We start from the raw sequence: 72,089 nt of genomic DNA on the forward strand, positions 1-72,089 counted from the left end.
TAAGATGATGTACAAAAAGAATCAGTGGTCTTGAGCAGGTTTGTACCACACAAGGTAGCTGAGTCACAGAACAAAACATGCAAAATGACAAGTTATAGTGTCATGCAATCTTGAGAGGGCAACATGGGAAGAACTTTATCATTGACTCCTGAAGTTTTATAATTATGGATTCTGCTGTAATATTAATAATAATGTAGCATAAAACTTCAATTTTCGTGCATTTTACTTCTTTTTCTACTTTTTCTGATCAATCAGTTTTTGCTCCTGGGCTTTGCCAACGGCACATAACACCTACCACATTCCATGGTCTCTAGCTCTTCCATGTAGAGTGTTGCCCTAAGCAGGTCTTAGTAATGTTTCATTGGCTTATCTCTGACCTCTCTATTGTTCTTATCTGGTCCTAAAATTACATGTAGACAATATTCTGTATAATTTTTACATTGATCACCTGTGTGTCACAGCTGCTCATATGTGATCAGCTGATCACAGTAAAGGTCTGGATTTTATGGAGCTGCGGCTAATATTCAAAGTCATGGAATTTTTGTGGTGTGTTGGCTACCTACCTCCATAGCTGACAGTCGAGTGTAGAGTAAGCTCAGTGGAAATCATAAACTGTTTACCTGCAGTCTAGTGTGCAATGTAGTGTAAATTAAAGCTCATTTGTTTCACATGTTCACCATACTGGCAGAAAAGGAAACCTTCCTTTAGTCATAGAAATAATTACTTTTTTTTTTTTTTTTGGCTAATGTACTTAAAATAACAACATGTATTTTTTGGTTAATGTTTGTTTCATGTTTATATTTTTTTTCTAATTCTTTATTTCTTTGTGTCAAGGAAGAAATTGTGTTAAAGAAGTTGATGTATTATTTCTATCACAGCTAGATTACTGTATAATGCCCAGTGATAATTTAGATGCTTCAGAAACAGTAGGAAGAGAGTTTCTCTGCCCAAAATAACTCTCAAATGGCAGTTTTGGCAATTGATATAGAGGGACAGAAGTCCATGTGTTTCATGGTGTCCAGGTCAAAAGTTCAAAGATAAAATTTTTGATGTGCCTTGGCCAGCTTTCAAGGAGGGTTGCTTTAAGGCAGCCTAGGGAAAGAGCATCGGGGTGAGTATTTAGTCAAGCCGTGCTATCATCCTTGCTGTGCTTCTGGCCTGATGGTATACTTCAGTGAGCATCTGTGGCTCATGTTAGCTATCTGAAAGCTGAAGATAATGATACTGTTTTCTTCCGGGAGTAATTTGAGATTCAGGTGTGGAAAGCACTGTATGAAAAGTGGTCTTACTAGATATATGCAATTGCTCAAATTAAGCTCGTCAATTAGATGTGAACACATCGATTTTTCAGTTAGTGAATAAACTTAGCTCTAATGCAAGTGTACTTGTGGTGTGGCACTAACAGCTTAAAAAAATGAAAGGAAGGAAAGAATAATAGCTCTACTAATTGTGGAGTTTAATGGCTTAGGGAACTATAGATGAGATGTTGTTTGTGGGCCTCAGAGGACAAGAAAGGACACAACCGCATGACTAGGGAGAAGAAAGAGGTTTAGCTGTGGTTTATCTTATTTGCAACTGTGCAGCTTCTCTTTGATGTAGAAAAGCAAATACATAATTTTCAGATCAATTGCACATTTCTGAAGCCTGGAAATTCATCCTACCCCTACACAAGAGGTCAGGTAATGGTAGTTCCAAAGAAATGCAAGCAGCTACAAGGACAGAAATTGAAACTTGTTAACAGGATGGAATAGATAGAGTTCAAGAAGAGCAATGTGGTGTAGGCTGAGGTCACATGGTAAGTTTGTAATTTTGAGTCTACTGAGGAAAATGTCAATCTGATATTAGTCTCTGCATCCCAGTTCAGGACTTCAAATTAACCAGATAATAAGGCGGACTTCGGCCTCTTCAGGGACCTGATGGGCCAAGTGCAATGGGAGGCGGCCCTGGAGGGAAGAGGGGCCCAGGAAAGTTGGTCCATATTCAAGGAGCACCTCCTCCAAGCTCCGCAGAGATGCATCCCAATGAAAAACAAGTCAGGCAAAAAGGCCAGGAGGCCGGCGTGGATGAGCAAGGAGCTCCTGGACCAACTGAAAGTGAAAAAGGAAGCCTATAGAGGGTGGAAGTGGGGACAGGTAGCCTGGGAGGACTACAAAGAGGCTGTGCGAGTGGCCAGGGGTAAGGTAAGGAAGGCCAAAGCCCTGGCAGAACTGAATCTGGCCAGGGATATAAAATGTAACAGGAAGAGCTTTTATAGGTACGTAGGGGACAAAAGAAAGTGCAGGGTAAATGTAGGCCCCCTCCAGAAGGGAACTGGTGTCCTGGTTACCCAGGACATGGAGAAGGCTGAGGTTCTCAATGACTTTTTTGCCTCAGTCTTCACCGACAAGAGTTCCTGTCCCACCACCCAAGCTGTAGAAGGTGCAAGCAGGGACTGCGAGAATGAAGAACTGCCCATTGTACTGGAAGAGCAGGTTCGGGATCATCTGAGGAACCTGAAGGTGCACAAGTCCATGGGTCCTGATGAAATCCATCCGTGGGTCCTGAGGGAACTGGCGGATAAAGTTGCCAAGCCACTGGCTATCGTATTTGAGAAGTCGTGGCGGTCTGGTGAGGTCCCCAATGACTGGAAGAGAGGGAACATAACCCCAATTTTTAAAAAGGGGAATAAGGAAGACCCAGGTAACTACAGGCCGGTCAGCCTCACCTCTGTGCCTGGCAAGGTCATGGAGCAGATTCTCCTGGAAACCATGCTAAGGCACATGGAGAGCAAGGAGGTGGTTGGTGACAGCCAACATGGCTTCACCAAGGGCAGATCGTGCCTGACCAATTTGGTGGCCTTCTATGACGGGGTGACGGTATCGGTGGACAAGGGACGAGCAACTGACATCATCTACCTGGACTTGTGCAAAGCTTTTGACAGTGTCCCGCACGACATCCTTCTCTCTAAACTAGAGAGACATGGGTTTGATGGACGGACCACTCGGTGGATAAGGAGTTGGCTGGATGGCTGCACTCAGAGAGTGGTGGTCAACGGCTCAATGTCCATGTGGAGATCGGTCACGAGTGGCGTCCCTCAGGGGTCCGTGCTGGGCCCGGCCCTGTTCAACATCTTTGTCGGCAATATGGACAGTGGGATAGAGTGCACCCTCAGCAAGTTCGCCGACGACACCAAGTTGTGTGGTGCCGTCGACACGCTGGAAGGGAGGGATGCCATCCAGAGGGACCTTGACAGGCTGGAGAGGTGGGCCCGTGCCAACCTCATGAAGTTCAACCACGCCAAGTGCAAGGTCCTGCACCTGGGTCATGGCAATCCCAGGCACAAATACAGGCTGGGCGGAGAATGGATTGAGAGCAGCCCTGAGGAGAAGGACTTGGGAGTGCTGGTGGATGAGAAGCTTAACATGAGCAGGCAATGCGCCCTTGCGGCCCAGAAGGCCAACCGCATCTTGGGCTGCATCAAGAGAAGCGTGGCCAGCAGGTCGAGGGAGGTGATTCTCCCCCTCTACTCTGCCCTGGTGAGACCCCACCTGGAGTACTGTGTCCAGTTCTGGAGCCCCCAGCACAAGAAGGACATGGACCAGTTGGAGAAGGTCAGAGGAGGGCCACGAAGATGATAAAAGGGCTGGAGCACCTCTCTTATGAAGACAGGCTGAGAGAGTTGGGGCTGTTCAGCCTGGAGAAGAGGAGGCTCCGGGGAGACCCGATAGCGGTCTTCCAGTACCTCAAGGGGGCCTACAAGAAAGATGGGGAAAGGCTGTTTAGTAGGGCCTGTTGCGATAGGACGAGAGGTAATGGTTTTAAAATAGAGGGGGGTAGATTTAGATTAGAAATTAGGAAAAAATTTTTTACGATGCGGGTTATAGAACACTGGAACAGGTTGCCCAGAAAGGTGGTGGAGGCCCCATCTCTGGAAACGTTCAAGGCCAGGCTGGATGAGGCTCTGAGCAACCTGATTTAGTTGGGGATGTCCCTGCTCCTTGCAGGGGGGTTGGACTAGATGACCTTTGAAAGTCCCTTCCAACCCTAACCATTCTATGATTCTATGAATTGGACCAGATGAGGTGCATCCAAAAGTGCTCAGAGAGCTGAGCAATGCTATTGCAAGGCCACTTTCTATCTTTTTTGAATGGTTAAAACAGCCAGAGTAGCTTTGTGACAACCGGAAACAGGCAAATATAATGCCATTTTTCAAGAAGGACAAAAAAGGACGATCTGGGAAACTATGTTTTACTTTAGTCCCTGGGAAGATTGTGGACCAAATCCTCCTGAAAGCTGCATCCAGGCATGTGAAGGATGGTAAAGTAACTGTGAACAGTCAGCATGGACTGACCAAAGGCAAGTTGTGTCTTCTGCAGTGAGACAAGAGACTACATAGGTAATGGGAGACCAGTGTATGTCATTGATTTTAGCATGGCTTTAACCTGATTTTCCATACTCTTATTGTATTCAGATGGTCAAATCTAGTCAATGCACTGGATGTATTGGCTACAAAGTGTGTAGCAAAATGACTGGTCTGCTAGGCTCAAAGAGTAGTGGTCAGTGGTTTGAAATCCCACTGGCGGCCGGTTATGAGTGGCATTTCGCTGGTGTCAGTACTGCTTTGATTCTTTTACCTATAAGTAATGCCTTAGAGTTTGAGATGCGTGTGCTGAAAACAAACTACGGGAATGATCAATTCGATGGCGGGCAGGGCTGCTTTTCAGAGTGTTCTCTATATGCTGGGGAAATAGGCTACCACAAACTGCATGAATTTTGGCCAAAAAAGCAGTGAAGTTCCACATCTGATGCAGAATAAACCTATGCAAAAGCACAGTCTGCTGGCTAGAAAGCAACTCTGCAGAAAATAACCTGGAGGTTCTCATGCTGAACAAGTTTAACGTGAGTCAATAGTGTGCCTCTGCAGTAATGAGGGCGAACAACATACCAGGCTGCATTAGTAGCATCATAGCCAGCAGGCTGGGGAAAATGGTTATTTCCTCTATTTGGCCCTTGTATGAACACATGGGGAGCATTATGTCTGGTTTTGGGCTTAGCAGTATCAGAAAGACACTGACATAATGGAGGTAATCCAGAGGAGCATAAGTAAAGATGGTTAGGGGACAAGAGCATGTAGCATGTGAGGGGAGGCTGAGGGAGTTAGATTAATTCAGTCCCGAGGGGAGAAGGCTGAAGGGACATCTTCCTTTCTAGTCTGAGCATTCCTCCTCAGTCGTGTGCAAGTGTTTAACTTCTGTGCATTATTTGTAGAAAGGCCCAACAGTATTCTAGGGTTTCTACTTGAATTGAACGCAAGCTCCACATTATTTTGTTCACTGCCATCAGAAGTATAATGCTGTTCACTCTGCTGAGTAAGAGTATGTCAGATCCTAACTGCATAAAATTCTAAGAACCTCTACCCTTACCCTGTCTGATTCTTTAACTCTTCCAGCTGTTTAACTTGGACTTCCGTTTCCTTTCCACTTGCAGCCACATAAAGTTTGTCACTTGTGACATTTTCTTGACTCTTCTTTGTTTGCCTGTGGGTGTCACAATCCATTTAGTATATTATTTTTCCAAAAATGCATTTTGCGTTTCTGTTCTGACTCCCTGCAAATCTCCAAACCCTGGAATTAGAAGGAAAGCTCTGATTCCACCTTTGGGGGAATTACGAGTATGCAAGCACTTACTTGTTTGTGTGTTTGATTTTTTTTTTTAATCTTACCTGCAAGAAGAATAGACATTAAAAGCTTCTCTAAAACAAAGAAACAAACAAACCAAGCAGAAATAACCCTGGGAATTGGAGCTGCAGCCATACAGCTAAGCCTGCCATATTTTCCAATTCCTGGGAGTCTTAAGTCTCTAGGCCTAAAATGAAAACTGTTCTTAAATCACACAGCAAGTTTCAGTGTTGTAGAGGTCTAGTGGAAGCCTGCTATATTTTTTGAACCCCAAGGAGATGAAGAGCTGCAAGGCTAAAATGAAAATATGGTCTCAAACCATTGTGGGAACTCAGCATCATAGAGGACCAACTAGCGAACACTTCAGTGTGGATTTCCTCCCCTCTTGGAATTTGAGAGTGGTAGGCTTATGTGGAAAGAAATCAAATCTCCTCCAAAAAAAATGCTACTAGTAAAACTCAGGAAATGACAGACAAGGGAAGCTCAATAACATCTAGATTGTTGCAGGTTATTTGTCAATAAAGCATGAAAATGGGGATGGAATTAGGAGAGCAGATTTCCTCTTTCACTTTCCTCAGTATAAACTGAGAATAGCAAAATTGATGACCAGTGCAAGTGAGAACAAATTTGGCCCAAGGAGAACTAATTAGAAACTCATGCCAAAACAGTCTTTTTCAATCTGCCTGTGGATGCAAATCTCTCCTCTGCAGTGCAGAATTCAATTTCACATTCAGCACTGAGAACTTCACCCAAAACCCATTCAGTAGGGAAAATTGTCCAGCAATTTTAAGACCTTTTGTTTCAGACCTTTCCTTTTTCTGTGGAATTACTGTTGGCTTCAATTTTTCGCATGGAATGGAGGGTGAAATATTACTAAATGAAAATACAATTTAATCAGTAAATAGATGTTTATCTTGCGTTTTAATTTATCACTAAAATATAAGGTACCTTTTAATGTTTGCAGCCTTTGAAAAAGCACCTTTTACCACAAAAATGCATCATAAGTTTGTACATAGGTAAGTATATAGGTAAGTGCCTGGTAGGTACGTATCTTACAATGTTAAGTACTTTTATATGTTTTTAATAATGTTAGTCAGATTAGTTTAAATGGGGAGATGGAATAAAATATTCAGGTTTAAAGCACTTGAGTCAGTACCTGAAGCAGTAATTTCTGAAGACTGCTAGAAAAGAACTTCAGCCCAAACTGTTATTTTTGTTATTTTTTTTTTACAGGAATTTAAAATTTTCAGTTCTGTGCACTTTCCTGGCAAAAAAAAAAGAGCACCTGGTTGGTTATTCTGAATTAAAATACTCATTCAGCAAGGAAGCATATAAAATGCATTTGGCAAAATTAAGAAATACTACAGTATCTATAAAAAGTAAGGAAAGAAAAATCATGATGTGTCTAGACCCTGACCTACAAACCATTTCAATCAACAGAGGTCTTTCTATTGACTTAATCCACTTTAGATAAGTCTTGTGGTCCATTAAGTCTGTATCAGTGTAACAATGAGTTATGCTCACATCTAAATCTTCCTAGCTTTTAACATGACTGAGGCATATGCTTAAGATTAAGCAGAACCTTAAGTGGTTTCAATATAGGGATGTTGAAATGTCCTGCCAAACTGGAACTTTAACAAAGGGAGAAACTTATAAATTAACATGAACACAAGTTCTGCATGGGGAATTAGTTCCCTGATGCTACAGGCAGCTAAGCTGTGATATAAAACAAATCTAAATTTGGAAGGATCTCTTCATGTGCTCTGTCTTTTAATGTCTATTTTCAATAGATTGTAAGGTCTCTTGGAGAGAAGATCTCCTGATTCCCACTGATTCTCAGACTCTTGCCTCATCCAGGCTGTTTTTGATATCCCACTGCTTTCTGTTCAGTATCACCACATTTTTAAAATTCTTCATGCAGACAGACTACCCTGTTCTTCTTGGTAAACTAGGCTATTGATTGTGGTGTCCATACTTGTTATCTTTGGTACTGGAATATGAATGTTTTCAACTGAGTCATGCACGTACATAAATCATATTTGATATAGCTCCAGTGTATCCATGGGATTTATTTTTTTTTAAATGAAACCAAATATTATGACAGTTACATTTTTTTTTAAAAGAGCTAATAAATTTTGAATTTCACTATCCACAGTATATTAAGAAAAAGTGTTCATATTTCCTCTTTTTACTTCTACTAAACATGGAAATGACACTGTACATTTACACTTTCCTTGCATTTCGCTACTGTCAGTGCCTCCTGCTGCAGTGAAGGCTGCAAGTACTTTTTCTGTGATGAGCAGCATGACCACCAAGACTCACCGATGGATGACTGTTGAAGTAGATGATAGAGTTTACACAGTTCCAGAATTTCTGATAGCATGAAATAAATCTGACCTCTTGTGCAATGTGGAGGAAAACCTATCATCCCACAACTTCAGCATAAACATCATTCCATTCAAGTCTTTGCCTGCCTTTAACAGTAGACTCAGCGTTGCTTTAGGTTCAGTATGATGGAGAATCCAGTATGTCTGGAGCTTGAAAAAATAAAGTCTTAGTTAAAATGAAATTTTATTCATACTTTGAAAAAAATCCATCTCTATGATTTTACTTTCAAAGACTGATCTAAAACTTTGTACAGTTCTATGCTTAAAGAAAACAACAACAAACCAAGATAGAAAAGCAATAACATTTTCATATTTATGTTTCAAATGCAATAATAGATTCGAGTATTTGATATTAAACAGAACACAGTAATTTCTAAAAAAGTAGTCAAGTATATTCTGAAACCTTAGATTATGCTGAGGACTCAAAAACATAGCTAATACACTGTTCACTGCCTTACAAGTAGGCAAAAGAGGGGAAAAGAGCATCATGAATACCTCATAAATTGCAGATATTCAAAGTACATTATGAAACATCTGAGCAATAGGAAACTTGCTAAAGAACAAATAGCAGCTCACAGTTTAAAAAAATTACATTGGCCTTTCTGAAATGTGTTAAGGAAAAAGAGAAGTGTGTTTATTTTTGTTCTTATGTCTGAAATAGGACTTAACTAGCTCCAGCACACCCTGGTCATACAAAACACATAGAATGAAAGTTAGGTTTTGTGTAGAACTGATTTAAATTAATCCACCATTTGACACATAATGGAAGGATTTATTTTGAGACATTTGGAGTAAAAGACAAAGAAACACATTTGGAAAACTGAACGTTGTTCGCTTTACCTAATAATGCAGAGAATAGGACATGAGTATAGTGTGAGTATGAGGCTATTTTAATGCTCTCTGCAGTCCACATCTCTCACCAGTACCATCTCATGATACTCAGGGCAGTTTTCGAGGAATAAAAAATAAGTTATCAAATAATTTTTCTTCTTATAAAATTCTTCTTATATTGAGAGATAAGTGATCTTTTCTTTTTCTAAAATATTTTATTTACCAAAAGCTTTCAAGAGTAGCTGTAAGCTCTACCTGAAACCCAGCTTTTTTAATAGAAAGGCTGTACCATTTCATCTGGATGCTGTAAGAAATATGTTTATTTAAATTTCAAATTACAAACTGAATTTCAGTTATCTAAATCACAATGAAACAATCTAAAATACATCCCTATATTTCACTTGGAGTGAAACAGAATGTTTACCTAATGCAAAGTCATTCACCTACATTTTAGTGGATGTTTCAGCAGCAATTGTTCCCTAACTAATTGTTCACAATGCTCTGAATTTTTTCTTTTCTGTTTTTGAGATATGACCATTTGAAGAAGCTTGCGTTGATCAGTATGGCAAATAAAAATTGTTCCTAAAATTTAGGAGCAGTGAAGAACAGAGTAAATAAAACATTGCATTCAGTTATCTAAAGGTTACTTTTGTCTCTCTCTACTCTTTTTCTCCGAAATACCAAGACAGATTAACTGTCAGCAGCATATGGGACTTCTACACAACTCTGTGCAGTTAGTGCTTGGAATGAAGGATATAAAAGATAGAAACTTCACCTAGAATAAATCTGCTTAGCTTCACTGATTTCAGATTGGCTGAGCTAATTTATAATAGGTGCAGTTCTGCCCCAGAGATACAGCTGAAGGTAAACAAAGGTAAATACAGTCTTCTCACTTGGAGCTCAGGCAATTTAAAGTTTATCCACCTATCTACTTCTCATCTACTCTGAAAGGAAGATTTTCCACCCTTTTTTTTTTTCTCTATATATACATATCACTTTCTTCTCAATATAAATTATAAACTTTATGGCATCAAACTTACAATACAGTTTCATTATAAAATAACGGGTAGATTATGCAGAACCAGAATGAACCTAATGACTGATATGGTTTATCAAAAAGTGAAGCCTTAGATGAATGCTTTCAAATGTTCTCATAGCCTTTTGTCCATTTGGTGGTGTTTGACGTTATCGGTGAGGTAATATGGTGGGACAGTGCATCAAGGTACACTGAAGAATAGCTTCACAGTTAAGACTCAGAGATGTGGAGGTAGAGATGTGGTCTGACCATTGCATCTGTCGCTAAGACTGCCTGGACTTCTTCTAATTTAAATATGCTTCTGGCTGGTATGTTAGAAAAGGAAGAAGAATACTTAAGAAGAATACTAAAAGAGTACTTCCAATTCAGAGTAACAGGACCAGCATTTAACACCAAACAGTGGTTCCACACAGGACCGTGTCATGGGTGGTAGTTCGGTGCATAAGGGTAGGAATCCAGGCATGCTCAGAGGTGTTCTAGTGTGAGCAGCACAAATGCAGATTTTGCATTTGAGTCAGAGTCAGAGTGTCAGAGTCAGAGAGAGAAGGTCCCCAAGGAGTCCTGATTCATCAAGTGCATGCTCAGACCATGTATAATCCACAGGAGAAGCATTGAGTTCAACACAAAACACATCACTCATGGTCATTTTCATTCAAAAATGCACACTGAGGGGAAGTGGTGCTACCAATCACCCTGATTTGTATAACATCTTGTTAGAGTGGGCCTGTCAATATTGTAGGGTCCAGAAGCAGCAGGTTCCCCCTGGTCTGAGTTCAGCAGCTGTTTGTTAGTAAATCTGGTGGTTTACTGCCCAGATCATTACTGCTGGTAGCTCTGGGTTGCAGTTCTTATCAAAGCAGCAAGAGACATGGGCTCAGGTGTCTTATGAGACAGAGCGGGATTAAAGCCACATTTCTTCAGAGGACTACCCTCGTCACTAGACTAGCAGGCCGCAATGGAAGAACAAGGTGAAAGGGAGCTCTTAATGCTTTCAGTGGAAGCTGGGAGGTTGCTGAGTATGGAATGCAAAGGTCAGGAGTCAAATATCCAACAAGGGGGAACACAAAATGAAGGATTTCCTTGATTTTGCTTCTCACTGATTTATTTGTGCACTTTGGATTTAAATGCGATTAAGTATTATGCCTGATACTAGGAACACAAATCAAGCCCATTGCTCTTTCCTCTTTAAGAAAAGCTTGCTCCTGACAAATGCACAGGAAATTTAAACGGCTCTCTGGAAAGACCTGATGGTCTAACTCAGCAAGATCTAGTTTTTAGGTGCTGGAATGTCCGAAGAGGTACACAGAACAGGGAATCTGCTTCTTTCTGCACTTCAGTTCTCTATCTAGGAAACAGAGTGTTATAGTTTTGACCCACTTGGGACTAAGGTCTACACAGTCCCTCACTCATCCTTCTCACCATCTGAGGGAATCGGGGAGAGATAATAAAACAAAAGGCTCAAGATTTGAGATAAGGACAGGCAGAGATCATTCACCAGTTACCATTATGAGCAAAACAGACTTGACTTGGGGAAAACTAATGCAATTTGTTAATAATAAAACCGAAGTAGGATAACAAGAGACAAAAACAGATCCTAAGAACGTGTCCCCCCATCCCCTCCTCTCTTCCTGGGCTTAACTTCATTCCTGACTAAAATACTTCAGCCCCTGACCTCTAGCGGTACAGGGAGAATATAGAATGGGGGTTGCGGTCAGTTCATCATGTGTTCTTTCTGCTGCTCCCTCTTCCTCAGAGGACAAACTCCTCATATTCCTCCCGTGCTCCAGCATGGTGTCTCTCCCATGTACTACAGTCCTTCAGGAACTGCTCTGGCATGGGTCATTTCTTCCACGGGGTGCAGTCCCTCCAGAATGGCTGCTCCAGCAGCTCCATGGGCCACAGCCTCCTCCAGGCATCCACCTGCCCCAACGCGGGGTCCTCCATGGGCTGCAGGTGGATCTCTGCTCCTCCATGGGCCTCCATGGGCTGCAGGGGCACAGCCTGCTCCACCATGGGCTGCACCACGGGCTGCAGGGGAATCTCTGCCAGGAGCAGCATTACTGCTCCTCCTCCTTCTTCACTGACCTTGGCGTCTGCAGCCATTCCTCTCACAAAAGATTCTTCACAATTGGCTCAGGCAGACACCTCTCATATTCTCTCACATATCCTCTCTTCTCTCAGCTGGGTAGGGCCAAGTTGGGCCTACACAGCTGCCTGGTGGGAGGCCAGAAGGTAAGGCCTACAAGGCCCTCACCTCTCCCTCTCTGCCCACCCTTCTGATTTATTTTCCCCTTCTTAAATACATTATCACAGAGACACTATCATCATCACCAATTGGCTCGGCCCTGGCCAGCAGTGGGTCCGCCCTAGGCTCAGCTGAGTCCACTGAACAAAGGGGAGATTTCTAGAAGTTTCTCACAGAAGCTGACACTGTACCCCTGCTCCTGCTGCATAAACCAAATGTACAGAGATTAAAAAAAATGTGGATTTTCATAAGTATGTGACAAACTTCTGATACAGAAGCTTTCCCCATGTATTTGTTTAACAGCATGCTAAGAAATTAGTCTCACTTCAGGGCCTCTTGATGTTCTTTAATAGATAAAAAAGTAACTTTTTATTTAAGATTTCCTTTGTATGAGAATTACAAAGGATTGATAAATTATTGATAATTATTGCAAGCAGCCTTGCTAACTGTGCATTTAAATAGTTATCAACCTTTTATTAGAAGATGTCTTAGATTATTTTGAGCTGTGGATATTAGCGGTGACACCACCACTATCCTGTCTGCCCGCAAACCCATAATCTCTGTAACACTGCTAACTCAAGCCAGTTGTGAGGACCCAGCATCTAGGTTCTGCAGACGGAGTCTTACAGGCTCTCTGAGACAAGGACTGTGCAAAATTTTCTTGCGTTTGTACAGTATGTGGTGGTGCAACCTGCTTGTCCTGAGTCATTCAGTGTTTGGTGCAATTGCTCCCCTCCTGGGCCTCATACCAACCTAGGGTAAGTCAGGAACAGACTGTGAATACGGTGAACCAGAGTGTTAAGGCACCCTTTGACATGCCTGGCTCCTGTTTTAAACAATGGAAATAGTAATAACAGTCAATCTCCTGACAATGTAGAACATCTTGCCCCAAGTCGAAAATCAGGTGTATGATACCAGAAACAACAAGTGGAAAGCACCAGAATATTTAATCATCTGAGTAGGGCTGAAATGTGAAAGAACCTGGCAAATGTTAATTATCTTGGACTCTTTAAATACTGACCCGAAGTGGGACCCATTGAGCTCTCCTGGATTGCAGCGGACTGTGACCAGTACCTCGCCTGATTTGGGACATCTCTCAGGCATAGCCTCCTGAGATCGATCGATTTAAGGACCATCTACCGGCAAAGTCAATGAATGGTGAGGGTGACGTTCAACTTCTCAGTTCCTCCATTATCACCCATTGAAGAATGCTGATGCGTTGTGAGTATTTAGTCTAAACTCAAGAAGGAAGAGAGAACTTTTCACTACAGGCTAGTCTCCTCTATTCACCTCTGTATGCATATAGAGAAAAAGAGGAAACTTTTAGCTGTAGGCTAGTCCCCTCTACACAGATATTCCATTGGATCCAAATATCTTTCTGTGTTTGTGTGTTTTGTGTTTTTATGATATGCTTTTTAATTTTATTATTTTTTTTATGTTTTATTGATGTATTACATATCAATACATATGTATTGGTTTAGGGTAGCCTATAGTAAGTGTGAATCTTGTCTTTCTCGAATCTGTAATTAAGTTGCAGTTTTAATCATAACTCACTTTATTGAATTACTTTCTTAATCTTTAAAATGATTAATGATTAATGATTAAATGCTGCTGAAATTAACCTTTGATTTACCTCACACTATTAATAAATCTTAAAGTGTTGCTGAATCATAACCGTGTGAAATATTCATTCAATAATAGGTCCAATACCTAGTACATTTTGATCCATGTTTCTTTGGAATAAAGACTTGCAAAAAGAGATATTTTTTTTCCTAGGATGCTAACAATGAATGTCAGATTGTAGATTAAAAAAATATATATGTGTATCTTTTTGGAAAGAGTACCTTAGGATAAACCAGAAAGAATATCTTATAAAAGAAGGCTAGTTCCATTTCACATATTTTTTTCTTGTTTTGAAATTTGACTGCATCCTGATAAGCAATGAGAAAAAATAAGTGCTTTTCTGGGGAAAGAACCATATAAATTTTTAGACCCAGTTAAGATTTTTTAAAAGTTACACATTTATATGATCCATAGGAATGTCTGGAATCACACTAGTTAAATTAATAGTTGTATGTTGGAGCAGAAATTAAATTTGGCTCCCAATATAATTTTTCTTTTATACTCTTCCTAGAAAAGATACTGACTTGCTGAGAATATCGGCTCAACTACATTGCCAATTTCTATGCTCTTATTAATATAGCACTTTTTTTTTTTTACTGATGAAACGTGATGGAAACCATGGAGAGTTCATTCTAAATTTTATGATCCAGAAGATTGAATACCAGCACCCAGGAATGTTTTCTGGTTCTGATTGGTTTACTAGTGTAAAACTGGCATTACAATTTGTAGTTCCTGCCTTCTCCAACAAGTAAGAACACCCTTAGTTACCACTATGATGTGGGTGATTTTTTCAATATTTCATAGAGCTCATGCATGAATTTACCTGTTTCAGAGTCAGTGCTGACTGGTCTTTAAGTTGGTACAATTCAATCCATGTCTGACATTGGAATAATTATGACCAAAAAAACCCTCAAAAACTTGATTGGCTGGAACTTAGTATTTGGGAGTGAAAGAGACCTAATCTTTAAGGACAAGACACAGAAGGAACAAGCAATGCATTTTATACCTGTGTGTTACTGCAGGCAGGCATAACATTCAACAAAACATGACTGGAAGTACCCTGAGAGATCATCAGAAGAACCACCCCTGTTTAGGATCTTTAAAAAACTCCTATGATGGAGACCGCACAATCATCCTATCCCGGTATATAACTATTCTGTTGTTTGGATTATTTTTTACTGTTATTCTGGTCTAAGTTTCTGGTGCTGATACACATTACCATCATTCCTTGTCCAGCTGCTCTAGGCATAGAGAACAACCTGAGGAAGAACTTTACGTATTTGAAGACTTCTCACTTGGGTGCTCCACACTCTTCTCTGAGTTAAATAACTCCATTTCCTCCGCTACTTTCTCATAGGACATATTTTTACAGATTTTGATTGCACTGCATGTACTCCTAGAACAGAGAAGGGTTGACATGTCTCCCATTTCTGCAGTTGTTTGATGAACGAGACATCTACTATTAGATGAAACCCCTGTCTTAATTATGTCACATTTGGTGTTATGCTCTCAGCATTCACTCGTGGTAAATCAGACGTAGCTCCCTCTGCTATTGACATCAGGGTTAAAATTTCAGTTATTAGAATTTTCTTCCTTGTACTGAACTCACTTTAGAAGTGGCATTGGGTACCTCTAAGTAGTATCAGACAGATAACATGCATCTTTCAATCGTATTCCTGTTAGTAGCTCCTTTGCAGTGAACTGGTACATGTTGGTATGTGTGGATGTGTCCCAGCTCATTTCCTTTTTTCTCTGAATTGGTAAGGGTATCCTTTTTATTGACCATCAGCATCTCCTTTTATCTCTGCATGGAAGCCCTCGCTTCCCTTGATTTCTGCCTGTGAATAGTGTCAGTACGTAAAGAGAAACTGATGTTACACCACTGTTTTTGTTCTTTTTTTCAAGCTGAGCTGTTTCACCTTACTATGTTCTTCTCTCCTTTTTCATTCACTTTAGCAACTGTTTCATCATCTATCTCTGCATTCCAGAGAGGAACGCCAGTTTCTTCCAACTTTCCTTTTGCTGATCCCTGTTGTGTTCATACACCACCCTCGTGGGAACTCGTATAAGAAGTGGACTAGACAAAGTTCTCTTTTATCAAAGAAATGCTCTAATTCCACTGGCAATGATTGTCTATCAAATCAGAGAGGTGGTTTTTGGCTATTTTTTTTTTTTTTTTGTAGCAGACAGCCAAAGCTGCTATAATGGGAATATAGATTGTTTCCTACACTGGCCATGGAATTTCAAATAACAACAATATTTTAGTTCCGGTATCAGTGCCACTATTCTAGCAATGGTTGAAATGTAGCTTTAAAAGTATCCAATATACCTTTTTTACCCGCCTTCCAAAGTGTCCCTCACTTGACTTTTCTTTTCTCTTATGATGTAGCTGGCAGAAAGATCAAGTCTAGAGTCCCTGAGAGCTCTGTATCAGGGGACTATTTCTCCTGTAACATTGCCCATCATGTAATATTGCCCATCATGTATGTAGAGGGGAGACACTCTTCAGCTGGGCCTGTGACAGGACGAGGGGTAATGGTTTCAAAATAGAGGGAGATAGATTTATAGTAGATATTAGAAAAAAGTTTTTTACAATGAGGATGGTAGAACACTGGCACAGGTTGCCCAGAGAGGTGGTGGATGCCCCATCCCTGGAAACATTCAAGGCCAGGCTGGATGGGGCTCTGAGCAACCTGGTCTAGTCGAAGATGTCCCTGCTCCTTGCAGGGGGGTTGGACTAGATGACCTTTGAAGGTCCCTTCCAACACAAACCATTCTATGATTCTATGATTCTATACAGTGAGTGGCACAAAATGACTGCCTGAGACTCAATCCCATGTGTTAAAACACCTTTATAAGCACAGGTAGCAAATTCAACAGAATTCAAGAGAAACAGGAACATTCCACAGTTTTTAGCAGAGTTTCCCCTGTTTTTTCCTCTTGTTTCCACTGACAGTTGAAGACTGCAGTCAAAGGAGTTTCCTAAATAAGGCAAATTTAATCCATTGACTAAGTGTTTTTGGCAGTGTCAGTTGTATCCAAAGCTGATCCAATGAAATCTGCTGAGCTCCAGTCTTACATTTTTGAATACATACAAATAAAGTGTCCCCAGGAGTTATATTCCATGAAGCAATGTGAGTATATGCTTAGTGCTGAAAAACTGAAAATTATTTCATTGTTAATGGTTTACAGGTGTTGTAAAGGCAATCGCTGAAGATAGCACAGAAGTTACACAATGTGCTTTTCAAACAAAATTGTAATATGTCTCTGACAATTGGTTCATAAAATCCACAACCGCAAGTTTCTGGAAAGTTTTTACATTTGCTGAGCTACTTACAGAATTTGGATACATGTCAACAGAGTATCACTGCTTACTTGTGATATACTGCCTGTGGGTCTCTGTCCTTACGGGTAGTATCAGTGGAGCCCATTCCCTGAATAAAGCAAACTTGTGTGTTCTGCATCTGCAGAGTTGGAATTAAAGCCAGGCAGCTACATGGCACAATACGCTTGGTTACAGGGTGCTTCTTGCTTTCTCAAGGAGAAAAAAAAAAAAACTTTTGTTTTTGATACAGCGTAATAATGCTATGGTTTATAACCTATAAATCCTCTGAGTGTTTTCATCCTGGTGCAGTTATCACCTCATAGATAGGAGGCTCCTTTGTGTGGTAGTAAGACTTTTCTTTTCTCAAGTTCAGACCTGAATAGATTTAATTAAAAACAAAAAGGTCAGGTAGCATTTCAGGACTTGAGTTACGGATGTAAAAATGGCTTTTTGATATATATCTAGATTAAAATAAATAAATGCGTATGTGGTTTAAGGAATTTCTTTTTTATAAAGGCCTATTTGACAGTTATTCATAACTTAAGCAGCTGGTTTAAGATATTAGTAACCAGACTTGTTTTCTACTGATTGAACATATATGAAGTATTGTGGCACTTTATTTTTTTTTTTGAAACTGCTTTACTAAGTGTAATTTTTGAGCATAGTTATATTGTGAAAAGCCATTATCTAGCTAACATCTCTTCTTCACCCAGGGACACCAGTATATATAGGGCTATTAAATAAACTTTTTTTTTATAGCAACTTTTTAAAATCCCTGAGTGAATGTTGCCAAGGCTTCTAAAATGACTTTATAAACTTCTTCTTTTGCTGAATTGTTTTGTCCTATTGGTCATTTCTGTGTTGTATTCTACATTGCAAAAAAGGATCTATTTATTCTCCTGACACCTTTTATATCTTTTATCTCTTCTTTAAGAAAACAGCTGTCCATTAGCATACTAATAGCCTCTCTCTTGGTACTTAATGGAACTTCTTTTATCTTTATGATCCCATCTGGTTTTAAGCCACTTTCATAGAAAAAAAAATGGAAAAAAAAAAACCCTTAAAAATCCCAAAGGTGGTCTTCTCTTTGCTGTTGAAAAAACTTGTACATGAGTATATAGGTAGAAGTGCCATTCTTTGGTGACCCTCTTCTCCCTCATGCAGGACAAAAAGGCAAGAGACTCAGAAAGAAAGACTAAGGAATGTGTGATGATGAGAAGAGGTCTACAGGATCACACCATAAGTCCACCTAGCCCACTATCACGTCTTCAAATGTGGCTAGATGCATAGCAAATACTATTAAGCATGTAGTGATACTTCCCCCTTACAAAACTCTTTGCCTCCCAAGTTATGCAGGTATCTGGGGAGAAATGTAGTGTTGACACAGGTGCAAAGGTGGAATTTACTTCTTCCCATCAGAATAACAACAATGACAACAATAACAACAGTAATAACAATAATAATGCTCATTGCATAGGAGATAAAAAGTTAGGATAATCCCAATATTTGCCTCCCTTTCCTCCTCACTTCTTTGGAAGAGCAGAGTCTGTGCTCCATGGCAGACACAAACCTGGGTAGGGTGGGCAATGGGATACAGTCTTGTTCTTCATGATTCCTCAGGCCAGTCAAGGGAGCCGTGGGTACGTAACAATTTATGTGAACATATATGTAAAGAAAAGGTGAAACCTTCAACTTTCTATAGCACACTGCCTTTATTCTTCAAAGATTGGTCTCAACTTTCTGCCTTATAGCCATTTTATTTAGAGAGTAAGACTTACCCTTCAATGGATTCAGTATTTTCCAAGCAACAGTTTAACAGAGACAGACATTCATATTCTCCACCTACGTTTAGGTTCATATCATAGCTAATTAATTTAAATGCTCTGAATCATCTTCCAGAGGAATGTATCCCTTACCATTGATTGTGCAGGAAGCTACAGACCTCAGCAGGATAACTTTGGCATTTAAGTTGTGATGGCTTGAATAGTTAGGTGGCAAGCACACATTTTTGTCTCCGTAACTGACAATGTGGATTGCTCTAGACCAAAACATTGCAAAGACTGTGATGGTAAATCTTCTTTAGTGAAGAGAATGGTAGTGGGCAGTACAGTTACTGAGTTACTGAGGCTGAAACAGTGGTTTCAGACTGGAATATGCAGAAATATCCTAACAGTTATGTTTTCTTCTGTTATTTTGTGTCCTTATATTCATCTTTAACAAAAGAGTCAACCAATGCACTGATGTCTGGGGTCACTACTCTCATCTTACTTTTTAGGTACCCTTGAAGCAATAAATAGCAATAACTTGACGTTCCACGTATTCCAGGTGCTTTATTTGATATATCTCTATCTGTGGCATCAGTGCCCATAGCTTATGCAACTGAAGCCAAGTAGATCTTTGTTAAGTAGAACTCTGAGCCTAGGATAAAAAGGAAAAATTATTAATGGAGGTTTTTAGACAGTAGCTACTGTTGCTGTCAGTTTTTTATTCAGTATAAATCATGTACTGGATATCTTGCAGCATCTGGAAAGATGCTTGTGATAAAAGGCTGATCTACTAAGGTCTTACATGCTAGGTACCTAATCAGTACACCAAACAAGCAGCTGGTGGATTTCAGTAAAGCGTTCATATATCACAGGAACTTTAGGCAGTCTGAGACAGTGGAAACATGAATGCAAAAAGAAGGTGGATTGCCAAGGACAATAAGTTACAAAACCTTCCTTCTCTTCATTATTTCAGTGGATATTATGAGCTTAGACTGTGAAACTGTGAGATGTTTAAGGACCAAAGTTGAAAAATCCTGGTTCTGATGTATGTGTAGCAGCAGCTGTAATCATTTGGGAAGTAGACCATATCCACGTACACATCCATGTTCAAAAAAAGCAGAAAATTGAAGCCATTCCCATCCACGTTGGAGGATAGAAGGATCTTCGGTGAAATCAACAACTCTGAGTGACTGCAAAGAGTGTACATTAAAAAATTACAACTGTCTCCAAAATAAGGGAATTACTTCAGTCTCCACGTCATCTTTCTGTAGCCATGTAATAAGAGAAATTGTGGTCATCTGTACCCACTAGTGTTACCTACCCTGTGGTTGTGTGTGAGTTTGCTTTACCCTTGTTCCAAGCCAACCAACACCTATTTGATCTCTTTATTCTTGTAATGGGTGCAATTTCAAGTAAATTAGGATTTGGCACCATGTTGGTTTAAAAATTATTATTTTCTCTTCTCTGCTACTGTAGTCCTGTTAAGTCTTGTGTTTGGGCTAGCTGCTTCTTCATCATGCTATCATGAAATGCATTGTATTTCATCTGCTGTGACAGAGTTCTTCCACTTGCTACACTCTTTCATACGTGAAGAAAACTTCTTATATTTGAATGTTTATCTCTGTCAGGCTGGCATTACTGTCCTCAGGAGAATTTTGTTTGCAATGTTTCCTTTGACACATCAGGTCTGATCTGTATATGTTACCTATTCTGTTGGCATCATGCCTATTGAGCCTTCTGAAATGTAGAATATAGTGCCTTTATTTATTATGAGGCAATGCTTTTAAATACTTCATATATTTCCGGCCCCAGCAAATGGGGCCTAGCTATTCTTTTCATGCAATGTCACTCTTGGATAAAAATAAATAAAAATTGCTCCAGATAATTAAAAGGTGCTTTTTGTAACAGAAAAGAAGTAAATAAAAAGAAAAAAAAAATTACAATGAGGGTGGTAGAACACTGGCACAGGTTACCCAGAGAAGTGGTGGATGCCGCATCCCTGGAAACATTCAAGGCCAGGCTGGATGAGGCTCTGAGCAACCTGATCTGCTTGGAGATGTCCCTGCTCCTTGCAGGGGGGTTGGACTAGATGACCTTTGAAGGTCCCTTCCAACCCTAACCATTCTATGATTCTAAAAGTCCAAAATTTCTTTATTGATCAGTGTGAATGCTCATGGTTTTTGTAAGCCTGAAACATATTTCATTGTCATCATGAGTCTTTTATTAATTGATAACTTGTGAATAAATGTTTCAACAATTCACTTTCAGGCAAAATCCTCTGAGATACACAGCGAACTCTTTTAAATTATTGAGATAATACAATGCTACAACACTTGAAGTTGTACTCTTGTCAATCCCATGTGTTTCAGTGAGTTCAGATGTTTTTGCCTGTATGTTGATGAAAGATCTTCACTGAAAACATGCAAGTCTGTAGTATATAAAAATGAGATTATGACACAAAATTCAAAGACATCTCAAAGATCGTACAGTGGTGTTCATGGGCATGCTGGTGCAGGTCTCCATACAGCTAGGGAGCTTTCTTCTGGGTCCTGAAAATCGGGGAACCAATGATTTGGCAGACATCACTAGATGGTGCTGGTATACATATCTTTCATGCTGTTTTTCCTTAATGTGGAAATAACTGCTTAGTCTTGCGAAGAAATGCTATTATTGTTGGGTTTGGTTATGCAAACAGATGCACGACTGGACGTTAAGGAGACTGCAGCCCTTCATCTCCCTGCCTTTTCTACAGCTCAGTTCAGTGGGTTGTGTGGCTCTACTGTGTTTTCAGGTGGCACTGTGAAGCTCAGCACCACCTGGATGAACTGGCAACAACTTCTGCCTCTGTTTTCTGCTGCAGTGCACTTCCTCAGCTAGAGGGAACCATATAAGAGTGCTTTGCTCTGCGACTTAAATTGACAAAGTTCTTTCCAGCAACATCAAATCCAATATCCTAACCAAATCTCTACTTTGGTAGTTATACAGCACATTCCCCAGCTTTGCCATAGTCAGAGGTCACAGTTGGCAGGAAAAAAATTCTTCACATCCACTTCTCAGAAGAAAACTCCATTGTAGGGTGTAGCTATATCCAGACAGCTCCTCTCCAAACATGTTTACAATTCTGTGCTATATATTTCAATGTACTACAAGCATCTGGGGAAATATATTGTGGGCATTTAGGATTGATTGGAATCACTTCAACAAAAATTTGAATATGCTCCTTTGAGGAAGATGGAAATGATTATGCTGTCTCTCTATCTTGGATCTTTCAGTCTTCAGGGTTGTTATTATCCAATTTTATTTCTATACTATCTGTGAAAAAGGTATTATTTGTTTCCCCTCCCCAAATAATTTGGCCTAAAATAAAAAAAAAAAAAATGCAAATTTGGATCTTCTTAGTCCTTTCTTGCATGCTGTAGTGAGCTACAACAAACATGTTGATGTTATTGTCACTACTACTGACACAAAAACCTAGTCAACAGAGCTGATGTATCAGGGTCAGAGAATGTTCCCGCTTTTGTTAAAGTCAGTGGTAAGTTTCCCCCTAGTATTAGAGGGAACAAGATCAGACCTGCAGAGTACTCCTGTGACACTATATACATAAAACTTCCTCATGAATTTCGACCTATGAGATTAGCTCTGTAGATGGCAGCAACTGATTAGCTGCTTGTAACAGTGATACTAGCATGTCAGACTCTCAAATCATCCACTCTCAAAACATAGAATCATAGAATCATAGAATGGTTAGGGTTGGAAGGGACCTTCAAAGGTCATCTAGTCCAACCCCCCTGCAAGGAGCAGGGACATCCCTGACTAGGTCAGGTTGCTCAGAGCCTCATCCAGCCTGTCCTTGAACGTTTCCAGGGATGGGGCCTCCACCACCTTTCTGGGCAACCTGTTCCAGTGTTCTATAACTCGATAAACCTCCTGAAGTCTAGGGCAGAGAGCTTGCCGTGTAGTTTCCTCTCTGCCCCGTGGATCTTGAACTCCACCGTGTCGTGGTCACTGCAGCCAAGGCTGTCCTTCAGTTTCACATCCCTCACCAGTCCCTCCCTGTTCGTGAGCACAGGGTCGAGCATGGCACTCCTCTTTGTCGGCTCCTGCAGGAGGAAGTTGTCGTCCACGCATTCCAGGAACCTCCTGGACTGCCTGTGCCCTGCCGTGTTGTCTCTCCAACAGATGCAGGGTGGTTGAAGTCCCCCATGAAGACCAGGGCTTGTGATCGTGAGGCTGCTCCTATCTTGCTATAGAGCGCCTCGTCAGCTCTGTCCTCCTGGCCAGGCAGCCTGTAACAGACCCCCACTGTAATGTCCCCTGTCCGTCCACATCCTCTAATCTTGACCCATAAGCTCTCTGTCAGCTCCTCTTCCATCGCCAGGCAGAGCTCCACACACTCCAGCCGGTTGCTGATGTAGAGAGCGACACCCCCTCCTCACCTTCCCTTCCTGTCCTTTCTAAAAAGCCTATACCCTTCCATGTTGACGCTCCAGTCATACGAGTCATCCCACCACATCTCTGTGATGCCAACAAGGTCGTAGCCTTGCACGCATCTCCAGCTCTTCCTGTTTATTCCCCATGCTGCGTGCATTGGTATAGAGACACTTCAGCTGGGCCTCCGACAAAGCCGACTTGCTGGCTGGAGCGACAGGAGTTCTTTTGGACTGCAGTTTAAGTTCATTTGCACATACATATGTGTTCTCCTTCCAGAACTACCATGAGTTCAGTGCATTTTTTTTACAATTGTGCTTTCAAAGATCTCCTGCTGATCTGGTAGATATTCCCTACACTTTGTCTCCCTCACTGAATTACAGTGGCAAATGATTTTGTTTTTCATTTGCCCCAAAAGACCAAACATAATTTTTTTTTTGTTTAATGTCAGCAAGCTTTAAAAAAATTGATATTTAACTGGTGTTAATTGAAAGCAGTTTTTTTAACATGTCTTCTGTCTCTCTATTTATAGAACAAAGACTACAATTTCTAATATCATCCCAGTTCTCTGGCCACTGTCTTGATTTTAGCATAGATCACATTATGAAATGTCAATGTATTCAGAGAAATTTGTTATTCTGGTCAGCCATTTTATTTACATCTTCTCATGAAGATGTAACAGATAAGATGGGATAAAACTGGTAACTGGAGAAGAATTTCAATGGGCTCTTCTTTCAAAGCTCTAAAGGAGTATTGTATATATTGCTCTTAAAATAACATTTACATCAATTATAGGAAAGCAGTATTATGTAATTTATTGCATAGTGTCTCTGTGGGGCAGATTCTGATATCTCTAGTGCATATTCTACAAATAGTTCTACAAATTAATGTTGATGACCTCAAGGGGGTCCTGTGTTTGCATTGTCTTTGGAATTTGACCCAAAAGGGGACACCTCCAATCTTTAGACTTTGTACAGCATATTTTATCTGTAAATTGAAAGACACTTTAAAATGAAGGTCAGCATCACTACCTGTTTTCTGCAGATGGAGAAAGGTGAGTGTCTTACTCAAGATTGTCCAGTAAAATAAAACAGCCAGATGTGAATCCAGATCCTGTTGAGGTCACTATCTCTTCCAGTTTATTATTTTAACTCATAATAATCTTGCCTATTTGAAGTGGATAATACCTTTCCTTATTATTAATGACAAAAATTTCTTATAACATTCTAGAGAGAATGTTATATATGGGTTTTTTGTTTTACAAAATGTTTTAGATTTTGTAATTTTATGGCACTTAAAATAAATAAAAATGCTATCAAAATATCACCCAAATGACTATTAATATTTTTTAGTAAGATGGAGTTTATTTTAGCATTCAAAACCAGCAAATGTTAATAATATGTTGTTTGTTACATGTTCATTATTTTTTTTTGTAAGGTAAGTTAAATAAAATATGAAATCTATGTCTGTCTAAAATTACACTAACTGGACACAAATTCAATATTTTTGTTTTCACATTTTTTCCAAGGAGTAAACAAATATCTTTAAATAAGTTAATGAACAAAAATACCCACTTGCATGAGAAATAAGTTGCACATGGAATAGTACAAACATGAAAACATATGGGAAGAATGCTTCTTCTTGTACCACATGCTGTTGTGCATGCTGGCTATCTTTCATTCTCTTTTTTGTAACATCTCTAGCAAAACAAGTCTAAGTCTCTAACTGACTCTTCTAAGTGCTAACTCAGTACAAACCATTAATAATGCAGCAGAAAATAATTTCAAAAACCCTAAGTTTATTTAATTTGGTACAAGGTAAGACATTTCTTTTGTCAAAACAAGACTAAAGATCAGTGTCATAAGCTGCCTAACAATCCTTACAAGAATGTGTAATTTTGAAGAATTAAATAGTTTATGTAGTTTACATCAACTGTTTTTGCCCTGTTTTAAAAATGAAGACAAGCTATTGCTGAACATGCTTGAATTTTTGTTAACAAAGTACACTGTCTAGATTGACATAAACTTTTAATAATCCATAGTAAGAAGATCTAAATTTTAAAATATTCTAACCTATAGAATAGCAGGACAATGTTCACTAATATTATTTAGAAAATTAATAAAAAGATTCAGTCTTGACATATATTTAATTCTGAGGTTGTCCTTTACAACATACCTCTGAGCAGAATCTTCTTCCTGGCTAGATCAATCACATGGAATCTATACGTACATAGTTAAACATGATCTGCAAAAAATCTGTATATACAGATCATGTTCTGTTTAGTCTTCGGGGAGAAATAATTTTATAAAAAAGAAAGAAATGTTTTTAATCATCGTGTTCCACTTTTCAGTAGTTAATTATGATGAAAAGGGAGCTCTCCTCCAAACAGCCTGTAAGAAAAAAATGAGGATAATGTACTTCTGCAGATATATACGTTATATAAGATGTTCCTTTTTTTAGATCTAAAAAGAATCAAAGGAAATATATGCTTGCATGTATTATATAATATTGTTTTTAATACAGACAGTTCATCTCAAGATTTTTGAAAGAACACTTTTTTCAGCATTCTTAACTATTCAAAAGAGGAACTTGAGATCCTAATATAACATCTTGGGTTTTTCTCTTTGTAGAAAACAGATCCTATGAATAGTAAACTTTCCTAACTGTTAACTTTAAAAAAAAAAACAAGCCAAAACCAAACACAAAACAACAAACCAACAAAAAAAAAAAAAAGTGAAGTTCTGTGTCAGAATCTGAAATCTCCTTGATGACCACTAGTGAAAGAAGTGCTCTTGTAATACTCATCTTCAGGTAAAATGGCACAGCCTTACATGAAATGAACCCAAGGGCCAGATTTTCACATATGTGCTTATTTCTTTGGTAGGATCACAGAAATTGCCAGATTGGATCAGACTCATGGCCAACTCTAGCAACTTTTCTCCAGCACCAGCCAATACTACATGTGGTACTAGATCCTTCAGAGGACAGAACAAGATTTAGAAGTACGAAGACATAGGACAATGTTCCTAGTAAGAAAAATTATTCCAAAGTGATTAAATGAAAAACAGTGAGCTATCCTGATTCCCAGTGAGTCATAAGATTTCCAAGGGGACTTCTGGATACTCAGACCTCTGCCAACCAGACCAAGCTGTATCATACAAAAATGAAAATCACAACATCATTTCTGATGACTTTCCAAATGTGGGCTGATGAAAACTGGCAAACAGTTAGAAACTACTTTGAAGTAACTGGATATAATTCTTGGTAGATTAATTTTTTTTTCTGCTGAACTGAACCTCTCTGAGAAACCCAAAAATCTGATTAAAATGGCAACATCATCTAGTTGCAGATGTGCCTGCTTCTTGCAGGGGGGTTGGACTAGATGACCTTTAAATGTCCCTTCCAACACTAACAATTCTATGATTCTATGTCTAAAATGTAAGGAGTTAATTCTCAGTCATGTCCTAAGTCACCTTGAGATCTTTGGACGTTTTTTTTTCACGTAGAGCATATTCTGATGGGAGTGAACCTTTTGCATTTTAGCCTTACTTTATTCCTTCTTGGTCTTATAGCCAGGACACGCATGTCCCTTCAGGGATACTTAAAAAAAAAAACAAAACAGTTGCCATCAAGCACTTCTGAAAATGAGTGCCTCCCTCTTCAAATTCTTGGCAGCCAGCCTGTGTTTTTTGCAATTTAAGTTCATCATGCTAACATTACACAGATCACTTCTTAAAATAACTGAAATAAGCTGGCAAGCAGTACTGAATCAAAGAATCCATGAAGTGCATCATTTGGTAAAAACCGTGCATAAATCACACGTTATAAGCAGCTGGGGTCAGAACCTAAGTTTTTTATTTAGTCCTTCATCTGGCAGAATTTGCCTTGACTTCCATGGAAATTTGTTTTGATGAAAGACATCAGTACTTGACATTAGAACTTTCTTATAAATAGGGAACTGTTTCACTGGGTGAATAGATGATTATTTCTTTTGTATGGGGGATGGAGTCTTCATGTTTCAGTGTATATTTTCAAAGCACACACAGAAATATAAGGCCAGCCCTGGTTACCTGAGTTTTTGAAAAGTGTCAGCATATTGTACAACTGAGGTTAAATTAAGGAAAGTGAATGTATAGGACCAAATATCACTGTTATATCACATTTTACTGTGATGCTCTGTTTGACCCCTGTGGTGTTGACAGAGTCCCGTGGGTTGTATGCTCCTTGCATCCACCTCTTCAGCTTAGGGAGGCATTTAGGAAGCCCTGTATTATGTAGATACAAATTCACAATGGCAAGTATTAATACTTGTGCTTGAAAAAAAATACAATGTTTTTTTTTTTTATAGCACTGAATTTCTGCCTTTGGAAACAAACTTAGATTTCTACTTGGTTTAAAGAAGAACACTTCTCATGGTTTCTGCTTCTTGGATAAGACTTTCTGTACTAGACATTTAGTTGAGACACCTAAGTCAGAGTAAGGTGATACAGGAATAGGGAAAAAAAGATGATTTTCCAGTCCTAGACATCTAGGAGATATCTGATGGGGTGAAATGATAGGTTTCTGGACTAATAATCCAAGCCATGAGGAGTGCATTACATGATCTCTACTCAGGTCAGGTCAGGGAATGTAATCCTTTGTCACCATCTGCTTTTCATCTTCCTTCAGCAACAGCACAGGAAGATTCTCCAAACATGAAAACGTTGTTTCCATGATCCTAGCTGAGAACTGAGACCTCATTTATCCAGAGCTGCAAAGAGCAGTGGATTGAATTGGTCCTGGAGGTGCCTGTCTCTTCCCTTTGTCTCTGGAAGGAGCTTGGGACATGCATGATACTAACTTAGACACCTAATCTCAGGTCTAATTATCAGAAGATGGATAAAAACTTGTATTTTTTTTTTCAGTACAAACCTTATATCCAACCTCTACTTTCAAAGAACTGCCCACATCTTGTCTTACACCAGCTTTGCTTATATAACTTTTCATAAGGAAAAGTTAACCTTCTGCATCACTCTCTGGACAAGATCCTAATCTATCACTTTGCAAGTGTGCCACATGAAACATATGCCTTTTCGTTCATCACAGAATCCTTTCTGTCATACAGCTTCATCCCTAACTGGAATGTCTATTAATATTACAACATATCCTGAAAACCTACCAGATTGCTTTAATTGACAAATAAGGAGATTGGACCTGGGTAAGTTTCGTATAAGGACTATATGATACCGAAGGAATTCACGTGAAAGCAGTGTTTCAGGTCTCAGGAAATTGCAGATCTGTGTTTCTGAATACACTAACCAGGTAGTTAGTCGTTCCAGATTCCTGGTGATAAACTCTGTAAATATTTACATGGTCAGGGTTGACAGCCTTTTTTCATTAAATAGTGTATTTGATAGAAATGAAGCCTACTTGACTAGTTCTACAAGAGGTGAACCTTGATATTCAAACTGTCACTTTTCATCAGCTGAGAATCTGCCTTAATGCACATTTCTAAAGAAAAGCCATTGATCTCCATGAGCTTTGCATGATATCGAATCATTGCGAAAAGTCAAAAAAGGCATCCAATTCTCCCCAGTAAAGACAGTTTTCATGCAGCTAACTTTACAATGGAACAAGCCCAAGTGTCCTTGAAAGGTTTCAGTGCTTTTTAGAGGAAATGAAGAAGGTTCTCTGGGGTAAGATGAGGTCTAAGGCTAATGTGCCTAGTCGTAAATTCAGGCACGGGGATCATTTGTTCAGAGGCAATATGATAAGTGGTGGTAAGAATGTGTTGGTTTAAATGGTACATTAGGTGACAATAGAAGCAGAATCTCCATCTTGTAACGTACTGCTCTGATTTTAGTTTATTGCTTTTAATGGCTAATAATACGTCGGTGAGTAGAACAAAACCACAGCAAGGAATTGTTTGTGGTGTCCAAAGAAAATATTTTTTTTCCCTTCTGTGATTTCAGTTATTGCATTGGGGGTGGGGGGGAGGAGGGGAGGGGTGGGTGTCCTTTTTCCTAAATTAAAAGTAAAATGCCATAAAACTTAAAACTTGTTGATATTTTATACTATATCTACATGAACAGAATTAATGCAAACAAATATTTTCCAACTTCAAATATATGCAGACCTAGGAGTTTTTGTATGGGGCTGAAAATGCCTGGTATGTTATTCATTTCTATTCCTGTAAGAATATAAGGAACTTTTTTTTCCCCCATATTTCCTGTTGTAAGAAATTAATTTCATGTAGCTTGCAGCACCATGAGGATTTGAACGGGTAAAGAAATCTATGTCAGAAATGGCTGGGCAGAACCTGCTTGGGAAGTCACCTGGATTGTTACAGAATTGTCAAAGGTTCTCGCTCTTTTCAGTTACAGGTCAGAAATTATGAATAGGTTAAATAGAAATGTTGCCATTAATTTGCAGATGGTCTGTATGTCTGAAAAGATTAGGGGATGGGAAGCCAGCACAGCAGGATGATACTCTCTGTGAAGTAATACAGATAAGGAAACACAATGTCCATTTATACACCTCCTTGTGACAGTTTTCTAAAGGGAGCAGAATTTGATTCTGAGTCACTGGACCACTAAGTAGCTGTGACTGCTGCTTTCCTGCTCAATTCTCCTAGTTTTATTTGTGTATTGGGTTTGCGTGGCAAGGGTTTGGTAGCAGGGGAGTTACAGGTGTGGCTTCTGTGAGAAGCTGATAGAAGCTTCCCCTATGTCTGACAGAGCCAATGCCAGCCAGCTACAAGATGGACCCTTCGCTGTCCAAGGGTCCATCAGTGATGGACCGAGCCCATCAGTGATGGTGGTAGTGCCTCTGGGATAACAGATTTAAGAAGAGAGAGGGGCAAAAAACCTCTGTGCAAATGCATCAGAACAGAGAAGTGAGAATATATGAGAGAAACAACCCTGTGGACACCAAGGTCGGTAAAGAAGGAGATGGAGGAGGTGCTCCAGGCACCGGAGTGGAGATTCCCCTGCAGCCCATGATGAAGCAGGCTGTCCCCCAGTAGCCCATGGAGGCCCATGGAGGAGCAGAGATCCACCTGCAGCCCATGGAGGACCCCACACCAGGGCAGGCAGATACCTGTGACTCCATAGGAAGCCCACCCTAGAGCAGGCTCCTGGCCAGATGTGTGGACCCATGGAAAGAGGAGCCCATGCTGGAGTAGGTCTTCTGGCAGGACTTGTGACCTTGTGGGGGACCTGTGGTGGAGCAGTCTGTTCCTGAGGGACCGCACCCCATGGAAGGGATCCATGCTGGAGCAGTTCACAAAGAACTGCAGGCTGTGGAAGAGGCTTACATTGGAGAAGTTCGTGGAGGACTGTCTCCATGGGAGGAATCCCACACTGGAGCAGGGAAAGAGTGTGAGGAGGAAGAAGTGGCAGAGACAACATATGATGAACGGATCACAACCCCCATTCCCTGTACTCCTGCACTGCTGGAGGGAGGAGGTAGAAAAAGTTTGGAGTAAAGTTAATTCCAGCAAGAAGGGAGGGGTGGGGGAAGGTATTTTAAAATTTATTTATTTTTTGTTATTATCCTATTCTGATTTGGTTGGTAATATATTAAATTAATTTTTCCCCAAGTCGAGTCTGTTTTGACAATGATGATAATTGCTGAATGATCTCCCTGTCCTTATCTTTACTCACAAGTTTATTTTTACATCTTATTTTCTCCTCTCCCTGCCCTACTGAGGAGGGGAGTGATAGAGTGGCTTTAGTGGGCACCTGGCGTCCAGCCAGGGTCAATCCACCACAGTTTGTTATGTTATCTTGGTGTCTGCTGTATCTGGGCCAGCCAGGAGCTATCTATGGCAGCAGTGCCTGGTTTGTTACTTTGTCTGCATTATTCATAGCATCAGATAGTCACTGATTCTCAGTGATGCTCTTGCCTGCTGCCACGTAACAAATAGTTATAATATTAATATTAACACTACTCCTACTAGTCAGCTGGGACATCTTTTCTGCATTCCACAGCCTCCATTTCTCTAATCTGCAAAAAAATATTTCACAAAGGCAGATAAGTGTTACTATATCTGAGCTAAGGCTTCAGTCATCGTTTCTCTCTACTTGCCTCTCCTTATCTCCCCTTTCTATTCATTTTTTTTTTCTAGTTAATGACTCCTGTTAATCTCCTTGCTCCCCATCTCTGGTCCTCTCATGTGTCCTTTAATCTTTCCTCTCCATATTGTTAACCTTTACTATTCTTGCTCCTATTTTTTTCATGATTTTTTTTATTGCCTAAACACCCCTCTCTCAAATATCCCCATTACTCCCATCATTCCTTTACAAGTCTCTGACTCTCTCTTCCTGTCCCTACCTTATCACTTTAAAGAGTTATTTGTGATTGTTGCATTTATTTTGTCCTATATTATTGTCTTGATATAGGTTAATCCCATAGCAGAGTCAAGAACACAGTAGACTCCACTTCCCACCACAAGTGGCATATGTCAGTGAGTTAAGGAACCTCCACAGAGGTCTAACCCTGGACCAATCCTGATTTCGTCCCTGAAGAATAACGATAGCAAGCATTGATCCAGAGCACAGTAGGTTCCTGCCATGAGACTACTCACTCAGAAGCAGCTGCCTTTTGCCCAAGATCCATCTTCTGCATAGATTCACCATGGTAGCCCCACGCCCTGTTCATACAGTTTGCTTGGTTTCGGCAGGAGAGGCTTAAGACTGGCTTTTTGCCTAGCCTCCTGTTCTCCATACATATCTTAGTACGTGTTTTAGAGCATGATCTTGGACAAATCTGAGAAGAAGATGTCATCAGTGTGATTATAAACTTTGAAAACCTGTTTCATTGGGGTGGGTTTTTTTTGCAGTCATGGCTCACATGTAGTCTGTACGTATCTTAGCAATTGAAAAAAAAAATGAGGAACTTGTCAACAACTACATTTTATAAAATCATAGAAACATAGAATGGTTAAGGTTGGAAGGCACCCTCAAAGGTCATCTAGTCCAACCCCCCTGCAAAGAGCAGAAACATCTCCAACCAGATCAGGTTGCTCAGAGCCTCATCCAGCCTGGCCTTGAACGTTTCCAGGGATGGGGCTTCCACCACCTCTCTGGGCAACCTGTTCCAGTGTTCCACCACCCTCAGTGTAAAAAGTGTTTTCCTAATATCCAATCTGAATCTACCTCCCTGTATTTTAAAACCATTACACCTCATCCTGTTGCAACAGGCCCTACTGAACAGTCTCTCCCCATCTTTCTTGTAGGCCCCCTTGAGCTACTGGAAGACCACTACAAGGTCTCCCCGGAGCCTTCTCTTCTCCAGGCTGAACAGCCCCAACTTTCTCAGCCTGTCCTCATAGGACCAATATCCTCATGTGACCAATATGAACACTCTGGGGTTTGGGGATCGCTTTTCCCTGCTCCATGTAGTGTCTAACGGTCAACAGCTGCCTACTGACACCCCAGTAACTTCACTTCCTACAGTCTCTATGTCACACATGGGGAATCGGGTCTTACATGCAGTGCCCCTACTAGGGCACTTCCTAGTGGCCTTGGAAAAGCTGACAGCATGACAAGAGAAATTATTTGGCTACTGGAAGCATAATAGTCTGTAAAATATGCATCTACATATGTTGAATCTTTCTTGGTAATGACAATAGAAACATTTCAACTTGGAAAAGTATGAAAAGCTGACACAGGGTGAACTCACGCAGCCAATCTTTGTCAGCATTTCTAGAGGGCAATGTAATAACAGTGGGGGGAGAAAACAGCATCTACAAATCACCAGATGGAGAACAGTCTTCAGGAAGCATTTAAACTGAAGGACAGTTAAAATTTATGACTTAGGCATTTAGGCTCAGGCTTATCTTATGTGTCAGAACAAAGTCAGTTGTAAAGCGATACCACAAAATCATTGGTAATGAGGGAGACGCAACTGTCAGACAACAAAGTTTCAAGTGGAGTTCAAGATAAAGAGAAAAATAAATTTATGATCTAGGTGCTTGGAGTTTTCTGGTTTTGTTTGGTGAGGAAAAAAGAAATGTCATCTTCAGAAGTGATGCATTGAACTGGTTGTAAATGCAAGGAACAAAAGAAAAGCTGCCAAAATATAGTAAAGTTTAAAGCTTCCCAGACACATTTTATTGTCTTTCCATAAAGAGCATGTCTTTCCTTCTCTTTTTTTTTTTTTTAATGACCTCATGGGTATCTGAAACAAAAGAGTATTCTTTACTGTGAAATATTGGGAGAAAATAGTTAAAAACTTACGAAGACTTTATGGGTGCCACATGCCAACACAACATATCTAACCTGATATTCATGTAATTGTTCTGCCATGCAATATTCCATAAAGTTTTTAACAAGTAAGTTGAAAAGAAATAACTTCCATATGGTTTTATATATATTGGCAATATTGCCATGTAGCCATGTCTAATGACAGAAAAATGGAATATAAAATGAAAGTTTCATGGAGTGGTAAAGCTGAAGAAAAGGCACACTTGAAGTGATGATGCACTGAAATCATTAAAGGCCAGATGAGAGCTGCTTTGATTTGTATTAGCTTGGGATTCAGCCCTCAGATTTTAGTGTTGCTTTTGAAAAGCCTGCAAAATTTGGATGATAAATTGTGTGCTTCTAGCTCTCACCCTTGCAAATATGTATTTTTAGGTAACGAGATAAAAGGTCCATCTCTACACACATGAAGAAACGCAGAGCCACAAGGGCAGGTGGGGGAGCAGCAATAACCCCCTCACCCCATACACACATCATGGGCCAGGGGTAACACCCAGAATTGTAGGTCAATGGGACCTTACAGGCTGGGAGGGCCACTGCTTATGGGGGTGAGACACTTTGTGTGGCGTTGGGAAGAGCATTTCAGGATTACACAACTATGGGATGTTTGGAGAATCATAAAATCATAGAATGGTTAGGGTTGGAATGGACCTTCAAAGGTCATCTAAAGGTGGCAAAAGGGAGAGATCAAGGTGATTGGGGGAGGAAAAAGCATGGGACAACAGATAAGGGGATAAAAAGTGAGGGTTGCACATATACAGGGCTGATCAGTGTGTATATTTGGCCATGCCTTGTACCTGAGAGAGCAGTATGTTCTGTCTTCTCATTAAAATCCATTTCTAGCCCTTTTTCTGGGTAAGGAATAATCTGTGTCATGTGCGCATGCATAGAAGGAGGTGTAAGTGCCAGCAGCTGGAGAGGGGACCACAAAGAAGAATTTTCTCACCTAAGTTCAGAGGAAATTCCTTTTGTAGGCAATATAGACAGAATAGCAATTTTAGGGTGTGAAAGTGTTGATTTATTTCAGACATGGGATGTAAAGACCTCTAAGCTAAAGGTGCCAGTTTCTCTTCAATGACTGTAAAAGTAGCCCAGGATTATTATCTCACTGACAGACATTTACATCTGGTACGCTGATCCTACCCTAGAGGACAAACATTGCGTACTGTGGTCAGGACAGATCACAGAGAAAATAACAGATCATGCTTACAAACAAGTGCTAACACACTGGTATAAAGATTATACCAGTTGTAAATATTATTCTAGAACTCAGTATTTAAATATTTTCACTCTTATTCTTGGTATTGATGACTAACTGCACTTTGACATCTTGAAGGCTGTTTCTGATCAGGATTGAATGTCACAAAAGCTTTTCTTTGATGCAATGTTGTTACTCAGAGTGAATGTAAACTACAACCTATTTCCAAAAACTTAATATAGAATAAGGTGAGGGAGAAATTCTCTTTGCCTGCATCTCAGATTAAGAAATTCTCTTTGCTTACATCTCAGATTCAGAACTTAACCCCAAATCTTGGTTTGTTTTTTTTTTTTTTTTTTTTTTTTCTTCTAGGACCATAGGATCATTGGAAAACACATATGGGAAGGGGGTCTCAGGAGGTCTGTAGTCAAATTTATTTTTCCAAGCAGGGTCAGAAATATGTTTAGATTACATATCTCAGGGTTTTATATTGTCTGGTCTTGAAAATTTCTAATGATGGAGATCACACAACTTCTCTGGACAACCTGAGGGTCCTCAGAGGGAAAACTTTTCCTTCTATCCAGGTTTCCCATTTAAACCTTTCTTGTTTAAACTTACGTTCATTGTCTCCCATCCTTCCAATATAGACTATGGTTAAGAGCTTGGATTTGTCTCCTTGATATCCTTCCCACAGGTATTGGGGGGCTGCTGTTAGGTGCCTCCTGGCTCAATTAGACCAGGTCCCTATCCTCACAGTTGCAAGTGCTCCAGTCCCCCCTGAGTCTTCTTATTGTTTATCACCATTCTTTTTTTTTTTTTGTATTGCAGTCCCAGTGGATGCAATATCTCACTGTAGTCTAACAAGCACAGAGTAAAGGGAGATGGTGACTTTATTCAGTCTACTGGCTCTGTTCCTGCTGCTACAGCCCAGGATGCTGTTGGCCATCATTATTGCCAGGGCACAGGGCTGGCTCATGATTAACTTTCTGTCCTCCAGGACTTCCGGGTCCTTTCCAGCAGAGTTGCTATAATACATATTAGTGGCCTAGGAATAGTAAGATATAAACTTATTTTTAAATATACTTTACTGGACATATAGCCTTGACCTAGCTCAGTTTTTAGAACTTTTAACTTCCTGAATGGTCACTTTACTGTCTTTGCAAATACAAGCTAGTAAAATCTGGAGGATAACACGACCTTTTGGTCTGAGCTTGTACTATGCAGTGAATTGCTCAAGTTTAACTGAAGGCAATAATAAAGGCAATAATATAAACAATCTCTACCTCCAGACTAAGAACTTCCATCCCTTTCTTTCCTTGGTTTCAGCTCAGAATTTGCTATAAGGCTTACAGAAGATGAGCCAGCTAAAACCCTTCTGTTGATGAAGTTGTTTGATGACAATATTATAGCTTAGAAAATGATGAAAATATGTCCACTGAGTTAATGTCCTTTTCCACTTTTGTACATTCACTCTCTAATAATCTTATTTTATTTTTAATCAATCTCAGTGATTGAACAAAATTAATTATGTTCTTTTGAGTTTTAGTCATAACCATGTCAAAGGTATTCAAAACAGTCTATTTTTTTTTCTGTATAAGGCCTTGGATATCTTCAACATAAACCCCAGAAAGAAGCAACTGTACCTCAGAGCAAAAGATGGGAAAAATAAAGTAGGCTATAGTGTCCTCCCTCTGTGTTTCATTGGGGACTGAGAAGGGGGAAATAATATTTCTAAACTTTAAAAATCTTCACTCCAGAAGCTCAGTTAATTTGCTTTTTTCCCAGATGCTTTCAGATTTTAATCGCTTGCAGTGCTTGTTTCCATTATCAGAGATCCTTCTTTGCAGATCTTTTGCGTTTATGATGCTTCTTTTCAATAGTTTGGCTTTTTTTCTGCAATTGTTTCAAAGCCAGTTCTTGTTAACTGGAAGAAGAATAAGAAATTTTGTGTTCCAGATAGAAGTAAAATGAAAACAAAAACTTCAGCATGTAGAAATCAAAGTCAGTGACAATTAATTAATTTAAAAGATGCGGGATATTCTGGGTGAAATGAAAAGACTGCTTCATTCAGGGAAAAAAAAAACATCTATCCTTAAGACTACTTGGTCTCTGTGAGAAAACCCAGGGCCTACCTGATACTGACTTGATTTTATGCTGTCTTGAAAAAGATCCTGTATTTGCAACAGGGCAAACATTACAGGCTTAGATCTACCCCTGCTTCCTGCATTAATTCCGTTGTACTTTCTTAATTAATATCCAATTTGACATGGAAAATAACTTAAATATCTACATTAACTTGCTAAATACATTAAGATATTGACAGAATTTGGATTTGGCTTCCTGCTGTTCCTTTCCCCCTTCCTATGACAGTACTGGAAATGTAAAGATTGTGCTATGAGTGTCTGATCTAGCAATACTGTTGTTTTTTTTTAATTTGAACAGGGATGTCCATCGAGTCTTTCCCTAGATTTGTCTGTTGAGACTTTCCTACAGCATTTCTGCAAATTACAAGTCTGTAAGTGAGAATATGAGATATGAATTTATGCAAATGGTATTTCAAACCTGCTCTGCTACCAAAACAACACTGTATGGGAATGAAAAAAGATGGATGCTCTTCTGTAAATCCTATGGGAAATGTAGGCATCTGTTGTTAGATGTTTATTCAGCTAAGAACTGAAATTGGTAGAACTACTTTACAGTCAATGGAGAAAAAAATGAGCACTTGCAGAATATATTTTCACTTACCCAAACAGAAATGTGTAAAATGGTTCAAATGAACCATGTTTTTAAAGCACCTTGATTCTCCTTCTCTCCTGGACTCTCCAGAGTGACTAGCTCAAATGGAGATATCTGCATTACCAGTTGCTAAAATTACTGAGATAAATGTCCCTAATGAAACCTGATTTTGAGGGTCAGGTTGTTATTTTGATAACACAAGTGCTTCTCTTGAGCTTGGAAACAGAGTTTAATTCCCTGTTGCCTGAGCAGGACCTTCCTGTGTGATGCAGAGCAAATCATTTTGAGTGAGAGAATATAAAGCATTTTGACATGCTGACCAGGCACTCTCCAAAATGTTTATATATTTTATGTTAAGAAAACATTGGACAAACATGGGATTTAATAGGTAATAATTCAGAAACAGATTTTCATCCAGAGTTTGGAAAGCCACTTTTGTATAAACCTTATTTTAAGTTGTGGTTGTCTCTTCAATATGAAACATTGCTGGTGGAATCTTAGCTTTACTGAAATTCCATGCAAATTTCCTTAAAGGGAACATATTATTTACCACATACTATACTTCCTGGGAGTAGAGTCACAATTTCTGAATGTTGATTTTATGCTAACATAACTCCACTGCAATGCCACTGAATGAAACCCCTAATGTTTACCTACGAACACAGTATTTCTTAGTTATAAAAAAAGTCATGTCTTTAAACCAAGGGAAATTTTGATCATTCAACATGGTCAGATCACATGCAATTTTTATCATATAATCTGCAAGACTGTGCTTCCTCTGATAAAGGACACTCTAACCCTTTCTTAATAAAGGACATTCTTCACGTCACAAGTTTGGAGAAGCCATTTAATAAGCTTAATGATATTCCTAATAGAAGATGGGATGCCCTCAAAAAGATAGCTAGAGAGCATTTGATTTCCCTGACCGCTAATAATTTTTTGAAAATATCAGTCTAGTTAGTGATGCCATACTGACTGATGTATCTTCTTTAGATAAGATTCATAAAAGCACTGGATCCTCAAGGATTTTTAAGAAATTAAATTGTAAATTAAACATTTACTCTCTGGAAAATAAAATCTCTCAGATGGCATAGGTAAAATAATCCAATTATGAAAGGCAGGCAGAATTACTTGCTTTTTCATATTAAAAACAAGAAAAAAAATGTAATTTCAGACTAAATTCCATGAAAGATAGATATGAAAATAAGAAACTGAAGAAATTATGATGCTCAGCTGAATATTGTCTGCAATATCTATTGTGCTTTCTAGTAACAGTAAAGGTCTAAGGAAGATGTTTTAAGCAAATACATAAATGAGGCCCTTATGACAGATAGGTAATTTTGTATTTATGGAACAGCTTCTAAATGTATTTTATTACTGCCTACTGGCAAACTTATCTATTGTCTTCTTAAAATATGGATCATTCTTACTTTAATGCTGCTCTGGATTTCAAGTTTCATCATAGATCCTAAGGTGACTGAAGCCTTGGCTGAATGGAGAGTAAGAAGTGCTGAAATCACAGAATCACAGAATAGTATGGGTTGGAAGGTACCTTTAAAGAACGTCTAGTCCAACTCCCCTGCAAGGAGCAGGGACATCTCCAACCAGATCAGGTTGCTCAGAGCCCCATCCAACCTTACCTTGAATGTTGCCAGGGATGGGGCATCCACCACCTCTCTGGGCAACCTGTTCCAGTGTTCTACCACCCTCATTGTAAAAAAAAATGGTTTCTTTATATCAAGTCTGAATCTGCTTCCTTCTATTTTAAACCCATTACCCCCCATCCTATCACCACAGGCCCTGCTAAAAAGTTTCTCCCCGTCTTTCTTATAATGTCTAGCTAGCATGGCTTTCCTTTGCTCTGTTGCTTAAAGACAGGAAAATACTCGTTTTCACTTTTATTTTTCATATGAAATTTTGACCCTGTCTGGGAGCTTCATCGAAGCAACAGTACTTACCCATTACTCATGGGTAAGGTGGCTCGTGGTGATTCCAGGAGTTTTTCGTTTGGGTTGCAATAATGCCTTTGTATGTTCTATTAAAGATTAGATAAATAGAAGGATACTAGAACGCAAAGCTTGTTGTTTCAGCCTGTCACCCTAAATCTCCTGTACAAATATTATCTAAGATTCTTGTTTTCAGTCTAAAAGGTTTATTTCTTGTACTGTAAGCATCACTCAAATAAACTAAACCAATCTAGACAAAAAGCCACCTTGGTAACATTACGAAAGCTCTTAATCTGTTGTATTAAACAATGAATGCCATAGCAGAAGTAAAATGGGGAAGGAAGATCTTGCGTACTAGGGTAGATGTCTTTAGAGCTACTGAATATCAGCGGTTGAGATATGTCCTTCCAGATGTCATGGGTGTTATTCTTAGACCTGCTGAAGGTCCCTTCCAACCCTAACCATTCTATGATTCTATAAGAGGGAAGTCACTATGTCTTCCTTACTCTAACACAGTCTGTCTTGTTCGTTTAAAATCTAAGCTCCCTGGGGCATGGTCAGTCTCTTGTTAGAAATTTGTGTAATGTCCTGCAAAATGGGACTTCTCTGAGAAATTTATATGTGAATTTGAACCTTCACATTTACTTATAAATACCTGTTCTAAAATAAAATATTAATATACACATATATAATTAAGACCTTATATATATGGATGGAGATAGTAAGTGTGTTTTATTAGACCTGGTAAGGTACAAAGAATGCCAGGTAGAGTTACCTTCTTGCTGTTTAATATTGTCTCTTAAAATGACAATTTTACCTTGACTGGACAGCCTTCCTGTTAATCCCTTCTTTAGGATTAGGGGAGGCGAGTAATCTCCATCAACTTGCATTGCATATGGATTTCTTCTCAATCACATGCATAAGACTTAAAGCCTATTGTTCACTGCTTTCCTCCTGGTATGCCATATTGGAACCCTAGATAAGGAAGTTATTTCCTTGACTTTACAGCTCACCTCATAAGAGCATCTATAAATGTCCCTTGGAACTGGTTGTGAGCAAAAATGGATGTCCAATGTGCTTGAGGAAAAAAAGACAGAACATGTCACACTATTTTTTCCCTCAAGGATGCTTAAAGAAGATCGGGGTGGTGATGGTGAAGTGGTGTACAGAGATAAACAGAAAAATAAAAAAATGTTTATATACAAAGAGAACTTTCTACCAGATGTCTACCTGGAGTAATCTTGGTGACTTGCAGCATGCGATTTGAATTCTGGCTGTGACAAGTAGATTTAACGATCTGTGTTGCTGAATTAAAAAGCTGTAATAAATTTCCACCCCGTTTATATGAGACAATGTTTATTTCCTGATAGACTGAGTTCACTAAATCATACTAAGTCACATACCTGAAAGAGGGTGCAGCACTGAGTTTGCAGTTGATATGGCAGCTATTGTGAGAAGATAATTGCTTCTAATGAATTAATGAAATTTGCTTTTAATTTCAATTTCCTTTTAGTAGAAGCAAGTTCATACAAGACATCTAACAATGTCCATTCTCTATGGAGCAGTTAGAAAAGAGCACCTCTCAATAAAATTTTGAGTTTCTTACTTTCCTAGTGCTTATAAAGGAATAAGGTTATAATGTGATAAATTAATCAAAAGTATGAACTGCCAAATCATGAATGTATGGACATGTTTTCTTTTATATTACATTCATTGTTGCAGTGAACTGTCCCAGATTCCAGTTCAGCAACATTTGGGCCCCACCTGAACTTGATGAGTTGCTGAGATTCATTGTATGCTAAATTGGGTGTCTAGTACAGTACCTGTCTGGGAAGGAAGCTCCAGTGACTGTAAATGGTCTGAAAACTATTTTTCTGATGGATTACAAACTATTCAAGTAGCGACTGAAAGAATACAAGTTTTTGTCTTGGTTTTCATTAAGCTTAGTTATTTTACACTCCTAGATAGATTTTTTCCTCTTAGAATTTTTTTTTTTAATTTCAATAGTTTCTTGCATTTTAAACATAACTTTGAGTGCTTACTGTGTGTTTTTTTTTCCCCAAATTCAGAGATTTCATACAAAAACATATCCTTTGGATTAGCAGGAAGCTAGTGAAAGCACATTGCTTAATAAATTCTTGAAGTTATTAAGCAATTCTGAAATAAATACGAAGAAGTAAACACACACTGCATTTCCCAGTTTATGTATATTGGCAAAGGAGTCTTTATCCAGTTCCCTCTTTATTCAGCTCACTCTTAAAAAAGAAAACTCCGCACTTCCTTGTAAATTGGTTATTCTTAATCTTTGAGATGCTTTTTTTTTTCGGTCATCCATTATTAAAAAGGAAGTATCAACACTAACTTCACTTTATCTGGAAAGTAATTATCGCTAAATTCTGAAACTAACTTAAATCCATTAAATAGAAAAAGTCAATGTGCACATTTGAATTCAGATTCTTAGAGAAATCTTAGAAGATTTCATATTATTATCTTGGAAAGAGAGAGGAGCCACTTTGGAAAAAAAAAAAGGGAATTCTCTTCTGCTTACTAAAAATGTTTAACTCCACATGAACTTCATAAAACTTGTGCATGTTCTTCTGTGACTATATAATTAGGATAATTCAGTTGATCAAAAAGCATCTTTAAAAATTGATGTTTCACATTTGTTCTATAAAATCCACGAAAAGATTGTATTGTGAATGAATGTTGTTGTTTGGACAGGAACCCTTCAGTATGTACTGCCATCCAGAGGACTATTTTATCTCTCCCTCCTTTCTCAAACCTCTCACATTATCATGTAGAAAAACATTATGATGCCTTGCATCAAGTTCCTGAAGAAAGACTTGAAAAGCTCAGTGTGGAAATAACATGCTCTTGCAGATGAATTCAGCCTGCTGAGTAAGGACAGCCAACGTGGGAGACAGATGTGATAGCTTGGAGCAGAATGCTCCCTGGTGTATAATGCAGTGATAAAATGTGGAACACTTCTTATGATATTTGTTATAAAATATGAGCCTTTTTTTTTTTTTTTTGAGGAGATGAAGGAGCTCCCTTGGCTGCCTAAGTGACAAGTTTTTTTCCAACATCACTAGACAATAAAACACTGGCAACTGCACAATAAATACCCTCTCCAAGCATTTGTTCTACTGGAATTAACCCTTTCAACTTTTCAGCAACCCTGTCGCTGCTGAGGAACAGCAAATAAATTGCAAACTGTGGTTTAGTAAGTTACTTCAGTAACCAACCTATGTAAAAGAAAAACTGTCTGCTAGGGAGCAATATATGTGTATAAATGTGTCTGTACTATATTCTTGGAGAGTATCCATAGTTGTGACTGCTTGCTAGAACTGAAAGAGGGACACTTTTCAAGTTTTCCATGATTCTAAATTATGTCTAAATGAGATTTTTGCTGTTTCAGTGATGTATTCATTGTTTGAAAAGTGATATTTTTTTCCTGGCTAAAATGCACCAAAGACAGTTTAAAACTTCTTCTTGAGCAGCCTTCAAAAATGATGCAAATATTCTTGGCCAGCAACATATCAAGATTTCAATGCTTCCATCTTTCTCCTTTCTGATATGCCATTTACACTTTTATTATAGCTGCCATATTTCTCAGTATATATATGCTTCAGGTTTTCATAGCTTGATAATGCTAGCATTTCTGAACAGATTAAACTTTTTGCTTTAACTTCAGAGGACTGTCGAACACTCACGAATGAACTGGCGAGTTTTGAGTCAGCTCTGTGCTTCTTATTATCACCCCAATTCACAAGCGAATTTTGCAGAGATATGTCTAAGAGAAGCCAGGTGCACTCATGTGTATACACATGCAAATTTATTGTCCTCTTCAAGCTATAAAACCTTCAGGTTTATTCTTGGATTCCATGCATTATCAATGATGCGTTGACAGTTGTGGTTTGTATTATATTGCCATAGAGGACCTTTAGGAATAACCAGAACCTGTACTGGAAAGGTGACTGCAAAACTCCTTTGCAGTCATAGTATCGTAGAACCATAGAATCATAGAATGTTAGAGTTGGAAGGGACCTTCAAAGGTCATCTAGTCCAACCCCCGCCCCCCCTGCAAGAATCAGGGACATCCCTGACTAGATCAGGTTGCTCAGAGCCTCATCCAACCTGGCCTTCAATGTTTCCAGGGATGGTCCTGAGACAGTCATCTGTCTCTTGCATACCTAGGAATAGAAAACAAAAACAATCCTTTCAGTAGCATAAATCCCTTTAAAATAATCCTTTGAACCTGATAAAAGTAGTGTTCATAACCACTTGCAATATATGTTAACTAAAACGCATGTGCTTTTCACAATATATCTATCTAATATTTTCATATATGTTTACAAATTTAATTTCAGTACCAGAGCACCCTTTCTGAGGTGTGTATCAACAGAAGTCTGTTACATTTTATTATTACTACTTATATTACAATAGTGTGTGTTGTCAGAAGGTAGATCAGAATCTGATTGTATCATGTGCTTTTGAAACTTAATAACTGAGATAATGTCTTGACGGACAGATGATTCAGTTGTTCAGTGTATGAATCTACTCTTCGTCTCTATCTTGTTTATGGTTTTGTTTCCCATCTCAAAACAGGTATGAGAGGACTGGTGAAAGTTCAGAGAAGAATAACGTGGATGTTGGATGGAGGTAGGGAGCTCTTCCACTGATGGAAGTGCTAAGCATATCAGGCCAAGAAAAGAGAGATGTTAACGAGTCTTTCACCTCTACGACATGGAGATTTTGATTCTTCACCCGACAAGTGGTTACACAGAGGAACTATACCGCATGTGACATCTGAGATGCTAAGAGTTGATGCGAGGTCAAGGACATACTGGACATAATCCTTGAAGAAAACCCCATGCAGGATATAAATATAAAGACATCAGCCACTGAGCCAGAAAGGATTGGAAAGTGGGAGAATATTCTGCTGAAATATTGCTACAAGTTCCCTCTATTTATACTGCTCTGCTGTAAGCACTCGTAAAGCTAAAATACTAAGGTAGATGTACTTTTGTTATGACCTGTTATGGGATGTCACTAGTGTACTGATGATGCAAGGATTCTTGGTGACCAGTTTAAACAAGATGGTTAACTTGTAAACAAATAAAATTAGGTGAGATGATTCTTACTTTTAGCAGCCTGTTCAGCACAAGACTTAGCAAATCCTAAACATATTCTTGGCATTAAGCCTATGATGAGTCAGTTAAAAAAAAAGATAAATAGTCACCAAAGTGGATTTATTGAAGTGAAAGGAGCTGCTTGAAATAAAGTTAGGAGAAACAACTAAAAAAAAAATATATGCTTACTGTTTCTAGGTGGTATATTGGGATGTAGTAACTCAAATAAGCTTCCATGAAGAAAGTCATGACGATTACCCTGAGCAACCTCTCACTTTCTCTGATGGGCAAACCATGTAGGCTTATTGCAGGATGAAGGTGTGCTTTCAGGGAACTACTGCTCACAGAGCAGGTGATGTACTTATAAATCCACACCCTACGTCATCTCGTGATAACTTATATATACAATCCTAGCTGAGAGAGAGCTTCCCTATTAGTAATGAGGAAAAGAATGCATTTGTGCATTTGTGTTATCCTGAAAACTTCTGAGGAAGCTTTATTAATTTTACACCTGACCTGCAGTCTAACACATTACTTATTCACTTCTCTGCTGGAATCTATCTATATATTTCCCAATTTGAAATGGAGAGGAAGCAATCTATTTCCTGATCAAATGCACAGATCATGGGAAGTACCCTGAATAAACCATGAGAGTTTTCCAGATTACATTTTGTGCTAGCCCAGCTACTGTCTTTGTAATGTTTGATTGCTGTAATCACTGTTCAGTTAATATTCCTAATAATCCAGAAATAAGAGCCATAAGAGTCTTTGGACCAGTATAATCCTTTTTCCACTCTGAGATAAAACTGCTAAAGCAATAACTGAACCAGTTAATATACAAGCCTCTTGTAATAGGACAATCAGTGAAACAAACCTATGAAGTGGAATTTCTTGTTTTAAAGTAAAACACACTACATCTACTGCAGGTTCCATAAAGGATCTTAGCTGACAAATCTTAATTTGACTGTGGGCAAAATAATTGTCTATTATTTTAGCTTGGGGCTGTTTTGCTTTAAAAATCAAATAATTATTTGGAAGAAATACAGCAAGTCATTTTCTCTGAGAACACAGAGTTCCCACTGACAGTGGCTATTAAAAAGATTTAATGAAATCACCAGGACTTGTTTGAAGCTGGTCTAGGTACATTTTTATACTCAATCTGCACATCAATATTAATTTTTTAGCACAGATGGAGGTTTTATTGGTACCCAAGGAAGGAAATAGAAAAACAGATTACTGGAATTTCAAATTACAAGCAGAGCACAAAGCTGATGGAGGCAAGTGTGAAATTAGACCTATGAAACACCAGGAAAGTTAAAATTCAGTAAATAAATACGTAAATTGAAGAGGCTGCTGGAAACTGATTATGACCAGTTTACCTTTCACCTAAGCAAAAATATATTTCAGTGACAACCATCTGCTTTGCCATGTTAAAGGTCTGCCAGTCAAATCATTATAGACCCTCCTCTTGAAAATTCTATGCTGTCTTGATTAAAACTGATTTCACATCAAAATAAGCATTGCATAATTTCTGAGACTTGTGAAAAACAAAATAAAACAAAACAAAACAACCAAATAATAAAATCTAAGGTCTGATCCATGTCCAGCTCAGGTCTCTGTTTTGTTTCTTCTCCCACAAGTGAGTTTTCATTGTCTAACTTTCTGTTAAGGTAAATTCTCCAAAAATCTCCGAGTGAAAAAAAAGGTTCTTTGAAAATTACTAGTACTTGTTTTGGGTTCCAGGCAAAGGTCTTTTGATGTGTAAAGGAAGTAGGCTTAAAAATGTGCAAGCCTGTTGTACAAATAAGGTGTTAGTTAACATGCATCACTTGATTGGGAAATTATAGATTAGTGGCAGTAAACAAGTTTAGGACTTTTGTAGGGGGACAAACTCAAAGCCCATTCGTAGGAGACAAAAGCTGTTCACGGATGTAATCCAGGCTGAAGTCAACTGAAGCCTATATAAAGACTCATTGAACGAGTGTCACTGTTATTTATTTATTGAATCCCAATATATGCTATACCTGAGGACCTCATAAACGTTTTTTGTAACTTAGCATACTATAATAATGTAACATTATGCCCATTTTATAGATGGATAAATGAAAAACACATTTTAAACTCCAAGTTCTCAGAAGAGTCTTAGGTACTTGTATCCCATTAAGCATCTCCATTCCTCTGAAAGAAACACTGAAGGTTTTAAAAGTTGGTTAAGCTAAAAATTTAAATTACCCTTAGTAGGAATAAGTCTAAATGTCTTGGAAGATCCAGGTCTAAAGATCTAACTATGTGTTTTCAGGAGATTTTCTTAACGTTAAGATGTCTTTCATTGCTAACGAAAAATTATTCAAATGAACGCCTTTCCAGAGATGTAAAGGAGGATCAAGAGTAATTTCACTCCACCTAGACATGTTTAAATGCTAACACATGTTGAGTCATTGATGTGAAAAAAAATGGCCTTCTAAATCTAAATAAACACAAGTATGCCTGGGCATCAGAAGACTTTGTGTCTATATTGAATCTAGGCAACCAAATTTTAACCAAATTTCATTGGAGGCACTAAGCCAAGGGTGGACAGAGCTTTCTGCAATGGACTAAATGTCAGTGGTACAGGAGTTATCAAATGTGAAAAAAAAAAATATATCACCACAAGAACAAGAAATATATTGAAGGTGACAAGAAAGACTCTGCTGACGGTAAGCATCAATATAGGGCAACCCCTGGAAAATTTAAAAAGAAAAAGGAGAAAGAATACTATATCCTCTCCAAAACCAATTTTGACTCTGCAGTAAAAAAAAAAAAAAAAAAAAAAGGAAATGCTATGGAAAAGAACAGCATAAGTAAATAGGAATTGTTGTGTTATGTTTGCATGGAATTTTTTATCAAGCAATCAAGATTGCTTGATCCAAAAGCAATTTCCAAAATATTTTGTAGTAAAGGTATTGTCTCAGTAACAGAGAAAGCAAAACAGTCAGGAGGTTTGTAAACTACTCATGAAGGCCAAATGTAGCACAAACTCTGACATACATCATCTACTCAACTCAAGATGTCAGATATAAAGGCCATGTTTAAACAAATACAAAAAGCTCACGCTCAGGCTGAATAATCCTGGATGTATGTCTGTGATGAGAGAGTCTTGGAAAATCAAATTGATGAATTTATGTGTGAAATCATCCGAATTTCACACAGTGAAATTATGTGTCTCTTGCTTTCTCCACCTTTCCCATCTTCCCACTTATCTAATCTACGTAATTTGAGAAATTCTGTCCCTGTTTTTAATAAGATCTGTAGAGCAAGGCCGTTTTTGAGAACGTTTTGCCTTGGGTTCATTGTGTCAGTGAGATCTAAGGATCTACTATACTATACTCATTTGAGTTACAACTCTCAGTGTCTTCTCTCAAGACAGTTCTCTAATTAATAATGTCTTTAAAAACAAATTACCTTTAAGGATTTAATTAACACAGAGTACTGACATTTTTAGGTTTAAGCTGAACCTGTTTCATCAGTAAATGCTTTCATCATTCTTTGTTCTTTCTCTTTTTTTGCATTTACTACTTGACAGTAGAAGTTGTTCGCTTTTCCAGTTCAACAAATACAAAACGTAGAAGGTGATGCTTCAGATACCCCTCTAAATATTTTTATATCTAAGGGAAGTACATGAAATAATAAGATTAGATATTTTATTTACTTTTAACTGATTTTTCAATCTTCTGTGCTAAAACAGAAGTACCTCCTCCTAGACACTCCTATCTTTTCAAACTCATTCTTCTATTTCTTTTCTAGTTTTCTGAAAAAAAATTTTTTTTGTCTAGCATTGTTAGACCTGATTCAGCAACCCTTAATGGTCATTAGGCTTTCAAAGTAGACCAGATGAGAACCTGTGTCAAAAAAAGCTGAATAGTCATATTTCTGTTGTTGCCCTGCAGACACTATGAATCAGCTTTCATTACTCTACTATTCTTTAAAAGAAAAAGAAAAAGATACCCACAAATCTAAACTAGTTTTACTAACTTCTTCTGTTTTTCAAATCTACTTGCTTTCTCAGAAAGCTTTTCAGTAGGTCATTATGAACTAGTCAGATTTCTCCTAACAAGTATTCCTGCATTTCCATCTATGATGCTGCTCTCATTTCCACTATCTTCCATGAATGAAACTCGCTATCCATCTCAGTAGCAAGCACTCCATCACACACTGACACGGTCCTTCTCTTCCCCAGGAAACTTTGCATTCTGAACTGTGACAGATTCTGCTTCCTTTGTCCAGGCTGCCCTAGTCCCTTCCCTCCCTCTGTCTGGACACTTTCTTTCTGCCTTTCTTTTGCTTAGACATGAACTGGACATCCGTCCTTTTGGTCATTCTGCTTCTGCTTATTACTTTGTCTCTGACCTTTTGTTTGACCGTATTTGTTCTGAACCGATGATTGGCATTGTTTGCAGCTTTTCCCCAGACAGTTTTGCTGTCCTTACTACTAAGATGCATTTCTCCATGGTAAAATCTTTCTCTCAGCAGTCTCTGCAGTTGTGTAGGGTCAGACATCCCACAGCCTGCCCTGTCAATTAATGGAGAATCTCTAACGTTTCCAAATTTACATGTAAATGCTGGAGTTTCAATTTCCTTCCTTTGTTTTCAGTTCTGGAAAAAAAAAAAAAAAAAAAAAAAAACACAAAACCAAAAACCAAACAATCCACAATATATCTATTTCAATTCTCATACTGTCATTCCTAAGAGACATTGGACACCCTTCATCATTTTTCTAGGAATTTTACCATTTTTACACGCATCACCACTCCATTCACTCCCTTTGCCTTGTGTCCATGATTATTGAATATCCATTTTTAAAAATAAAATTTGATTGCAATTCCTGGATTCTGTCTATGCGAGCAGTTTCTCTTCACTGCTGTGTTTGTTTGCTCTCTCTTACCTCCTGTGAGTCTCTCTAGACTGGCTGCTGCCACTGCCTTTTATTAATTGTATGGCTGGGTAATAAGAAGGCACTGCATTTTTAAACACATGCTGGCTATTTATTAAAACAATTATTTAAGACATTCAGGCTCTTCGCTGTGCACACCAGCAAACTCTCCTTTTGCAATCTCTGGTCCTGCCCCAAATTTCATTCAGGTGATTGCAATGAGATAAATAACAGGAAAAAATGAAGCGTTTCATACAGAGGGTTGGTCCTGCATTCCAACAGCCTTGCTGTTATTAGGAAATCATTCAATTCAGAATTTCATTTTGGTCAGTGCCATCTCATTACAGTTAATCGCATCCCACATTGCTACTAAATTATTCTGTCACTCTTAATTTCAAGCAGATCTCAGTGTTGTTATTCAGGATATGTGTGCGGCAGTGTCAGTGTTGTGTGGTATTCTCAAGCTAGCTCAGGTGCCGGGGAGTCATCCAAATGTCTTAATACCCTGACCCAAGTATCATCCCTAATATATTAATGATACTCTCATGCAGGCTGAGTGTTATGGAAATGGAACAATCAATATTTAGTCTGCAAGTTTGTCTGGTTTCACAGACTTGTAACTCTGAGATTTATCTCCTTTCTGCATAATTTTATCACATGATGATCCTGATGTGGGCTGCAACGTTGGGAATAATGCATCATGGGAGACTGATCTGGGGTGATTAAGACCTTGGTTTCAACCTGAATTTCAGATGAGAGGAAGCTGGCAAGCTGCTGTGGTATGTTGTGCTGAACAGTCCATGGCCTTCTCCAAGTTGATCTGCACCTGAGTTCTATTTGTGGCTCAACCACTAACCTTATACATCACTTTGAACAACACATTTCACCTCTCTCTGATAGCTAGTGTCCTATCCTTGGTCTGTCCTGTCCATTTAGACTGTTAACGATCCAGGATATTATGAATTTATACCATAACTAATGAAATTCAGTCTTCAGCCCAACTCTCAGCTACAGTCTTTTCACTTAAAGCTTGCAGAAGTGAAGTATCCTGTCCCCTTGACATGTATTAATGCAATAACACTAAAAAAAAACAACAAACAATCACAGGTGCACATAACATTAATTGTGAAAGCAGTAATTAAAAATTATATGGTCTGTCTATACTAAAAGTCCTGAATGCTGTGATAAAGTAAGTTATCTTAATGTAAATGGTTTTGAACATAGGTATGTTTTTTTATAAATATCTGTCAAATCTATGCAGAGTTTTCAAATGGGTTTTGATAATATTTAAGCCTAGCTCACCATGTCAGGAGGAGCCGCTGTGTAATGGGACTAGGAGGTAACAATCCACAAAACCATATGCTAACAGGTAGTAAATAGTAGTCTAGGTGGAGCCACAGGATGTGTGTTATGCAGCGGAAAATGCAAAATACTTTCTATCACCCTATGGCAAACTTTAAACTGACAATACAACACCAAAAAAACACAACCCAGACTGTGTCACAAGATAAGAGAAGGGATGGAGAAGAAAGCCACTGTTTCCTGTCCCTTAGCAAATGATGCTATGAACAGACTTGTGTCTCTATCAACTTTGCCCTGAAAAAATCACTTTTCTGTCTTTGCTATTAAGAAATTTGAGTCCTGAGAAAAACAAGGAACCAGAAATGATGTATGATTAAAGGAAGAGAAGTATGGTACCTTTCAAATTGTATTTGTGATAACAACAAAGAGTACAATCCGTCACAGGGAAGATTGCTACATAATGAAAAGAAGTATATGATTATTGACCAAACCATCTTCCAACTTCAGTGCTAGTGGAGTAATGTCACCACATGTGCAGTGGTAAAGCTAAAAGAGGAGATGGCTGAAGGAATCTGAGTTAACAGTGTTCCTGCATCTGGAAATGCTGCTTTGTCTGTCACATTGTCTTTATGACTATGCCCTTTTGCTTATGCAGTTTCATAAGTGATTCTGGTCACTGACCACACGCAGACTTCTAATGAATGCTCGTAGTGACAAGTAATCGTCCCTATATTGTTTACTGGTATTCGGCATCAGATTGTGGCAGTGTGCTGCACAACTAGCACTGTCAGCAGTCTTGGCCCTTGGCTGGTAAGTTCAGTCACCTTCTTGCACAATCCTGAGAATTTGAAATTTGCTTTGGCCTCCATGTGTAAAAAAACCTCAAATTGGCTCTGGGAAAGGAGATGACTGGGAAACAAAAGACCAGCAACACAGGAGCCCTAAAGAGTGGCTGTGTCATTGTCCCACTGTTGAATGTTATGTGACTGAGTGTATTGTCCCACAGACGTCTTGGTTCCTGTTGCTGGGTGCTGGATCTTCAAAGGCAGCCTGCTCCAATGCCTCTGCAATGGAGCAGAGGTGAAATGCCTGTGGCTGTCTTAACTACCAGATGTACAAAAAACCAAGCATTTCTGAGGTAAGTTGTTGACATCCATTTTATGGATTCTGATTCCATTAAAAATTGCTATCCTAGCAAAATGACCAAGAAGATACTCCATGATCCCTCTAGAGGCCACAGTGCTGTCCTCCAGAGCATGATTCGGAGCACATAGATAAGGAGTGTAACCTTCTCCCATGACTCTAGGAACCTAAAGTTAAACCGTGAGAATACTCCCTGTTGTGTCTACTTTCTGCTCACCATTAAAGTTTTGGGTGAACTCTGCAGACTCGGGGACATTTTTCTGAGCTATTATTGGATTCTGGCATAAATATGGTTTTCCTTACTGTCATAGGGTTTCTTACTATGTCCTGCCCAAGGGATGCTCTGAATTTGTGTCCTTTGAGACTGGTGACCTCTGTGGACAGAACTTATTCCAGGACTGCTCCATGAGCTATTCTTTTGCTGGGCTGTCTAGTTTTCAATTTTGTGGCTTTATTTCAATCTAGGCAGAAAATTCAAGTCATTACAAACATTGCAAGTCAGTCAGAGCTACATGTGCATGCCCCAGCACAGTACAACCATAAACGTATGATGTGCTCAGCAGTGTTAAAGCAAAATATTTGTTGCTTAAAAGCAAATAGTGCTGAGTGCTCCACTTCTCTCAGATAAACCTTGCAATTTCTCTGATGGTTAATCTTTTGCTCTTACTCTGTCATTGACACTGGCTGGCCTAATCAGTTCAGGGCACATTTTAACTCTCTCACAGACAATTCAATCAGCCCAATGGCAGCTCTTTTCAAACCCGCATTTCTTGCATAACAAAGACACTAAAAAATGCACTGCAGAGCTACCTTGTCTAGGAGGAAAAGTCTGGACTCGATTTCCATGAGAAAGACTTTGCAACTGAATAAACAAACAAACGAAACACTGCAAAGTCATCAGATGTAGCCGGTGAGGGAAGATTTCTACTTGTGCTTCGTAATTTCATTCTGGTAAGGAAAACAGAAAACAATGGCAGAAACAGTGAAGAAGAAGGGAGGCAGAAACAAAAAAAAGTTCTGCTAACAGCAATTTGCATGTTTCTGCCACTTTTTATTTAATGCTTTCCGTCTGCTTTAGAAGTCTCATTGTGCTCCTGTGAAGAAAATAGTTTAATACTTTTTTAATGGATGACAACTGAGGTAAAATTGAGGGGAAACTGAGGGAGGTTGAAATCACTGAATGTCACACAAGAAACTGGAAGCATACTAGGAAATGTAGTGAAGAGTCTTTTTTTTTTTTCTAGTTCTTTCTATTACTGGAATTTCTAGAAATGTGCTAGGTTGTATCTGAACTTATACAGGGAAAGAAACAGAACACTCTTTTTCTTCTCCCTTCTCACTGCTCTACCAAAAGGTATTGAACATAATCCAGGTTTTTGCATTCCATGGAATAAGTGCTAAATCTCACAGAAGTCCTTATGTGACAGCAATATAGATATCTGATTAACATAATACATCTTGTATCATACCCATTTAGTTTAAGTCTCCTGGGTTAAGTTAAATGATCTTGCATTTGCTATGGTCAAAATGTTGTCAAGCACTGGAACAGGCTGCCCAGGGAGGTGGAAGAGTCACCATCCCTGGAGGTATTTAAAAGATGTGGAGATATGGGACATAGTTAAGTGGTGGACTTGGCAGTGTCAGGTTAATGGTTGGACTTGGTGATCTTGGTGATCTTAAAGGTCTTTTCCAACCTAAACAATTCTATGATTTTATGACATACATAAAATAGCTTAGCTCACAGGAACAGCTGGGTTAATTTCCTCAGACCTCCAATCCTGTACAAAGTTGGTGGAGATGGATTAGGAGTGAACAGAATTGGTGCTACGCTACATACTACAGCTCTGGGTAGAGCTGGCCTAAAAACAGAAATTGGAAGACAAGCTGTTTCACGTTCATCTGGGAGAGAAGAGGTACATAGGTTAAGTGATATTAATCACTAAGCAATTGATTTAGGTTTGGATCCTTCCTAGTCCTATGTCTCCACTGTATCTCAGCTGGTTGATTTGACACGCGGTCTAAAAATGTGTTCTCAAGATCTGATTTGGCACTGTCAAACTCACATGTGAGCAACTGGTGCTGTTGGATAAAATTACAGGCTCCTTGGCGGCTCATTGGGGCTATCATATGTTATGATGGAGACGGTTTTTATACTTGGTGGGATGACATTATTTTTTTCCACTGTGAATGGTTCTTTACATTGGTGAGTTTTACATTTTATGTAAACTCCATGTGACAAATACAAATCACAGGTACTATAACCTAAAATTAGAAGCCCAACTTTATACCTCCCCTGTATTCTTGTATCTCTGAAGAGATTTTTCTTGCCAATCCTTTAAGGGTTTTTAACTTTTCCTCTTTTTTTTTTTTTTTTTTTTGGCTGGATATTATTGTCTTGTAGATTTCACTAAAAAAAAAAAAAAGATAGTAAAGGTTTTGTACCTAAATTTTATTGTAAATGCTGTTCTAAAATAAATATAAATATTATTCTTCTGAAGTCTCATAAGGGTATGAAATCTTGGTGCTTAACAGACATATGAAGAAAATCTGGTTATTTTTATGATCTTCTTCTAAATCATTAGATCTGCCAAATTAGATTACCTTTCATAAGTGTGCACTAGTTAGAAGATATTTTTGTTAGCATGTTCCTGATAATGTCACCATTTCAATTCAACTGGACAAGAAAATAACTATTAATAATATACATGTATTGCATTAAAGAAAACTGGACAACAAAAGAAGTACAAAAGAAGTACAAAACCTGTCACACTCATATGCTTAACTTTCATTGTTTCCTTTATCACAGTGGATAATTTCTTATTCAGATTAATCCATGTGTCATGTCTCTCATCCCCTTCCTGGTAAGAAATCATCCTACAGCATGCCCCCAAGGAGAATTTGGCATTTCTTTTTTGCAGAAATTCTAAACTTTATGGAAAAAGATTTTGCCTTTATTTTACATCCACTGACATGTAGTTTTTTTTTTTTTCTTGCCTACAAAACCAATGTAACTGAAGAGTTATTTCCAGCCTATGTGGCTGTGCTCCTCTTTGGAAGGAGTGGGGTGGAATAGAGATGAATGAAATCCAATTTTGACTTTTTTTTTTTTTTTTTGAATGGCACCTGCCAGAGCTTGCATGGGAGCTGAATAACCCCTAGAGTTGATGAGAACGTCTCTCAGGGTTCTAGCCTTTACCCAATTCTTGCTCTACTCTGAGAATTCAAAATTAAATAAGGGACTGATGTTTTTTAAGTCATGCCAGCATATCCTGACATAGGGGAACATGGGAATTCCGAGTATTAATCATCCTCCTCTCCTGGAAAATACGTTAAGCAATATAGAGCTGTTTCAGAGGGCTCCTTACAGTACAAATTTGGGTGACTAGGAGTTCAGTTGGCCCTTATACAAAAAGGGTTGATCCAGCTCCTATTTCTGTCAGTGGTGAATTCCCACTAACATACTGGTAAAGACTTTTGCCCTAGAAGAGATTTTCTGCCTTGTGCTCTCTGGACTTACCCCTTTATTTTCAGTTCTACAAGAGTTTTCATTGGTTTGGTACACACTACAGCAGTGCAGAGTCAGCACCCTCGTGTTAGAAGAGGACTTAATGTTGTTATTTAAAAGCTCGCCCTAGAATGCTGTCAATGCTGTTGTAGTTTAGCCCTGCTTGGTACCTGCTACGCAGTCTCTCTTTCACTCCCCCCACCCTCCAAAGGAACAGGGAGAGACACTATAAGAAAAACGGCTCGAGGTTTGAGATAAGGACAGGGAGAGATCATTGAAATTACTGTTATGGGCAAAACAGACTTGACATGGGAAAATTTATTATTATTATTATTATTGTTGTTATTATTATTATTATTATTATTATTATTATTATTATTATTATATAATAAATATATTATTATAATAATAAATATAATAATGACAATAATAATAATAATAATAATAAAACCAAAGCAGAGTAATGAGAAAGAGAACAAAACAAAACTTCTTCCTACCCCTTGCTCTTCCTGGGCTTAACTTCTTTTCAAATTACCTCCACCTCCTCCCCCCACCCCTGAGCGGCACAGGGGAAAGAGGGAATGGGGGTTATGGTCAGTTCACCACATGTCACTTTACATTGCTCCTTCGTCCTCAGTGGAAGAACTCCTCACATTCCTCCCCTATTCCAGTGTGGGGTCCCTCACATGGGCTACAGTCCTTCTTGAACTGCTCCAGCGTGGGTTGTTTTTCCACAGGGTGCAGTCCCTCCAAAACGGCTGCCCCAGCGCAGGCCTTCCATTGGCCAAAGCCTCCTTTGGGCATCTCCTTACCTCCATGTGAGTCCTCCACGGGCTGCAGGTGGATCTCTACTCCTCTGTGGGCCTCCATGAACTGCAGGGGGACAACCTGCTTCACCATAGTCTTCATCATCTGCTCATGAGTGAGACCTGGAAAGCTGAACAGTGTTCTTGGTCTCATTAGCAACAACTCATATCACTGGTGTGTTTATCAACATTCTTCACATTCAAAATCTAAAACACAATGGCTACTGAGAGGAAAATTAACTTAATTCCGGCCAAAACCAGGACACCTAGACAGCTGCCTGGTGGGAGGCCAGAGGGTAAGGGCCACAAGGCCCACAAGGCTTGCATCTTCTCTCTGCCCCCACTTCTCTTCTCACTGTCATCAGTTGTCTTGGCCCTGGCTAGTGGCAGGTCTGCTGTAAAACTCTCCAGGTTCTCACAGAAGCTACTACTGTAGCCTTCCTACTACACAAAACAAACACAAATGCAGAAAAAAAACTTAAACGTAGACCTTACCAGTTGCCTTATGAAAAGACCATGCACAAAGATTCCTATAGGTGATAGGAGAGGGCCACTTTGAAGCTCGAGATCCTGTACACAAGATATGTGTCTCAACAACTGAAGATTCCATTGAATCCCATTGAAGGATCAAGAGATTTCTTTTAACTAGAAGATGGAAATTCATCTAGCAGGTTTTTCAGTAGTGAAGAGTATTCTTTCACTTGGAAATATAAACCTCAACATTCTTGATGTCTTTTCTGACTTGCTGAGTTTAAGTTGCAGTGTTCTTCTTGCTCATCGATATTGACTGCATCCAGAAATGAGGAACACAGCAGATAATATTAGTGTTCAAATCTTTTGAGTAAAGTGCATACAGAGGATAATATGGCCATGCAAACTGAGTTTGTCACAACCAATGTTATTACTTTAAATGCCGAAGCAACAAATAGTGACTGGCATCTTCTGTAGCAATGCCAATATCTTTGACACAAGCTGAATGGAAATATGTACTGGCTTTCTTGTTGCTCAGTGAATGGCAAAGGTAAAAATGAAGCCTTGCCTGGGTGACTTGGGCATGTTATTTGCTATATGTTTCTAGCATGAAATAAAAAAAAAAAAACAACAATTTATCCTGGAAAATAAAGATTTCCAAACTATTTCCTTGCCAACAAATGAGAGCTTTTGCAAGACAATGAGACTGTAAAGAAATGTTCACATTATGTGTGAAATATTCCCAAAGCAGGAAAAGAAATTGACTTAGATAAAGGAAACAGCTCTGTCATGATAACTATAGCTACCAGCTGTGGTGGAAGTAGATTTTAGTCCTTTGGCTTGGAAAATAAAGCACAGCTCTCTAACAGCTCCAGATGTTATGATTGGTTAGACTGCATTACAATTAGTATGGTAGTGTACCAGGGTCTTAGTCGTTAATCAGGACCTCATTGCATTAAGTCCACATAAAAAAAAAAAAAGATCAATAACTCTTCTTCATCACAACTGGCTCACAGTGTAGGGTGGAAGAAAACATACGGGTGTACAGAGATGGGGCAGCATATGCAGAGTAGTGCAACTGTTCATTATGCCACACAGAGTTCAAGATTGTTATCTGGAGAGAGTTTGAAGGCATCAGGATTAAGTTATTGAAAGATATGGTAAATGTAAGAGGAGAAAAGGGCAGAGACATGCAAAGCAAACAGAGGCTGTCATCATCGGCCAGTCTGTGATGGGAGCTGACATTGCAATACCGCCTGAGGAATTTTCATTCAAGAGTGAGTGGGCTAAAAGATGAGAAGCACGGAATGGGATGAAAGTAACTTCTGTTTGCTGTGACGGAAAATGGAAATTGATAGAGTTGTGTATACAGGCTGCTTCTGGAAAGAAATAGTCTAAGGAAAAAAAAAAAATTTCAGCCTTCTTAAAGACTGGGGGCCTTCAAGGGCCAGAGAAAAGGAGGTTGCAATGATCAAAATGTGAGTTGATGATAACTTGCTGAATGTTTTATGTGTCTGATTAGGATGAGAAAGGTCAAGGCCTAATGATGTTGCAGGAGGACACAATTGCAGCCAGATAGAGAAGTCACTGACATCTAACCACAACTCAGCCATGCAACTTTGATGTGTGTTTGCTGTACTGGATATTGCTGGCGGATGAGGTAGGAGACAAAATATGCTCTGTGCACTCTTTTGCACTCCCAGGTCCCATGCCACGCAGAAAGAATCTGCAAAACTTACAAATTATGTGGATATAAGGAGCAAAGCATAAAAAGAATAAAATGCCCCAATTTGTAAGCAAGAATGACCTGAAAGAGAGGAGTAAATCTGTTGTAGCGTTATTTGTTGTTCATGATGGAGGTAATAGGTTTTTATCTTGAATAATATTTATTCTAATATTTATTCAAATGTATTTGAAGCCTGCTCTAAATTAATAATTTTTACTGACAAATGATTGGGTTTTTTTTCTTTAAAGTCTTTGAGATTTGACTGAAGAATAGAAACAATATGGTCTTGCTGTGTGACTGTATGCAACATGAATATAAGTGCTGAACATCTTTAGTGAAGGATTGATGGAGAAGTAAATAAACTATTTACCTGTTACTGAACATTGGTTAACATATATACAGAACACAGGATTTGTTCTTGAATTTCTTATTAACTTGAAAGAGGAACTAAGTCTCTGATCTTGCATTTACACATTGTACAGAATTACTCTATTAATTCCTATGGAAATGCTCTTCAGCATAGTAACGGATATCTGTAAAACTGTTGGAGGTCATACCCTGAAATAATAAATTTCAGATGCGGTACTGCCAACTTTACAGTAGAAAGTTCTTTCCTCTGAAGTGGGTACTCTTTATGACAGTGGATTTATTTACTGGGGTAGTCTTTATGATACAGGTTGGAGAATTTAGTCCACCACCCATAGTGGAGCTTATGGCTAGCTCTACTTAGAATCTAGTTTGTGTTTTCCTACTTGTAGATTTACTCTTGTTGCTACCTCTAATCTGCAGAGCTGCTGCCTTTGACTGCTTGAATATGACATTTTGGGGTTTTTTTAATTGACAATTAAAATTATTTTAATTGTAACTCAGGTTTGTTCTTTGTGATAAAATTCAAAAGGTTAAATCACATCTTTGATGTCAGGGATGAGCCATGTCTTTGATCTGTAAATAGGGGCAGTAAAACTGAAAGAGCCTCACCTGTGTTTGTGAGTAATTACTGTACATTAATCTGAATTCAAGTCTGAAATTTACATTGCTGTATTAGCATATCAAAGGCTTCAAAGCAGGATATTATTTGAGTAGGAATTAACTATTTGAGATGAGCCTGCAGAATGCTGGCAAAGTCATATTGGAAACGTAAGCAAAAATAAATCCTAACCAGCAGATCTCCCCAAAATGTACAACAAAAAGAGAATATTTTGAGTTGGAAAGATAAATGCCACAATTATTCTGAATCTGTTTTTCATGGTATTGGAAGTTATAAAAGTTAATAGTTGGGATCTTGAAATACAGTCAATGTAATAGCATATTTACAGGGCATTGGATCAAATTCAGAATATATGTACTCAAACTCAAAATGTATGTATATGAGCTATATGAATATAAAGATTCCTATTAGGCTACATTGATTTTTTTTTTTTTTTTTTTTTTGGGTAGCATAGGTCAAATAAAACCAAGAAATGATGGAGCTACATCTCAGTATCTGATTTACTGGAAGTTAAGATGGTCAATGTTTTCTTACCTATTTCTAATTTGGGTTTATATTGTCAAATTTCTTGTTTGCTCCAAATGATTACTATGGCTTTAGAATGTCAAGAAAGATAGAAATTTCACTATCCCTGTATGCTCTAACTGAGTGTGATTAAAAAAATTTGTAGGAAGAGAGGATGTATGGTTCAAACTGCCTCAGACTGCAGAGGGAATTGAATCTATACTGTCAGTTCCAGGGTTAGAACTAGGGGACCAAGGTGATATTAATGACCGAAGTCAGTCATCTGTGTAAAAAGAAATGTTATATGTTTTTGTGGGGTAATTGAATGATGGTCCTTGCCTGAGCCACCAAGCTGGGAGTAGTGGTGACTGTCAGGCAAAGCTTTTCTTCCAGTGCTTCCTGTTGGACGTTGTCCGTTCGGTGCTTGTGAAACTAAGCACCGAACTCTGTCTGACTCCTGGATATAAGAAAATGAGGTCTCCACTTGAGATTATTAATTCCATTTGCAGAGCTGGGTGTCTAAAATCTAGTGTGGCAATGTTGAGTGTCATGGTACCTGAGTGAGTATCTTGGAAAATCTGGACCTGAGCTGACATTGTGGGTCATGAAAATGAATCTTATGGATTCATGAAAATAAATGTTGCTGATAACTGAAAGTACAATTGTTTTCCAAGTCAATGCCTTGCCTAGAAGAGAAAAAAACCTAAACAAATGTTGAATAAAATCAGCTTCACATGGAAGGGACTCTATTCCTTTCTGCAATATGGCTTGTCAACTTTTGAAAATAAATGACCATCCACTATTAAGCATTATGGAGAAGCAGTAATGGACATATATCATTCTGCTGGGGAACATGACAATATATTAGACTAAATCACATTTTCTAAAAAAAAAAAGAAAATTAAATAAAAAGACCAAATCAATTGTGCAATGTTTCAAAACTCTGTAAACCTGCCAAACTTCAATAAAAGTTAAAATAAAATAAGAGAATAGCCTGATTCATTACTTGAATGCAGACCATTTTCTTTGTCCTCTGTGAGTTATGACTTCTTGTGCAGGTTATTTGCAGTTCTTTATAAGCCTATAGATTAGACACTTCAAGTTCTTTTTATCAGCTGTCCTGAGAGATTTTACTATGAAGACTCAGAGAAAAAAAAATGTGAAACCTTCTTATGGAAGAACAATCAACTTTTCATTTAGACAAACTTTAACTCAACCTATATATATTTTCCTGTTGAATACAATTATGCACTCCGTTAGATAAAGCTTTGAGAAGTAATATATGGAAAGTGTATGTGAGAATCCTATCCAAACATAATAATCAGAACCTGCTTATCTACTGTGTATAATAAACTGTCTTCCAGGGAAATTGACTGGTTTTACATTTTTGGCTCACACAAGTTTCAGCCTAGTAAAATATGTATAATTGGTATTTAATCGATCTTCAGTGGGTTTTAATTCTCTACTCTGTTACCCCAGTTTTATGATCACATTTCTTTACTAATGTCAACATAAGAAGGAAGCATTAAAAGGGAAGAAGGAATTAACTAGAAGAATTTAAAATTAGAGAAATGGACTTTGCAAAAGAGACACACACATTATGTATGGAGCCAAAAAACGTTCGAGAATGGTCAACTAAAGTAAAGTAAACAATTAAAGTAAATGGTTCTGCCAGTTCAGGGGTTCGTTAGTTGAGGTGCCAGGGATTATTACACAAGACATCAAACTGTAATGCCCTCCCTAGAACTAGAACAACATGGATTTATAACAAATGGAGCAACGAGTTTTTTACCTGTTATTTTTTGCTTTTATTACAGGAATGCTTATTAAATAATATAGAAGTCTAAACTAATACAACTATGGTGACATACTACATTATTGCCCATTGGATGAATAATTTTAATGATCTTTATTTTTAGTGAAATCCAATTACAAGGTAAAATACATTACCTTAAACCTCTTTACCTCAGCAGTAGAGTAGTCCATGAGAGCATGTGTGATGAGTAACAGAAGCTCAGATGTCACATGTAAACTTAAGAAACCATCATTTCTCAATCATTTTCTCCATATTTTTATGTTTTCAATTTAAAATATGCAAGATATTTTTCATTCTTTCCTTACACACTTCCTGTCTCACACCAGAAAAAATAACTTAACCTCATTAAACACAGAGAAGCCAATGTTTCAGCATTGGTTCATGGCACTATCTCATAAAATATTTCTGAAGTCTTATAATGAAGACAATTTTCTTGCATTTTATATCTCATAGTCACTGCCAATATTCATATTTAATGCAGATAATATAACTGGAACATGTATGAAAGATGTGAAGGAGTACCTTGAATCTTTTAAGGCATTTCACATGAATTCACTTCTGTAACAGTTGAGCAGAATGGATAATTGTTCTGAAGAGGGTAAGCAATTGCACCCTCCTTGGATAGACCAGTCTACGAGAATGCTTAATCTGGGCCAGGATTTTGACTGACTGAGCTCTGATACTCGGTTTCTTAGTTGCAAGGATGCTATTAGCTCACACACAGCTTCACTTTGATCCTATGTAAAAGTATTCGGTTTTTGAGACTGTTCTTTCACACCTTGAAATGCATTTCAGAGCCATGTTTCTGAAACTTTGTGTTAGCATTCTTCATAGAGTCATCAGGTTTTGAAAATGGAATAAAATCTCCTTATTTAAGTCTGCTTTTCACCTTTTCCATATAAACCTTTCTTATCTGGCTACTATTGCAGAATGATCTACTTTTGTATGAACGGATCATCTCCATCAATTTGTCCTTTCAACATTTCCTCCCTCAAATCATCAGTACAGGGTGTGTTCTTGTCATCATCGCCATACTCTACTATGTCTTTTGTCTTTAACTTTAAAGACTTTAATCATTTACATCAGCCCCACCTATTACTTTTTTTATATCAGACCAAAATTTTGTATCTACAACCTTTCCTTCTTGTATAATCTAGTAGACTGTATGTCCTGGTAGTATCTCTGATTTTCTTTCTATTTAAAGGGGTATGGGGAAGATCTTTTAGTTAAAATCAGTAAAACCACTTCCTTGGCTATCATCTAATCCTTTCTTTCTATTTATTTATCTGCAGCTTCTATCAAATGCTAATGTTCCACAAGCTATAGTAAGAATTCCAAAGTTTCTTCAACTGAACACTACTCTACAATTCTTTTTCTTCTCCAATGAGAATCGGATAAAGATCTAGATTTCCAGTTTGTCAAATATATATATACTTGATTTTGGTTCAGTTTCAGTTTCAATTGGAAAATCTTTTCAATTTCTGATGAATTAGAAATTTGCTGGATCCTGCAGTTCTTCAGGAAAATCGATTTTTTTTTTATATCACAAATTTCACAGCTTGAACAATTGACAAGAACATCGATGTTAAAGAGTTTCAAGTTCTTCAAGTTCTTCAAGTGCTAGAACGGAGACATCAGGAAGGTGGAAAGAACCCAGCTCTGAACTCAGTGAAAGTCTGTCAAAACCTAGACATGTGAAATGAAATGGAATGTTTCAGGTTCAGCAAATGAGCATTTAAAAAAAAATATTGTTTAATAAAATGTCTGGAAAGCTTTACTCCTTCTTCTCAATTACACTTTCCAGTATTTTTGTTTCTTGGTTTGTTTTGTCATGACATGCATCTTGATTCTGATATTCCAGAATTATAATGAGTATCTACCATGAATAATGGGGAAATAAAATATTTGAATACTTTGTTAGTATTACGAGAGATCAATAAGGATATGTAACTGTTGCAAACTTATTAAAATGGCAGCTTGTATGTGATTGACTACATACTTTGGAACATTTATATACAAATCAAGTTATAACTCAGGAGGAGAAAAGAAAAAAAAAATTCTTCATTATTAAGATGCTTGCAGTGAGAGGAAAAAAAAACCTGAACAGAAATGGCAATGGATAACATATCAGATAAGAGATCTTACTGGGGCTTGGCACAAATGCTTGGAAAATAAATTACCTGTGAAATGCCGTGGTAGTGGAAACATCTTATTTTTCTAATTTTACTTGCAACAAAATGCAATGTGTAGGAAAACAGCATGAGGTGGGGGGTTTTTTTTGAGATTAAGTAAAGATTATTGTGTATTTTTTTCATTTATAGGAGCTCTGGTTTCCATATGTATCTATTACTTACCACATTAACTCCAAATTGGTTATGAAAAATGAGATAATGCTGTTAGATTTAGTGCCATGTATCATCCAGCTTTACATACAGAGTATTTTTATAATATGTATGCAGCCAGCAAAACGATAAAAACTCCTTCAGTTATTTTCATCATTTGTGACCTATAGATTTTTATTTCTTCCAACATAATTAATATTGAAGGTCTACCATCAATTTTAATGCTTGTGTAGACTATATGCTAAAATGGACATACTTAGTTAATTTTAGTTAGACTGATTTTGTTGTACTAACGGATGGCAGGGATTTCAGTAGGTGTTTTGGGGTTGAGGCTTGCAATTGTGTTAAGTCTGGGAGTTAATTCTATTAAGTTCAAAAAGATGTTTGTAATCTCAAAGTTTTAATCATGGTTACAAATACCAACAACTGAGCTATTTTTTTTTATTAAACCCCAAGATCTTATTTTTATAAAAAGATCATCAGCTATCTCTTATAGCTGTGCGTTTAAAGGGCTATATTTTTAAAAGAGATCTTAATTTACTTAGCACACAAGCCCAGCAGACTGATACATTTACTGATCAACTCAAATATAACAATTTTCATGGAATCAGCTTTTGGACAGTATTCTGTTTGCTGTCTACACAGTTTTCTTTTTTTTAACATAGTCTCAATCCATGCTAATTTAATGTTAAAAGTTGTGAAGGAACCAGGAGAGACAGGATTCCAGAGAGTGTGGCAGCACATTCTCCATGCCCAGATAGAAACCTTACAGAAGGTACCCACTTTCTCCTACTTTTGAGAAGATTCAGTATCAAAAGCTTGTTAGAAGATGTCCAAACTCTATAAACAAACAGCTCTGACTAAATCTTCTTGCAGCTGTTGTTTCCCTCCATTATCTTCTTGATCACCCTGGCAGTGGAGAGGTGCTCCAAGCAAGATTTTCCTGGATGGGATTTTCCCCTGTGTGTCTACCCCAACTTTGCCCTTTCTTACCCATTTCTGCTGACAAAGGCAGCCTTACCTCAGCCTCTCCTTCTTAGGGCACCAAAAGTGCCTTTACCTGACCTTCTAAGAAGCCTTGTTCTAAAGACAACCATCAAAAACACTTGTGCAAACAGCAGATGTTCACACTGAAGCAGTTGTATTCAAGACAGTAGTGAATTTTTCGCTTGTGAAAAGAATTTAACCACTAAGAACTGCCTTGAGTTTTTGCAGACTGTAGAAGCAGTTGACTGATGATTCAGAATTCAGCATCATTTGGGCTGATTTCCTCATAATAAGAATTCTTTTATTTCCACCTCCTTTAACAAGACTACTGTGGTACTGACATAATATTATTTCTAAACAACAGAGGCAATATTTGAAGGAATTTACTAGAAAAGCAAGTTGATACTATTTTGTGAAGGCAAAGACGTGCTTATCAAAGCACCTGCAGGCCCCAAATCCTATACCTTTGGGTTTATCAGACTTTTTAATGTACAAATATATCTGCAACATCTTTAATTTCAGCCAGTAATCTATTTACTTGGAAAACCTAGTACTAAAGCGCAATCTGCTTTGAAAATGTTACTCTTAAAAATGGCAATGAGAAAGTCCATTGGTAATAATTTACATAACAAACACATTCAGTTTTCAAGTAAAAGATACTTGTTAATTTTCCAAATGGCAGCTCTGCAGACAACACCAGAGATCCAGAGAATTATGTTTTTATGCCACTAATTATCCCCAGCAGTACAGCTCCGCAGGTAGGATTTTTAAATCATTTTAAGGGTAGGATTCTTACACCTCACTACTAGTTTACTACCTAGATAGGTCCACAGACTTGTCCTTAGTCATAGAATCATAGAATCACAGAATGATTTGAGTTGGAAGGGACCTTAAAGATCACCCAGTTCCAATCCCCCTTCCCTGGGCAGGGACACCTTCCACCAGACCAGGTCGCTCAAAGCCCCATCCAACCTTGCCTTGAACACTGCCGGGGAGTGGAAGTGCATCCACAACTTCTCTGGGCAACCTGTTGCTGTGCCTCACCACCCTTCAAGTGAAGAATTTCTTCCTTATATCTAATCTAAATCGACCCTTTTTCAGTTTAAAGCCATTAAGCCTTGTCCTATCACTACATGCCCTTGTAATGGTAATGTCAATGTAATAGTCAATGACTATTGTAATAATCAATAAAAGTACTTCCAGAGCTGCGTATTTATTTTAGCAAGGGGTGAAGCACCCTTCAGAAGTGCCTTGGCCTTGCTACTGACTTTTGGATGAGCTTAGCTCATTGTCTTAGACTTAGTGTTGAACTCTTAAGTAGCTAAAGTTAGGTGAAACTTCAGTCTTGGATGATTTATGTGCTCTAAGCTCTTCATATGAATATAAATAACATTTTCCTGATGAATCAGAAGGCGCCAGTTTTGGACAGGCAGCTTGCAGAGAAGAATCTCCTGAAGAAAAAAAGGTTGATTCATTATCCAGGTTTATTCAAATTGAGGCCTCTCAGCAGAGAGAGCCTCTTGCTCTTCTTTCTTATGCAGTTTTATCCATGGGAGTAAGGATAGATCTACTAATAGAAAAACACCAAGCTTTCTTGAGGTCGACAAATGCTGTTACATAAAATATTTAGCAATATTGAACAAAATATTAGTAAAAATACTTTAGATTTGTGAGTGCTAGAGACGAGGTTCTACAGAACATACAGCCATTATAGATTTAATTGCTATGCGTGGGTATTTGGCTAAGTATAATTACATACATTCAAGTAAAATGCATGTAATCTATAACATCTGACAAAGCACACCAACTAAATTTTGTTGGTCTGAAAATTGTCTTAATGCCTCACAGTTTTTATGGGGCAATACTTTTGTTTCCCAAAATATATTTTTCCTGCCTTTATTATTGTTTTGAATAATCAGACATATGGTTGTTTCAGAATGAAATCTCCACTTATGACTGGTGCTGTGTTCCTCGGGTGATATGTTCTAATTCATTAACTCAATTTCAATATTTAATTAAACATTCATGCTTATCTTTGGTGAGAAATGCTGAGTGAGACACTCAAAATTTTGATCACTCACATCATTTTGTCATGGGTTAGGTCTGGACAGACTAAGCACATGAATTAATTACTGTGCAGTAACAGGATCCATGTGAAGGGCTTTTTGAGTATTTATTGCCAGAGTGTTTATTAATGTGTAGAACAATTCACAGTTGCAGAAATGTGATTACCTCTAATTTCCCTTTCCTGGTTTGCTAGAGTGGTAGTTGTTGGAGGTCAGAAGGAGCAGGGTGCTGAGCTTGTCAGCTCTGGCCATGCAAGCGTGGTCCCAGGAGTCCCTGGACATTCTAGTCAGTTGTCCCCAAACGTAGGCTTATGCCACCACCACCTTGGGCAAAAGTGGATGGCTTGCATTAGTTGGCGAGCATCTTCCAGATGATTGTTTGATTTATACTGTTTGCTGGATGGCCCTGAGGTGTCACTCATAGATTGGTGTAATAAGTCGCTGGTTATGTATCCTTGTACTATTTTAGTTCTCTTATTTCTTCCAGTTTTGTGTTTGGATTTGGGCTTTTTTTTTAGTCTTTTTCCTTAAAGGTTTTTTTTTTCTTTTTTTTTTAAATCTACTTATTTAGGGAGTTTTTGTTGTTTTTTTTTTTTTCTTGTCATAATGGCTGTCTAATTGTGCTTTATCTAAAAATAGTTATGTCCTTAATGTAACAACATTCCAAAAGTAAAATTGCAGGCCTTCAGCATCAACCTAATTACTGGAGTGGTGCCAGTTCAGTAGACCAAGACACCTTTCAAAATTTATCTATTTTCACATAGACTAACCAATGGTACAGAAGTTTATCCAGACACGAGAGAAATGGCTTTGTCCCTGACTCCTAAATACGCTACTAAGAAATCTTTCTTTTTCCAAAGCTTTCTATTATCTACCTGTCTTCAGGTGAGTCCATCTTAATGTTGTACACTGGCACAATCACTCAGTGTAGCTCCCTCTGTAGAAAGATTTCTGTGCTTTGTTTATGAGGAGAGTGAGACTACTTGAAATTCTCTGTGGCAATGCACACAGGGAGACGGAATGGCAGAATAGCTTACTGCAAATGACCCCATCTCCGTGTACTACAAAGTTCATAAAACTCACACTGCTTGAAACGAAATACAAAACATAAGATTTAATTTCAGATTCTTCCTTCTTTTTCTCATTACTTTTACTAATCACATACTTTTTACGTTGTTGTTTTGTTTTGATTTTTTTTTCCTGGAGATAGGCAGTGGACTAGTAGAGAAAAGGGAAAGTAGGACGAGATTGCTTAAACCTGTGTGTATCCCTGTGCTTATACCACAACCAAGAAAAAAGGATAACCTAGTTGTATATGCCGACAAGAATTAAGATATTCAGTAGCTTTGCTTGTTCTAATGATACAGAAAGTTGTCTTTATGAGCATGATTTTGCATTGCTCTGTAGATGAGTCATACACATTACGTTACACCTGTTGGAAGCTCTGAAAGCAAATGCATGAGTTAAGCAAGTTACATTTAGAAGCTTGGTGGCTTTATTTAGTTATCTAACCTGGTCATTTACTCATAAAGGATATTACTTCTATTCCTCTCTACTAGCCAGATAACTTTGGCCAGGTCCTTGGTCCTTAAGGCTTCCTTCAATTCACTCCTGCTTAGTTTCCAAGCTTCAGGAAAAAAAAAAAAAATTAGGTTCTTAACAATGAGGTCCAGCAACAAGTATTTAAATCTCTTCAAATATTTTCATGCACAACGCAGGAGATCCTATTAGCAATCAAAGAATCATAAAATAGACTTCTGACTACTCTTTCCAACCTTTGACAAACTTTACCTAGTTATCTCTTTTGCTTAGTGTAGGCTATAGAAATTCGGCTTTTCTCCAGTCCTTAAGTCTTAAGGATGTCAGCTAGGATGGCAGCTATTGTATTTATACTGGGTCAAGCTATGTACGTTTGCTGATTTGGCAGAACTGTGTGTCCTTATCTACTTTAAAATATTAGATTGGGCGCTGATGACTTCACGAGTCAAATGAAATAAGACCTCACCTGCAGAGGGAGAAACAGGTTTGCTGGAGGATGCTACTTCTTCAGAACAGGGTCTTTATCTGCACTAACAATAGCATTTTAAATGGGGAGCCTTGGTTCCGGATGAGAAAAAATAATGAGCTGAGTTTGTACTCTCCTGCACGAAATTCTATAAAAAGTCATACCATAAAGCTTACTATAAATAATCTACCTCTGTTATCAATCAACTTTCAGCAGGACAGGTACGCTGCCAGTCTTTGCTCCACTGGTTCACTCAATGGCACATTGTGAATACACTTCTTGTTTGTGGGATCCCAGCCTGCATTCCATCATTTCAGCACTTCGCGTTGTCCTTGTTATGATGGGCTGATGATTTAATGATGTAGAGTGCTAAGAAGAAAAGACAGCTTTTACTTGATAAAAACCTACAGAGATCTATTTTCCTCTGGGAAACCATGAAAACTGTAGATTTGCTTTCCTGATTAATCAAAGAGGATAAAATTTTGTAAGTAAAATCTTTATTGCTTTCCTTATTCTAAACTTGCTGTTAAAAAAGACAGGGAGCTGCTAGTTGAGAGTGAGCATATTCCTTGCTGCCAATCACAGTTGAGGCCCAAATTTCTGAAAAAAAATATTTACATGTCAGAGTTCCCTGCCATCCTGATCTCATGTTTCTTCATGTCCATATTTTTCTCACAAATCTCCACTTCACTTTCTTTGGCAAACAAACTTTGTAACTGCAAAGAGGACCTTAGATAGTTTTGGAGGCTCAGTGGAGCCAATTGGAAAGGTGGTGACACTGGAAGATGCTTACTGTTTCCATTCTCACAGTGGATATTTCACACACTCTTTGTATGAGCTATTATCTTATTTACTTACTTCTAAGAATGTCTCTGAATTAAGGGAAATAATAATCTGATGAAGGAAAGCTAGGACTTGCTACAGTAAATGATATATTGTTTTATATTGTTAGAATGTGCAGTTTTTGTTTGCATAATGTCTTGTACCATTAGTCATGGGGCTTCTATGTACCACAATTAATGAGAAATTGCAGATCTGCATCATTGATCTGAAAAAACAACCAGAAAGAGTTACTAATCTCTTGATGTGACTTCATAATTAATTGCATTGTTGCCTGTAATACAGTTTCCAGTGAAAGTGAGAAGGAATCAAAAGAACTTGATGAATTTGCAGACAGTTCCTGAAAACCACTCCATGAATATGGATTCTTGGAGTATTCCATGCCTGCTAAAATTATTCCAGATGGATAGCTGTTTCCAACAGTTATCAGAAAGGAGCTGTGGCTATGAGATCTGTCTAGCTGGGTTTTATCATGGTAAAAATAGATTTTATCTGGGTTATAAACTTCTTAACAGAAGATCTAACATGATCTTGGCAATAGCCTTGTGACCTCCACTGATATGTGCTTTCTCTTTTATCAGTTCCTGTAAAAGAAGAGACACAGCTGCTTACCACGAACCCCTCACAACCACAGCCATATTTAAGCCAAAAGTCACCTTTTGTGACTGCACACACACAAAACAGTAAACAAGCTCCAGCACAAAAGATGACTGAATCTTATTGTGTTTCTGAGACAAAGTCTTCACATAATGTCTCAGAAGAGGTATCATCCCTGATGTGTATAAATATAAACCTTTTCTTTTCAAATTATGGAATTTCCTTTCTAAAGCTAAAGCCCATGGCAAAATGTAAATTTTTCCTTTCAGTTCAATATATCTTAAACACTTCATGTTAGACCTTCCGCACAGACTGAGACCTTCCAGAGCTGATAGTGTTGTGGGTAGGAACCACATAACAGTTACGAAGGCCAGGTATCCTTGGAGACGGAGATGGAAACTCCCTCTACCAAGCTGGGTATGCCTCCTGGTCAAGGACAATAATATATTCATAGACCTGTCGAGTGCATATTGTGTGTAGGTGATCTACGGTTTGTTACGCGGGCCTACACTGGACCTTAACCAAAATTCATGTCCTGAACTGCCCTTGGGTGGTTCTAATGATAAAAATTATGCTCCCTTATGAATAATGAGTATGCTAATGAAGAGGACATCCCTAAATGATTAAAACATGAATGTATGTAATCATGGGTGGTGGGAAAAGTATGGGTAACCAATCAGTTATTGCATTGAAATTTCTTCCTTGTTATTTTGTGTAAAAGATCCCTTATATTTCTAAGAGGTGTGCTGGCTGTGTTAGACGGCTAGCATCCACTTCTACAGAATCAAAATAAACACAAATATCTCAGCTCAGTGTGTTGATTGGCTCTTGCACACTGGGTAAAAGTCCCTTATCTCTGGGACAACAATAGCTGGGCTGCATCAGGCATCATACATGTCCAGCTGTGAATACTGCCACATTCAAGCCAGAGAAATACCCCAGGTAATATATCACTGGAAGTGACAGTGCAAATCACAGAATCATAGAATGATTAGGGTTAGAAGGGACCTTTAAAGGTCATCCAGTCCAACCCCCCTGCAAGGACCAGGGACATCTCCAACCAGATCAGGTTGCTCAGAGCCCCGTACAACCTGGCCTTGAATGTTTCCAGGGATGAGTCCACTATAAGCTGGCAAAGTCAAGTCAGACTGCTCCAATTGCACCCATCTGGCCGTATGCTGATTCACAGCTCCAGAGCATCTGACTGTTCTTTCCTTTCCTCCCACTTGCCACAGGTTAGAGCATGCAGAAAAATAGTAGGTTCATAAAATTAATGGAAGACAGGTAAACAAGGAGAGGAAACTTTTTAAAAAAATTTTCAAAGTCATTATTCAAAGCCTTAAGCTAGCTTCATATTTGTTGTTCTTAGCCAAGTGGATTTCCAGAGGTTTATGATGATGGATTTGTATTTTAATATCCAGGTCAATTTATTGTGAAGATAGAGGCATCTTTCTTGAGTCTGTTTCTGTGATTAGATGACTGATTCTCCTTGTTGAGTAAAAGGAGGGTAGGTGGAGGGACTGGGCGG

The sequence above is a fragment of the Chlamydotis macqueenii genome, chromosome 1 (genome assembly GCF_036417535.1).
Source record: "Chlamydotis macqueenii isolate bChlMac1 chromosome 1, bChlMac1.mat, whole genome shotgun sequence".
In the NCBI taxonomy this organism is placed as follows: Eukaryota; Metazoa; Chordata; class Aves; order Otidiformes; family Otididae; genus Chlamydotis; species Chlamydotis macqueenii.